General features: G+C 43.0%; 1 protein-coding gene across 1 annotated transcript; it reads right to left on the reverse strand.

Moving 5' to 3' along the window:
- Nucleotides 1-16849: 16849 nt before the first annotated feature.
- T265_09372 (hypothetical protein) lies at nt 16850-50949 on the reverse strand (the record flags this gene model as incomplete). The annotated part of the gene is made up of 7 exons (XM_009175415.1): nt 16850-17613; nt 19729-20165; nt 21531-21868; nt 29490-29566; nt 29657-29806; nt 32952-33219; nt 50054-50949. The coding sequence occupies 7 exons, from the start codon at nt 50899-50901 to the stop codon at nt 17395-17397; spliced, it is 2337 nt and encodes a 778-aa protein (XP_009173679.1).
- Between the last annotated feature and the right edge of the window lie 21140 nt (nt 50950-72089).

Genomic DNA, 72089 nt, shown 5'->3' on the forward strand with positions numbered 1-72089 from the left:
TATATATATATATATATATATATATATATAATGCAAGACATGAGTGGCTCAAGCGTTAGACTAAATGCACCTTGCTCCAGTCATTTCAGTGTAATGTTACCGATTGGAATGAAATTCTTGGATGCATCCTTTAGCCTGAGAAAAACAAATCACACCTAAAAACCGTTTGGTGAACAGATTTCGTAGTTTACATTGACATTACTGAATATGTCAGCGCCAGGCGGCGGAAGTATATCCACTGAAGGGTACTCAGTAAACAATTAGTCAATAAAGCAGGCTCATTTATACGCAATCTTTGGTAGTTTCCGTATTATACTGAATTTCACTCGATGTAATACAGTGCTCAAGCTCTGAGGTTACTATTGGAAACCCGTTCCGCCTATACACGATCAGACGAATTATTAAATGGGAGGCCCGCGTAACGAGAATCGTTTACTGGAGAAACTGCCAGACTTTTATTGCAAATATAATATCCCAAAAGTGCATGTTGCCTATCACCCTTATTCAGGCAGTTGGACTCGTTGCTTACGTGACTATTCAAAACACTAGTGATTTGGCCAGTCCTTCAAAGGACAACTGAAGTCAGATATTAGTAATGTTTTTTTTCGCCAAAAGGAACCATAGCAGCTTAGTCAGAATAGCCAAGAAGTATGCAGTGTTATCATCTCCTGTGTATCCGAAAACCCGAAGCCTAGGTAACCGAAGGACAATAACATTTGTGTAGACGTAATACATTACTCATAAAGTCTCTGGAGAAACATCATAAACGAGAGATTCAGCTGTGTCCTATGTAGGTCTCCCAACAGAACCAAACTGAGTGTATTTCGGCAACAATGAACTTTGGTAAACCATTCAGACAAGCAACCTAACTGTTGCGTGGCTTAAAAGAGTCACTTGGATGAAAAATAGGTGGTGGTTAAGCTGGAACAGCGACTATACAAAAGGGTATCTGCCGCGCAAAGCCAGGTCTTGACACCTCTGCCATTTCAAGCAGAGTAAAAATCGTCACAGCTTTAAAAGTGAAAGACCGGGGCCAGAAATTTCATAGGTATCATCTAGTTTGATGCCACTACCTTGAAAAGTTGAATGCTTATTTTACACTTCAGAGGAAATGACAAACACTATTTTGAGTTTCTTAGATGAACAGCCGAATAACACCCAAAGATTACATCACATTCAAACTTGAGATCCACTTAACCACATAGTTACTCAAAACACATGTGGTTTCAGTAAGCTCAAATTGCCAAATAAACTAGCAAGGGTAACCTCATCGTCGTCAGTGGCGTCAGTTTTATACCCATAAACAAGAAGGCTTGCAACAATAAAAACAAAACACCAATTCTTGTTCTCACTTCTTCCCTGCTCATCACCGTCCCGTTTGCGTAGGGAGTGGTGGCCAAGCAATCGCACTGAGCTCCCCTAAGATAAGCCGCAACGCTATTTGGCCTTTGTTACATTCCCAGTTTCGTGTTTACCCAGCTGCCACGTGGTTTTACAGCTGCACACCTGATTTCCACGCCAGGTTTGTTTCGCAGCAGCATTATTTGTGATAGCGAACACAAACGTGACCACCCACCCACATCTCCATCTTTACTAGTCCACAGCTAGCCACACCACACGATTGAGGTCACTTTTGCTCTGAGCTGCGAAAGGAAGTCACGCGTCAGTCCCGCTGTGTCCACCATTGCCGTCACTCCGCACGCCACCCCATCTCCTTGTTTCGCTCCGTCCCAGTCCCGTTTCCCATTTGTTCTCATTTCCTTGAACCTACAGTAGTTGCGATAATCTTACGATGTTCTCGTCTGTAAATGAACAATAGAACGAATTTTTAACCAAGTCATTATTGTGTACATACATCCTACTAAATTATATGCACCTTTATACGGGTGTTTGGTTCGGCCCAGCTCTGCTGGCCGTGGCGAAGGTGTGTGATGCTGGATGTAGTGGTTGTGGTGGTGACAATCCCAACAAGCGTAGTCATTCACAATAATCGTCTCCGACTAACTCTTACAGGAAATCCAACGCCTGTTGTCCAGGAATGTCAATCACAGGACAAAAGACAATGAAGAAATGAACTGCCGAAGTTAGAGCAGGGAGACCGTTTAGATGGGTGGACGGAATTACTGCTAGTGCTCATCAGTGCGCTTGAAATTAAAGGGTTTAAACAGTTCAAAATATCCAAAACTTCTAAATTCGGATTTTGTGTCAGCCTTTTCCGATCACTTGTGAAGTTAATTAGGTCAAACATAGAATGTCAGGTGTGACTTCTCGTACTACGTTCAGTCACTGAAAGAATCATTTGGGAGTAATCTCTTCCTTAGCGATGTCTGAGATAAATGATTTTGGTTTTTAGTCTGGGACGATAATCCACTCTCGAGCACTACTGTATTCCGACTAGTTGCACGAGTAACCAGCAGCCTGCTCCTTGACAGTTTGGCTACATTCGATGGAGCAGAAGGGGTTACTAGGTCACTCAGGACCCCTACTTTTTGGAAGGAAGATCAACCCTATCAAAATGAACGGGTTTACTCAATACGAAGCTATTTAATACAGTGATCTTCTCGAAATAAAAACACTTCCAACACCTGGTACGAAGTTTTTGCAGCAGAAGTGTTCACATTGTTGCTGAAGAAGTTGCCAAAATATGGACATCGATTGTCATAACCTTGCTGTGAATGTGGAGGTAGGATGGTTAGCCTCTATGTAAGGATTCGGTCCGATGTATTGCTAGGCCTGTTTACACCCACGCTTAATGAGGGCAATTCCGCTCACTTGTTACTTCAAGTTAGGCAACTCCGATATGGTTTTTCACTCCAGATTATTAGGCAGCCTCTCATCATGCCACCTGGCTTAAGTTTTTCACTTACCAGACACAAACTGGTACTTTGTTAAGTACAAGTGACACGGTATTATTACGGAACCTTCGGCAGTTCTCGCTGATTTTCCGGTCAAGTTTACGAAACTTGGTTGTTGCTATCGTATGAAAAACAACAGTTAGCCTGCATGATGTAAGGGGACTCGTCAGCCTAAGTTGAAGCGACCGATTAATGCATACCCACCGAGGTAGGCATTCAATGCAAGGTCTGTCTGACAAAGTCACAGAATGACCTATAAATTATACAACCAGATACCAGTATGAAACAGGGTCAAAATGATTAATGTACTTAAATTGGCACATCAATGTTCAAAGCCCTCTAGACGGGTGCATCTCACTTTCGTTAATGTAATAAGCGTGACAAAAATATTCTTCTGTAACCCAACAAATTTTGAGAAGACCTTTATGAAACGAAACATCCGATTGGATTAAGAATGACCTAACTGTGGCTTAAGAACGAAAAGTTACATTGACCAGTATGTTTGGACTTGGTCGGCCCCAACCAAAGGGATGCGCCCTAATGGTTGTGTTGGAAAAACAATCCCATTTTCACATAAAGCCAATTCACGCTGCTTAAAACGATAAATCTTGGAGTGTAGTGCTAAAGGACGCCGAAAATTGTACACATGAAGTGAACTGGTACCTCATTTTGAGGTAGAAAAAGGAAGTATACATCCAGTGAGTGCATACTGATCAACCCTACCCTGCAACATTAGCAGAGTACAAACACACGTTCCACTGAAAAGAAAGCTACAGTCTAGAAAAGTGTTCCAGTGCTGGAGCCACGATTTCTTAATCAGTTCTGTGCTAGAAGCCCACGTGACTGACTGTCAGCTACGTGTGTCAGTGTCACCCGATGGGCTGTCAGTCCAATAAATAAATAAATAAATAAATAAATAAATAAATAAATAAATAAATAAATAAATAAATAAATAAATAAATAAATAAATAAATAAATCTCCCTGTTTATGTTTATTGTTTCTGCTTCAGTTTGAATGGTAGAAAGTAAACCATATAGCTGCAGGGTGATATTATTTCGCATAAAATAAGGACTGTAATGGACAAAGTATTTCTGCAAGTATTCTGCGTCTTGTTTGTCGCAAGATGCTCATCCATATCTCTGGTTTCCGTGCCTATAAGTCTCGCACCGAATAACCCAGTTGGTTACATTGTCTTCTGCTTCGGTGTACTTTTAAAATGACAGTGTTGTAAGCTGGATAATCACATTTCTTTTTTTATGTTGGCTGTTGCACGTTAACTCTCTGTTGTTAATAACGTAGTAGAATCGAGAGCGGTAATTATTCTCCTGTTTTAAGTGTTCCGTAGGGTGTGAATCCCTGTGGGTGTCAAATACCTATCCCACTTGCTCATCAATAGATATCTGTGAAGTAATTTGTCCGCTAATCATTTAGGCGCATCTGCAACCATTCGGGATTCTCAGCTATGCTACTTAGAACAAAGTAAACCGTTTGCACACCGGAATCACCAAACATAAGAAACTCCGATGAAAAATTGATACAAGTCGAATTGTCACCAAGCGCGTGTATTCGTTGCTATCTGGAGTTCATTTTTTAATATAAGCATCCACTATTTTGAGCACATTTGAAGTGTTATGGAAATGAACACGTTGCTGGGTTGGTTGACAGTTGTAAAACAGCAGCTTGCGGTAAGAAATTTACATGACAAAAGGAGCTGTCACCTTTGGAGTTGTAACTTACTTGCAGACTGACGTTGTCATGACGCTGGTGACCTAGTGGCAGGCTATCGGCAGATCGGTACGTTCTTAACCTCATATTCTGGACCATTGCCTTGTGTCTACCTTCGAGGGTGAACTAAGGGGCAAAGGTGTAGATCGTTTGTCAACACCCGAATTCTAAATCGTCTGACAATGGAACAAACCATACATGAGCCATTGGAAGTTGGTGATAGGGGTTAACCATGTGGCCAACGTTCACTTGCTGATTTCTCCACTTCTCACTACAAAGGATGGTTCGACACACCGCCAATATTTTCTGTTTCTCAGGCCGATATTTCTCAATACTTTAGTTTCTAAAGTGAGAAGTTTGAAAGAATAAATTATTTACAAATATACAGGCTGGGTGGAAGAATGGATATGTCGGCATATTCAAAAGCTAAACATCACTCTGTACGTCACGAATCACACAAGGCAACTTTGGTGCATATTGCACCATCTTGCTAAAGTCTTAGTTAAAGGATACGCTAGCCCAGTCAGTTACTTCTAAGGGAATCCAGGATCTTAATCTGACCAATTGTGTGACAATCACCCCATACCGACACTCGATTTATCCAACTTTCCATAGGTCTACACGACTCTTAAGATCATTCGGAGCGCCTCCTGGCTGATCCAATAACCAGCAATTTTGCGGAATGCAGGTTACTAGGGTGAGCTGTTTATCTGTCAATCTGTTACCCAATTTTTTCAACCTGCTTCACATACAGCCCATAGCTTGATACGGCCCGACTTTTTAAGCTTATTGCAGGGGAAGTAAGTAAAGGCTCTCCGCTAGAATTGTCTCAACGCGAATGGAGTTCATAATTTGCTTTACCTAGTGTTATCCGCACTCAACAACAAAGGGTTCGAAACTGCTCAAAGCAAAGAGGCAGATGAGTGTAAATGATTATAAATGAGTACAAATGATTTGTAGTTCCCCTCTTTTCACAGTGAACCGAAGAGATGAAAAGAAAAACATTCCTCAAAATGTTGTGGGGCCGGAGTAGAAGTGTCCCGGAGAGAACAGTATTGGGAACAAGCGTTTGCAAGAGAATAGCCAAGAAAATTGCCAACCAGTTTCCATATATAACTTGCAATCGTAGTATTAAAAACCTCTTTATGTGCCGAATTAGGTTTGAACAACGTGCGGTAACTGGATGACTCTATTAATCTGATTCATGCAAGGACGAAAAACTCGTTTTCGCAAAGAAACTGGACAGCTTTCTCTGCCCAGACATTTGCACTGTTCTTGAGTTCCCGCTTTCTTGCAAGATCTCAATATTTTCCAGAGAGTAACTGGAGCGCATCTATTTCTTAGTATGGAGACAACCGTAAGCTTGATAAAACCATCGCTACCTCCAATGATTTGGCCAATTTCAGAGCTCACTGGTCTTGTCCACTTCTCGAATTTTCGTAGTTAAACAACAAAAAATTATTCCACTGAAGTACCAGGTTTCAGATCACAATTTTTCTAGATATGGCTGCTGTGGAAATCTAAGTATAAATTACAAAGTGGTAGTTTTTATTCAAAAAACTATGCACGCGCGGTGTATTTCGCGCGGTACCTAGAGGCCGGCATACTTCACACCATCCTTGTTGGAACTGGGTCCACAAAAATAAGGGCGGAATTTATAAGACGTTTATCCTACGTTCCGTTTTGCTTGCTCTGTCAATGATCGTTCAGCTGTTCATAGCTGTTTTACCACCGGAAAGAAGCAAAAGGGATGAGATTCTGCTACTTTATCCAAGCATATACAGTGGCAGTCGAGATGCTGAGGTTGTGTTCGAACTACGCACGTTTCGACCAACAAATTCGCGTCTTAACCACTGAGCAAGAAAAGTGTAGCAAAAATGTAATGAAGTTAGATGGCGGCACGCCGTTTTTCTCATACTGTAGGTGTTTATTTATGATTATGTAAAGGGGCAAATAGAGAGAATTGGATCTTAACTGTCACAGAGCTGTCAGGAAACAATTTCGCGACTTCTTCAGGAGTAGCCCCTAATGACAAAGGCCACTTCAGGGAGGGGTGGCTTATCAGGATCATACATTATACGCCCTTGTGAAGTGATGGACCCCAAATGTGAACGAGTACAAAAATTGCAGTACAAAGTCCGAATTTCAACTTCCGAATTTCGACTTCTGTAACACTTTCGTTAGAGCTCATCAAGTGTGATAGAACTCATGGAGCCGGATGGATCCCCTATATTCGACAGTATATCAATGGTCTTCTAGTCAATTCTCAGAACACAGGCTGCTTTTAGATTTTGTTGTGAGGACATACAGCGAAGTTTTTATAAAAGTAGTTTGGGACCATCAGCCCATTATCGGTTCTGCCATGTTTGAGGTTCACTACGTAGGCGTAGACACGTGAAAATGTTAAAATCACTCCCCGACCTGAACAGAAGCTTGGCTCATTATCAATATCCTACTGATTACGAGGGGCCTAATCAAATATCCAGCTTCATCGATTTTTTCGTGCAAGTGATCCCAAAAGCAAATATTCGACCAAATTGTTTTCAAATCACGGATTGGTTGTGTAGCCATTACCTTGAAGTTTTTAAAACTATTGGACGAAATTTCCTTGCATACGTGTATATTTGCTGAAGAAGGCATCAACTTTGCTGTTCTGGGCTTCCTTTGGTAATTCCACCGAGTTTAAATGGCAATCTGGTAAGACTGGACTGAAATCGGTAGTCTTGGTATTGATATTCATCTCAGCAGGGTTGTCGACTCTAGTTAGTTCGTCAAAACCAAAAGCAAGGAAACCTCTATAGTACGTCAAAGTAGACAGATTTTTCAAGCGTTCAGGATCGATATAATAGCTACTAATGACGAAATATGGAGGCAAGACGACTCAGTGGTTGCAACGCGAATTTACTGACCGGAAGGTCCGTGGTTCGGACCCGACTTCTGCTTCTCGACTTCCCCTATCTAGGCTCGGGCGACCTGCTTCCCCTATCTGGCTCGGGCGACCTGGCAGTATCCCAGCCGTCGTGCTTCCTTCGAATTGTTTAACTGCTGGACACCGAAAGGGTATTTCAGCTGAAAGATTATCTTATATTATTATTGATGACGTAATATAGTGAAGAAGATACGCAAAAACCAATTTCGCGTGCCACAGCTAACGGGTTTACGAGTTAGGACCGTTTTCCGCTTAGCGAGGAGTGCATGACACAAATTGCACCTGTAAAACAATTTTGCAGAAGGAATGAACACTGCACCTAGCCGGTGTGACAGGAAGAGGAGTATGGAAGTTGAGACCAATAAGTAGATTTGTGATACGGTAATCTACTGTTATTTATAGTGAGATCAAAGGGTCAGCTAGCAAAAAACTCATCTGAACACCAATTCGGCCTTGTCGGGAAACTCACCTGAAACCCATCTTAATCTCTCGTTTTTTTCCATTCTTGTAACTTTGGTTAGCCTCTTCTGAAAGTGGAGATTTTACATTTTCTTTCACTGAAGTGCCATCATTTTCTGTCTTAGGGGAATCGTAGTACGTAGTCTTTTGGATAGTAAGTAAGACGTAGTAAATTGTTTTGTGTTAACGTACCTCAAATCACCAGATGTAAAACAGAATGAATAGTCGGAGTGGAAATTTTTATCATAGAACGTGGATATTTTAGTAGGTTTCATCACACTTGATGGTATGTATTATTCAATCTGGAGTGATATAACTAGCCATGGAATTGCATCGCCAAAACAAAATGAATAAGTCGGGCCGAACACACCAAATTAGATAGTTTCAGTGGTCATTAATACCTTGCCTGACACAACTACTTACGGGAAGTCGGTTGAGTTATTCTGTATGCTGGGATACCAATCTTGCATTGTTCGAACAGTATATGGTACTCCACTCTATAAGTTTCCACACTGGTTGCTGAAGAAATGAATCACATCGGGTATCTAGCCGGAATACACTATTCATAAGGTTGCTGAACATTTTTCGACAGCGAGCGACCGGTTTCGCCTTTCTTAAGGCTCATCATGTTTCGCGTCATTTCGAATATCGTATAAACTGAAGCACGAAGCGGTTTGGTGCAGCACATCCAGTTGCTTAGAAACATCATAAACGAGCTATTCATCTGGGTTCCGGGTGATTTTCTCGCAACACCAAATTTGTTTGCAAATGAGTGTATCTCACATCAGGTTTAGTTTGGACTAGCTGACATGCCGATGAACGGTGGTCGTCCGCTCTTGATAACTCACAAACGGGTAATGCGTGTAGTGTATGCAAACTGCTAATTCTGATGTGAAGCCGGGAGATACATTCGGTAGGTGAACGTACGAAGGTTTAAGAAGCGTCGGTTAGCTTAACGATGCCGGCTTCAGTACTAGTCCTTTTACCTCAAGAAGTCAGCTCCTTTAAGCTGGCGGCTAAGATTGAACTTGGTTTAAGTAAATTAGCTTATCAATACTCTATGAAGTGCTATTGGTAACCCTTTACTTCCACTGTGGGACTGAAATTTTCAGTTGCACCCAAGTGGGGTGACCGACCTGGACTACCATTTGAGTGTGTTGACGTCATTACAACTGCCCGGGTTGTTGACATCCTGTCTTATTTTCTGGGACTTAGGCTGTGTTTGTGTGTCGGCTCGGGTCGCATAAGGAACGACCAAGTGTGCGCGGGTTCCAACGAGACAGTTTGATGTAACAGGTCACCAAATAGACTTGATACTGCTGACAGATCGTTCGTGAAAGTCAAATATCCTCACGCTATCAGCTATGACTTTTTCATCGGTTGCGTGAGGGAACACCGGGGAGCAACGAGAATCCTCTAAGGTGAAGCCCAATACTCATTCATCTGGACCGTGGCCTCAAATGACATCCAGCAGAGAATATGGGGTTGGATTCACAATATCTAAAACTTTACTTGCGATAAGTGTCTGTAATCCAAAGTGCATAATAATGACAATTCAAATTCAACTAGCAAAAGGGCTTTTTGCAACGGTCCTAAGCGTTTATGCGCTCACATATTGTTGCAAACGATGTATCTTCTTGAATAAAACCACTTCAAAGGTCATTAAATGAACGTGTTTTGAGGAAAACCGGGTTCAACACTTACTTACATGTGGAACGTAATTCAGTCAACACCCGCCAACGACCATCTTTTTCTAAAAGAGGAGTTGGTCGAGATTCAGAGGCCTACAGGGAGGTACTGGAGCCTTCTGGGATTTTATCAATGAACGGCAATGAACAAAGACTTGTGTGCTAGTTTGGAGTTGACCGAAGCTTCACTTCTCCACCCTGTGAACCGTCCGCCCGAGGTGAAATGCGACCAATTCTATCGGATTACCCAACACACAAAGAAGCACCGAATGGGCGGTTCTCCAACGTTAGAAGAAGTAAAAATTACGATTTTGTAAATACAAAGCAGGAGGATTACTCAGAAGCATTGCTCTCCAAATTTGAGGCTTGGCGGACGAGGACTATAACATGAGTTTCTCCATCTACTCCGTTCAGTATAGAAGCCGAAGGTACTCCACGGTACTGGAAGGATCCTAACAGCGTGTCATTATTTAAGGTGAAAGAAGCAGACGATAGACACACTTCAAGTGGAAGTGGCCTATCGTTTTCGAAAAAGTTTGGTAAAAATCAATAGATTATTTCTGGGCAACGTTTCGATTTTGACATGAAAGCTCGTCAGGCTAAGTAACTAGGTTACAATGTTCGTCCAGAGTTAAGGCATTGCCTCTAAAAAGACATGCAGTCGAGTTTGGCGCATTTCGGGTTTCAGTGGATCTCAATTCACGAAAGTTAGCAATCCATTCGAAATTGATCTGAGACGAGGGCCCCTTGTCATCACCAGCGAACGGTCCAACCTGTAAAAGCGTCTATGTGTATGGGTAAAATTGGAATTGCGGGATATCAATGCTCTAATGCCCTATCATCCACGAGGTGCTGACGACCACTTGACGTAAGTTCGCTCCAGTTCTTGAAAAATTAAACTATCACCCCTAAGCATTTGTGTCGTCCATTTACCCATGACAAAGTAATTTGTTTGTCCGGGGCAGTTAACGGAAGATACCATGTATTGTATTTTTCAAATGTGACACATAAGGATGGATGGATAATGCCCGCACACATTGTAATATCATCACATTCTGACCGGCAGGCGGCTGCCAAAAAGTCTGTGAAAGATTGTCTGTCAATCTTATTTCTTCGAGTTTACGTTGTATTCACAAGCTCATCGCAGTAGCACAGTTGGCTTTTCGAAAAAGCGTCGAACTATTAGTTTTTTAGCTATTAGCCGGGAGGTCGCGAGGTTGAAATTCGGTGGGGTTTAGTGAGATGAGCACTGTCGATGATTCCTAACGGGGATGAAACATTTTGCAGTGCTGCTAGGTTTTCAGCATAGATCAGCTTTGCGTACATGACGGAATCTTAGTTGAACAGCCTTCCGTTTGCCATTTCAAGGTATTGGTTTCTCTTAACAAGTCGTTTATCTACGAATGTAAACTTTAGATGTCGCAGCTGAGAAAGGTAAAATAGTTGGAAATTGATCAGGTGGCTGTTGATCTGTTCGCCGAGCTTGGCAATTGATTTGCAAACCTGATCAATTTCCAACTAATACACCCGAGCTACCAATATTCCAACACATTACCAAAGGTAAAATAATTGCCATAAAACGGCATTTGTCCTTTACCCATATCCATAGGACAACGATCAGAAACTGCTGCTTGAAAACTTTCTGTCCGCTTGCAGTCCGTGGTCAGATTTGTAACGGTCTTCTGGACGCCATAAGGAGATGCATTTGACACGATCGTCAGTGCATGTTACGACATAAATATCAACTTGCCTAATTGATAAATGCTCCGTGGCTGCCTGTTCTACCGCCTTCGAATTCACTTAATGGAAGAGTTTGGCAGAACAAAAGGTGAAAACGGCCCACTAGAAGCTCACGCATTATGTGGTTCGGTTGCTAAAGCAACAAGATTACTGGCATCGATGTACATATATTGTTGCTTCTGTCAGAGCTTGTGTCTTGGTTCGGCTCAGAAATGTAGTTCCGAATTTTTAAATAGGTGCATAAATTAATATCACACTTAGAAGGATGCCAGTGACGAAGAGTCTACAATATGCTGCGTTGATCATTGTTTTTTATTACGTGTACAGCAAGGAGGTCCAAAATGATTGAATTCTCTTGGATTTTCGAGCAGTTAATCTGGAAATTTTCTTGTTGCTTTGATGGCCAGACTTGGCTAACGTTGTCACTGGGGGTTCGGTCTTCCTGGGAACCCCATTTTCACTGGGCGGACGTTGGTGAATTCTACTCATTGCGTCAGTAAGTGATTGGTTGAATACAGCTATTCATCATCCGTACAAAACTGTTTTAAAGGGTGGGGGACCTAAAAAGATCAAAGATGTTGATACTTCTGTTCGCTGAAACGTGATATACAGTTCGTGTTCTACAAGACTTTGATACCGCCGAGGAAGTAGATAAGCGCGAAGTGCGATATAGATTCCAGAACCAAAAAAATCAGAAGAACGCTCAATCTAGCGAAACGAACGATTTTTTCGGTCTTGTCATGCGCCGTATAAACAGTTTCGGGTGTTTTCAGAGAATCAAACCACTTTCAACTACGGCCGGGCAACTTGCGCCTATTGACCACCCTTGGATCACTTAAGTGTGGATAGGCGGCAGGGTGTAAATTTGTTTCATGAAAAACTGTGAACTTGAAAGTGGTTAATAAGACCGCCACAAGCGTGCACTTGTTTAAGATTATATACAGCTGTTATCGGTGATTAACTTCAAAAACTACTGAATCTCTGACGGATCGAGTAACATGTGACAGGAGAGCACCCTAATAGCATTGTCTTAACCATTCCTGACCACCCCCAAAAGGATGCAGTTTTGTGTTGGCAGGTCCAAACTGAACTGTCCGTACCAACGGCCAGGCTATTTGGTTGACGGTGGGGACTGAGCCCACCTGATGAGCCTCAAGAGGGGTGAAAACGTCGTGGGCTTTCGGAGAGTCGTCAGTAACCTTTAAAATAGTGTACTGCATGCATATGAAGCCACTGAGTCATAGGAGTAAGACTGTTTGAAGGGTTTTGATCTGATGGAATGGTATGGGGATGAATTCACTTGGGCTATCCTCCAGCTAGTATTTCAGCTACTGTTTCATATTGTTTTGCGCTCTGCTAACAGGCGAACGAGTGTAGAATACATGTTTTGAGCTGTAAAGTATACTCTAGCCGACTTGGTCATCATCGTCAACATCGCCTTCATTATCACTAACAGCATCCCACTAGCACTACATTACCAAAAAAACTATAGGTTAGAATGCCCTAGAAAAGAGTGGGAAAGGGGAAGGGTAGGTACTTGGTGCAAAGAAGTTCATAGGGAAGAACACTGAAATCAAAACACGTCAGTATTGTGTTGAAGTATAGTGACTACGATGGAACTGATCTAAGGTCCTCGGCCAACCCCCTGCGACAAAAGCCCGGCGAGCAAAGACCGATGAGTTTTAGCTGAGCAGTTAGAAATGGCATCGGTTAGGAAGTAGCGTCGTGCTCACCGCTGGTATCGGTTGCCTACCGCGTCACGCAGCCACACACATGGAGAGTCACTTGGGTCACATTCAGAGTAGGGCATAAAACTCAAAACAGCTTTCATTTCACGCAGTCGTGTCATTGCCTATCCTCCGGAAGGAGGATACAACTTTTTCTTGGATTGACTGTAGCACGCCATGTCCCGCTTCATCCTTCCAAACCTGATATGTCCATTTTCTTATTTGAAGATCCTAATTCCTTACCAAGTACCAGCCTACAAAACTTTTTGTAGGGCACACGCTGCACCGAAGACACCGGATATCAAATGCTTGCAGAAAATTCAGGTCCTTGAATGGGAGGGTCAAGCCTTGTAACCATAGGGAAGACCACCCTCACAGCGGACTTATATACACAGCCCTTGGCTTCAGCGAACTACCTATCTGACTGCGTTAATGACACAAGGTGGTGGACTATGCATGCATCTTGAGTATCTGCACCTCAACCTCATTTGTTGTGATGCAGGCAGTTTTCGTGCAGCTGTCAAGGTACGTGAACCGACCAGCAAACTCAAAGTCAAGAATTTCCGCGCGGTACAAGGAAATGGGATATCCTGAAGTGAAACTGAACTGTGAAGGTGCATACTACGTACCCAAACACACGGCGAGCTCCGACAACCTATTTTGAGATTTTTGCGAGAAAATGTTTGTCAAGCAATACGATGTTATCTGATAGTCCAAATCGTATAACATCTCCCTCCAAACGTGATTTCAATACCTAGCTTCATAGTCCCTAAGAGTGTGCACCCCAAATTAAATTGGATGAACGAATTGAAAAAGGAAGAGGAGAACCCTGAATAACTTATCAAGTTCTGATCATACTTCTTTTTACTTCTCAAACCGCCCAGTTTTGAAATAAAAACGTCACGAAAAACGTTACAGTTCTAGTGCATCACCATTTGGCCAAGCAAATTTGGAAGAGCTTATTCATCAACAGAGTCAAAGGATCCTTTGAATTCGGAAATCCCTTGTTTTTGGATGACCGCGCTGTTGCTGAAGCGTTTGATATACGTAATGATGTGGTCAATGCAATTCTAATCAAGTTGAATCTTGCTTAAAGATTTCACACTTTTGTTCCACGTACCGAAGTCTGGTAGTGGATCCAAACATCATAAGTGGCGTCGGAAGCACCGCATTGTCTCCTAAACTATGCAGGGTGTTTATAAACTGAGTTCTGAAAATGTCAGAAAACAACGCAATGTTCACCGTGAAAACAGATGACTAATAATTTCTGGAATAATCAATCAATTTGACGAAGACGCCCTTCAGTTTTCGTGGCCAGAGTACCGCCAACAAAATGAGACAGATATAATGACAGGTAAGTGTATTTTTTAGTTTGGTATTCAGGTACAGCATAGGACTGATGGAAACTCGTCGGTACTAAGCCTAACCGATCAGACTTTAGAAGGACGAAATCGGTGGTGGGTTGTCACGGTTGAGCTACCTTTTGAGTAGCGGGTTCTTTCAATAGATTGCATCAACCATTGTCCAAAATGCTCACTAGAGGTGTAATCCAATGTGAAACGAAAGGGGTTGGTTTCTGGCTTACGGACGATTCTTGTTTCGGGGAAAAATCCTTAGTCGACGAAGAATACAGTGCAAATGGGATATGCTCCCGATTCATGTCATAATAACTGTCAGTGACAGCTAGAAATATGAAGACGCATGGATGCTCCCAACCTAGTCTACGTTTGTTTCAATCAGAAAGAGCTTAAGTGTTGGCTAAGTTCTAGTAATTTGATGCGAAAGCAGTATACAAGGAACGTTTCTTCAAAAAGATGAACAGAAATGCTCGTTGTCTACATATGGCATGGATTTTATGGTTTTCCAGCTTTGTGAGATGCCCGAACGCTTTCAAATGATCTCGTTTCTATTGTTCTCATTGAAAGTCCTTTAAAACGGGAGAAAAAGTTGGTCTAGTTTAAAGGTATTCAAGGGTGTATCGATTTCTTACGTTTTGTGATTAAATAGTATGCATACAACCGATCGGGTAGCTAAAGTTTCCCGTCAGCATTTATCTAACCACATGAATGTCACGTGAAGGACTAGTATTCCCAAATATTCACATCTTTTATGCAGTCGCTAGCTGATCGCTGTCGTATTCAAACCATCCGATATGCGAAACACAAACGGCAGAGTTCAATCGGCCACTTAGCTCTCTGGTTCATACCGTCTCCTACGTCTGTTGGTAGGCCGAGATGTCGGCCTTCGTCGTTGCAGAGGAGGTGTCACGCTGGGATTGTTATTCATTTCTCTCTGATGCAGACTTCCTTGTGCAGCCCACAACTTACAGGCGCGCCAAAAAAATTTGGTACAACATCATAGGGAAATGCCCGTGGAGCTTAGCAAGAAAGGTCGCGGAAATTTTCAAATAGATCTACTGCTCCGTATCTGATAGAGATTATTGATGGCACGATATGGAAGAGCAGCCATTTGTGAGCTATGAATTCAGCAGAAATAAGGTGTAGGGTTGCCAAATTTCCTCCGCGCAAATGAGAAAAGGTGACGGACTAAGATTTTCGTCGCAAGTAGCCCTTATCTCAACCATTACCGAGGGATCCCGTGAACAACAGGCTCCGAATGCATCTTATCGCTGTGCTACCACGTCATCTATAGTTTAGACAATGTCCAATGCTGCTGAACTCAATGTTTGAAAGCACTAATTTGAGTGAGCGGGGGACTAGCTAAGTCAGAAAGTTTTCACAATGAGAATGGAAAGTGAAGTTGTGACTAGCACACATCCCTAACGACTAATTAAAAACTGTTTTCGATATATGACGGTACCCCACTTTCTCGTTCGGAGACCCCGAATTCCCATTCCGTGATTTTTTATATATTTTTTGTTAAAAGTATATTTATTATTTTAGTAAACTAAGCTTTTAGTTTGCTGTTTTGGCTGACACTGTACAATGCCCACACTGCCGAAAGTAGTCAAAGCGAGTTTCGCAATGTACTCACTTTTCTAGCAACGGGAGGAAAATTGAACAGACAACTTATGAAGTTTATACGTCCACCGCTAAAACTTCCATATAGTTCGGTTTAAATTTGGCCTGGTAGATCCAAGTATCTTCACTGTCGGGGATAAATCAAGCGACGACGGTAGCTGTGCATGTTTGGCCGCATATGCACGCTTTCTCAGGAAGTCGGGATTCTCAGTAAAAGTGCTGTTTAAAAGACAGGCTGACATGCTTTTCCTTCTTCAAGTTTGGATGGTCCACACGATCTTTCTGTAGCTAAACTGTTGCTAAACTACTGTCGAAAGGATCATGGCTTCGAATCTTTCTCAAGATTCGTTACACAGCTGACGCTGGTGATTTTTACTGAGCACAAGATTGCTTTGGTCTGCCTTCAGTCTAGGTGGAGTTGAGGTACCGCGTGAATATTCTGTGCTTAAATAAGGTGGATACGAAATTGGAGTCTACTTGCGGAGTTGTATCCCTTCAAGGTAAGCCATTGATTATTTGTTATTGTGTTGATTCTTTTGTCAGGAAGATGAGCAGTTACATGCAGTTGGTTGTGAGGAATCACGTACATGATGCAGCTGCCGTTGAACTGAGCGCTTCTGCACTTTGAAGAAATATGTATAATAAGAATAATTTCGGTTGGTCATCCCTCCGGGAAAAATGACCCTTCAGAGTCTCCCTTGTCCAAAGTATAAAGGCAAGGTTTTATCTTCTACCGGTGCATCTGATTTATCTTAGTTTTGTACACTTCTTTTTACAATGTGTGGAAACATACGTGACGCGCTATTGACAGCTGTTCGCGGTTGAAGCAAAAAAAAGTGAAAATGTACTTGGAAAAGAGTCATAGTGAAATTCTCTTTTCAATGGAAAGCGTTTTTGCATACATGAAAGGCCATTTTCTGTGTCCTGTTCGCAATAGATCACATGTGGGCTAGACTGTAAAGTACATGAGAAAGCACTTTAAAGATGGAGGACTGGCTAGTTGTGGGCCTTTTGTTTCCTCTCGCGCTCAAAAGAGCATGACCAGTTTGATAAAAAATGAATGACAAGCTCGCAGAATAGTTTCTAGGATCAGGTACAGCGTTTGCCTTGTTCAGTTTATCGAAGCATGCAGCATTTTCGTAGGTTGATTGTGAAGATCGGAAACTCCTCCGAAATTGGATGGTAATCCACAGTGCGTTTTAGTCGGACAGTAAGTTTAACAGACACGGTTATCCAGTCAATGTGTCCTTCTGAAGAGATGCTAGTTTCGGTGAACCGGGTTTAGTACCTCACTGCCATTCGTCAGGGTGTCTCGGTTCATCTGGATCTAACAAACAACTTATGTTGAAGCTTTTCTTTGCTGAAGTCCTTGTGGTTTTTGCATCCAACATGACTGGACGTTTAAGACTTGGTTCATCTGGTCGTGCTTTACCCATTGAATCGTTTTCATCAGTACCGCGCGCAGTTTTAAATGAACATAACTCGGAGGGCTGCACGTCTGGGCTATTCTGTGGGAGGGTAATTAGGAAAAGACGAGAGTAGTTAACTGCATGCAAATTTTCTGCAAAGTGTAACAAACGCAAACTTAATGACAGTGAAACAGGAACAACATACACTACTTTTACCCTTCGAATGCCGAAGCACCCAGCTCTGTTTGTACTGATACAAGTACAACCAGCGGTGAACTATGGTGTCTTACTCAAGGTTTTACCCTTTAGTGGTTTGCTCAAATTATAGAGGAAAAATAAATCCGTAATCGTTTGACGAGGATCAGAAGAAGCCATTTGTGAAGTTTGGTATGACAGACAATCCCGTGACTTTTCAAGTAGCATTTTTCGCGCGCAATCCATCTGTGGACCAAATGGCTTGAATTGTTGATCGAAGTTAAACAGTATGTAACAACCCGTTCGCTGCGATTCAGCTGTTTATTTAAATTCGAAATGACCAAGCCAGAGCTTCGTCTGACCATCCGCGTTTTACTTTTCATTTTCGTCAACGAAGCGAGCAAGATTCCGAATAATTTCTGTGTTTTCTCCGTGTAACCGAAGCAACCCTCCACAGTCAAGGTTAAAAATTGGGATTATGTAATTGAATTGGGAGCTATCCGAGCAGTGTGGAGAATGGGCAAAAGCGATGTCATAAACGGATATAAACCAATAACCACTAGCAAGATAAACCACTCTCCAGAAGAAGATTCATCAGTGTATCGAGACAACACTTTTGAAGATTTTTTATTGACACTTTGTTCTGGACAGAGCAATTTAAAGTCGACATAGTGATCTGTGATGGCGATAGTCCTGCTTTGCTGAATAGGATCATACAAGACCTAAAAGACAGGCTCCCAGGAAAAATAAAGTCCATTTCAACATGCACGTGATCACACATCTGGCATTACTCCTTCAAACCAAAGGTTGACGGGGGCTGGTGATGCTGAATCCATATTCAGAAACCGGTGTAATTTCGCTCGGTCTGGGCTGCTACATATTTGCCTTCTTGGCCGCCAGATGGATAATATGATGAATTGCGTCCAAAATAATTAGATTCCATCAAGTTATTGACCAGTCCTCATTCGGTAGAACGCAGATTATTGACATTTCACCAAAACAGAATTGTTAAAGCTACTCATTACCTACCATATGACTGATTTTCACTGGATATCATGCAAGGATGTTACTGTAAGCCACCAAACTAAAATGTCGAACTATTTAAAGTGTTCATCTTACATGCTGTTATACCTCTCCACTTTAGTGCGTTGTTACTTATTTTATGCAAACAAACTAATCAACAAGTTTTCATGGGATGCAGGAGGAATGTATGAAGTTTTTTACCCTTAACATTAGTATAGCCATGTATACGATCGACGGGATGACAAGGCGTCGGGTACACTGACAATGAAAAGCCCGCATCAAAAAACATGTCGTTGATGTAGTGAGTGAGGAATGCCCAAGAGCAATATCAGTTGCCCGACAAAACTTCAGTATCTTTTACCTTTCAAGTCGGTCCTTCAAAGAGTATGATAAACCGTTTGGTTATCCTTCTGGCCTTCAGTCCAACTTGTGGAACAGTGGCATCATCGGTTCCACAAGTATGGAGCAATCACCTTACTGCTGTCGTGGAGGTAGGTTTGATTTTATCCCACTACTGACTGTCAAAAATTACAGCACATGATCCCAATTTCCTGCCTAGCTGAACGGTTTAGGATTTCCTGTAATGTATAAGCTTTGATGGGGGAGATTCTGACACTGCACCCATTCCTGATCACTGCAGTAACGTCAACCACCAGTTAGTGTAGCAGTGCTTGCTAGGATTTCCTCCCTTTATTGAAAGACTACCTGTTACCTCAATTTTCTAAGTTACACTTGGTAATATCCTTGACTCGTCAAGAAGCCCTAGAGTCGTGAGGTTAACGGACACCTGCGAACACCCTCCACCTGATGAGTCCGAAGGAGGGCGAATCCGGCAGTAGTCTACTGAAAACTTTTCAGCAGCCTCATAAGTAGTATTTTCCTTCAAAATAAACTTATTGTGAATTTATGAAATTCTAATGTCTTGTGAAAAGTCTTCTCATTTTGCCTTTCCTTACGGATCCCGTCGACGATATGCCACGTTAATATTCCTCTTACTTTGGGTTTCAGTGGAAGCGTTCCTCCAATTTGTACACGTCTCTCTGTTAACGGATACTCATCTTGAGCTGTTTTGTCCATCTGCGTTGCGTGACCCAAATAGCTATGAGCACTTCCAAGGACGGTAGAAAGTGTAGCCAAGGCAGATATTGTTTCGGGTCCAAGTGAGTTGTGAATTGTGTTCCATAAGGCAGGACTAGGCAAAAGGTTGAAAGGGGGACTCCCCATTTGGTCAGCAGCCGGTCTGTTTGGAAAATGAGGGCCACCGAATCCATGCAGACTGTTAGGTGGGGACATCACATCCACCGATTTATGCTTGGCGTTTGTTGCTCTCCAGTTATGCAACTGTAGATCGGGATTGACTGATACCGGGCAGTGGTGTACAGTATGTTGTGATTTGGAACCTGATAGGAGCTGATCCTTTGAATTCGCAAGCGCTGGGATGACACAAAGCAGGAAATCTATTAAAAGTTGATACTTCTACCGAGCTGTTAAGCGAAAAGCATCATACTGCAATTCAGCTGTCCAATACACCTTCAGCGTGGCTGAGTGGTTACAGGTTAGAATTTATTGGTTCGAACTCGACCTCTGCCTCTCGGCCTCACGTGTCTAGGCTTGGGTAACCGGGCAATATCCCAGTCCTCGCGCTTCCTTCTAGTGGTATGGCAGTCAGGCACTGAAAGGGTGCGACAGCTGAACTATTACTACTGTATTTGAAAACTGTGGTGCCTTGTGAACACTGCAACGCGACAATGAATCCTCTAGTAACTTTCAGTCCACCACCTGTAGGTTCTATTGGGTTTACCCAAATTTACCAGTTTATTTTATGGTAGTGATAGTTTCCTTATTTCAAGTTTACTTGCGCTCAGGGACAAACCCTGTGAAGGAATGGAAGTCCTTGTTTGTTTACTACTATTGCTCTTGGCTTATGGGAAGGCAGACCACACTGCTGTCTACACATGTGTTATAGTGATCACAACTCTCTTGTCCTGACAACTGGATGACGACGACGGTGATTGGCACTGGCTTTGCTTTTTGGTCTTTCAAGCACTTGTGTCATATCTCCCTGTGGTATAGGAAGGTTGCTTTGAGTCGTTGGAAGCAATCAGTTTGTCGGTCGTAAACCCATTTCATTTTATGAGTTCTGTGATGCAACTGTGAATATCTAAGCGAATAAGAATGAAGTACTTATTGCTACATGAATCTAAAAAGTCTGAAGAAAGGTGTGAAAGAGGAACGGACCCGAGAACCAACAGAAATATCAGACAATCTGTGGTCACGATATGCACCTCAGGTCCAGATCAGGTGTTTGAAGGGCTGTTTACAATCATACGAATCGGCTTGGCCATGGGTGCGGTACAAAGACGATATGAATGTCTTCGAGAAATACACTCATTTGCAAATGAATTTGGTTTTCACGGGAGACTCAGTCGAATCACTCGTTTATGATGTCATAAGGTTGACGGAAACTCGGAGACTGCGCCTACTTGATGACCCCCAAGAAGGGCTAAACCGGTGGTGGGCTGTCGAAGAGCTTTCAGCGACCTTGTGAGTAGTTTCCTTTATGATGATATGAATGTCTTCTAGCCCCATTTCCTCACCCAGCACATTCGAGTGAACACCAGCAACAGTAAACACATACAGAGTCGGCCAGAACGGGAGCACTGCGGAACAAAAAGTATCTATAGAAAAATTGGACAAAATTTACCCACCGATTTCTTTCCTAGTGTTTTGGCAATTACCTTATACTGTAATTATGTTAGTTGATTCGACATCTAAATTCAGTCGAGAAATGAACATACCCTGCCAGTTTTTTCGTATCCAGGACGAACTGCATAAGGGTGATTTCAAAGCGCCCAAATCTCCCTGTAAGTCCGTATGAGGAGAGATCGGAGGTACACGAAGTCCGTGGGTTCTTACTGTATCACCTGTCTCACTGAGGATAGTGAACGGTGTGTTCTGTGACGACGGACAGCTTCCTGTCAAGATGGTGCTTTGAAATCGTGTCCGTTGCTGTCTTGATAGCAGACAGACATCATCTGAACTTCCATTGGTCTGTAAATATACACCATTTGGTGACTCGGCCTCTTCCGGGGAGTCAGTTGAGTGGGTGCTCGAATTATATTGGGTGCGAGGACGTCTAAAATGAGATAGCATTTGGAAACAAGCGGTGTTTTATTGTGAAATATAAGTGCACTTTGCCTCTAGAACGAAAGCGATTGTGCGTCAAAATGAAGACCCATTAAAATCTCGGAGTTAAGTTTTTTTCAATTTTAAGGGAAATACAGCCCTTCAAACGCCTTAATGTAAAATTACTTGTAGGTATTCCTTTTGAAGACAGGGTTCTGCTGGAATTGGAAACCTACAGTGTCCTACAGTGTCCTACAGTCTCCACTGATTTAGGTACACTATCCGTCCAAAATGGTGGCGAAATGTGAAGTTTATTTTTGCCCAAATTATCGAAGTTTCAGCAGCCGATGAGCAGTAATATCAGTGGACCAAACAACAGCTGAATTGAGCTCAGAGTGCAAGAATTCTTTTTATTCCTTAGGCCGCCAGTTTCTAGAGGCTTATGATGAAGAACAGCACAAGTTAATGGACAATACTTTGTGGCGGGTGGTTGGTATATATTTGGGTGGCCGGAAATTTATGATGAAGGAATCAAAATTTATGAAGTTACCGGTGTGTATTTTGGTCGTAACCATGTGTCTGACTCAGTTCACATTTTTGATCACTCCCTAGTCGAAATGACAGGACAATGCCCAGTTGTAAGATTTTTTATCCGAGAATCAATAACGCTATCAAGAATCAGGGTAAGTGAATGTAAGTTTTCAGCCTGACACCGATTTTCAGCTCATCGATCATACAATCTACTGAATGGTTCCGCCTGAGATCATTACATAACTCTTACGAACCCTTAATGTTGATATGCGTTTACTCAGAAAAAACTGTGAGAACAGTTGCTTGTAAAAGCTAAGACAGAAGACTGACAAAACACTGTCGCCGCAGTTAAGTGTCTGAGTTACTGTGAGTCATCATGTACATGTTTAGAAGTGTTAAATATTTTCATCCGAATTGGTATTACAGACCAAATATCGAAAGCTTTAGAAGACTGAGTTGTTCCTTTTGTTGAATCGGCTAAAAGAGTGCGATGTGCTTCGGGAGAAAACTCAATTGATGGCCATTTTCAATCCCATTATGGACTGAGTTGCTGTTTCCTGTTTGTAGCTGCGTTTCGCATTAGGCATCTTGAAAATAGCGTTTCATATGTGACATTCAACAAAATCTATATATCTTGGTCCAGGCTTACGATAAGGAAGCGCAGGCAAACATGCAATATCTAGTTAGTTAGTCCTAGTGTATATGCTCCTTGATTTGGTCTCTATTCGACATTTCATCAGACTGCTAGTGTTATCTGTGTGACCATGAACCCTGGGATTTCAAACAAGCATTTCAACTCCTATTTTCGAGGAAAGAAAATAAAATAATACCTTGAGTTTTTATATACTCATATATATACCCGGGTTTAGGCAGCTAGCTATACAGTAGCCAAGGATGCTTGGTGGATACTGCTTGTTGCTCGCACCAAGGCCACCATAGAGCAGGACAGTTTCCCCACCGTCGAGCGAATTTTCTCTTCAAAACACATCATAATAATCTTTTTAGGAGATGGTGTCATTTTGACACGCATAATACGTGAGCATTCTTAGTCATCAGTTAGACTTTAAAAACACAACTAAAAAGAGGTCTTTGGAGAGGGGAAATCTTCTTCCCTGACGAAAGATTTTCATCTGTTGATCAAAGTACGCACTTCTGGGAATTTTCCCATCTATATTCGTAGCTGTTGCAACCTGTCGATAAGAAAATCGGAGTAGTTCGTCAATATGTGCAAGATTTGTCTTCTCTTTTTACTTGGGCCTCTGCAGTGGATAGTATGACTTTTGTGTGACTTTTGCTTACCCCGATGATCTTTCACACAACCTATCTAAGCGACAGTATGTTTTCCGCATACTTCTCAATCAGAAAGCACCCTGTTGTAGACCCTTATATTTAAAACGCGTCCTTCTGCAACCTTATTCCAACGGTATAAGCGTAACCGAATGAATTCCAAGAAGCATAAGTCGGAGTTACAAAAGTGACGAAATACTCACACCTACGGAGCGCTTCGGTGCTATCAAAAGATTTAGTTGAAGCTCGCATATGCGGTACACTTCAACTGAAAGTGGTAAGCAAAAGCCGCCTCATGTTTCAATTGGCATGACATTCGAGAAATCGCAGTTAGTTATCCTTACAAGACATACGGCTCATGGGTTTCTGCAAAATTTTCGGCAGCTCGTTTCTTGTTTCATTGTTCTTGAAGCTCGTCAGCTGGCGGCAATCCAGGAATACCCGAAATGATGTTCGGCTTGTGCAACAGACAAAAACACTCACTTGCAAACTACTAGCTACCTTCACCTATCAAGTCTGTGCATTAAGAACAATAAAACGTGCTGCCAAAGAGTTTCCTAGTGAGTAGTATATATTGTCAATTGATAGAGCAATAATGCGAATGGAGTGGTGGATCAACGGGCGATCCTGTCGCCCACTGTCAGATGATAGGGTTTCACACAACTTCCAATATCTACAGGCTGTATGGCTCAAATCCCTATGTTCCCGCTCAATGGAACGCAGTGTATTATCACTCTGGTTCAAATGCAAAAGCATATTAAATCTGGACATTAATCCTGAATTTGTTCCAACATGAATCTACAGTAACTCTTCGGCTCACGTTCTGAGCCCAGCCGAAACATGAACAACAGGAATATTCAGGGCTACAGCTGATAGTGTACGATGATTCATCTCCATGTCTTGTGCTATTCAGCCGTGTGCTCTCATCATTCGGCTGTCTGAAAGGAATGCTTAGTAGATACTTTTATCAGCTGCGTGAAATGCAGAATACATGCCTTTTAGTTCAGCGTATCTCAAATAAGATGCACGGAGTTCTCGAAAACCCAGAACTTGTTGCGGAGAGAAGCGCAATGGATGCAACCGAATAGCTGTCTTCTAACCCCTCGGTGCTCAAGTAACCAGACAAAAATCCTACGGTTAGGTGCGTGATAAGGTGAAATCAGCTAAGTTTCAGGATTGTTGTTTTCCCAACGTAAATGCTGTTCAGAAACTAGCGTATGACTTCAGGAAACGCGTTGACAAATAACATCATCGAAATATGGCAATTAAATGCTTGAGAGGGCCAGAAAAAATTTACAGATAGGACCGGACAGAGGATGCATTGCATGTAAGCAGCCACCTGACGATTAAGCTCGCTTCACCAAAACTGTCATGATGACTTTTTATCGGGAGATGCTCATTTTAAAGTGTCACGCTTTCTTGGTCATATTGTTCAGTGGTAGTAAAATGAAGGTTGTCACTTGGCAAAAAGAAACTGCAGACTTTTCGGATAATATTTGAATGAGGTTATTTCACTGCGTTTTTTGGAGAAAGAGAGAAGCTACTACAGTAAAAGCTGGCCTACATATCCTTCTGTATTCACCCCTGATAGTAGTCAATCCGGATTCATAGGCGAAGATTTTCGTATCACAGCAACGTGGTCATTAGCAAGTGACTTAGACTGTGGCAATAATATTTGCGCTCTCCGGTCACACGAAGTTTGTAAGGACATAAAACTTATCAGGCTCGAATGTCCGAAATGAAAAATGTCTTCATGGACCGATGACGGCATTCCCCATGCTGGTAACAGTCGGGTGTGGCGTTCACATAAAAAAAGTTGGTTCTCACACTTGGCCCATAGGTGACAATTCTGGTGAACAGGGCTATTGTTTTTGCTGAGTAGTTGGGTTCGCAATGCTATTGACAGTGATGGAATTTACACAGTGTTTCCATTCAAACAACGGTTGATATGGCCGTACCTTCGTGGGGCGTGTGTCTCTGAGATCGATCCTTGTCAGGGAGAGCCGGATGATGTAACCGAATGTGATAACCTCCAGTAAGGTGCGTCGAAATCTCTCGCAAACCTACATACTCGGCAAGCTACTAGCTTGTCGCACACTTTGATGTCTTTATTTACACTATTGCAATAGGTTCGTCTGAATGCCAATACCCTGATACACCGATGAAAGTCTTCCTTAAAGAGTCTTTTATGTGACTCAGAATCCTTCATCGCGAAAAAGGCATCCAAACATGACACGACATATTTTCATAAAGGAAAGGTTGCTGAAAACTCTTCGACAGCCAACGACCGGTTTCGCCCTTCTTGAAACTCATGAGGGAAAACCAATCCCCGAGTTCCCGTCAACGTTATGATCTACTTGAACGGCATATTTTATGATTCCCAAAGCGGCTTATTTATCCCCCCACGATGGCAATAAATTTCATCATAGGTCCAGGTGTGCCAGCTAAGAGCTAGGTAAAAGCGGATGAGGCTAGAGGTGCTGACACTCTGATATCCGGCGATGACACCAAGTTCTTACCTACACCTAATCCTAATCAAGGCTTTAGGGTAATGGCTGTTCGACACGTGTCCCAGCTACAGTGCTCAGCGAAGCTGCTGATAACAGAACTTGTAAAACGCCAAATCCCCTGAGATTCAGATAACCTTCTTGTATTAGTAAATTATATATTATATGCGCGTGGATGTTATTTTGTCATTCTAATATGACTAGAAACATCTACACCACTCACTGATTATGACCCAGATTACGGGAAGCAACTACCGCAGTGGGGGCAGGATGAATATATTGATGTCTATGACTGAGTGGATCATTCACCATAATGGATGAGAAAGGTCTTAGCAGAGTGGTGAAAGCTTTTGAGATCCGTTGGGGTTAACCAAATTTTCGGTAAGCAATCGTAAATACGTCGAATTTGCTGCACACCAGCCCTTCGAAGGGCGAGTAATTTCTGACAGTTTCCAAAGTGTACGCAACCATCTGCATCAAGCTTGATATAAAATAGTATTTCTGGGTTCGAAAGATACGGCAAATATGTAGACATTTTCATCGGGCATAGGTAATTAGTGAATGAAAGTGTGGCCAGTGCCAATGTAATGTTATGCCCAGCGGTAGAGAAATGTGTAGACAAGTGCCTGCGTAATTATTCCTCATCAGGATGACTTGAGTTCCCGAATCAGCTTCCCTCTGACGTTTTACGCAGTAATCCAAGCCAACGATCGTGTGACCTTCAGCCAAGGTCACTGGAGAAGTGCTGCAGTCTGTCCTACAATGCAAGTGTCTAATTTAGGTAACATTTCCATTGGATGTTCTTGAAAGTAACTCTCCGACATCTAAAATTGAGTTTGTGAACCTGTCATCTACTATGTAAGTTCAGTATACCGTCAAGTTTGTATATAGACCCTTAGAGTTATACCTCAATACTACTGTGGTTCAGAATCACCATAAAGTTGCACATATTAGGTTAGATGCCACAAAAGTTATCTTCTGGGGCCCGTAAAGCCGAGCTCTTTGGATTAAACGGAAGCTCATAAATTCTAACCTTTTTAGAACCTGTTATCCCAAATTCCCATCATAGGGATAATTGTCCATTCGGCATTAAAATTAACGTAGATTACTGCATCCAGTGAATAGCAAATTGATTTTCCTTGCATCCCTGATTAGCTCATAACGCCAATCTGGATGTTGGTCACCAAGACGGTATTCCATAAACTCAAACTAGACAGATTACAAAAATGGCCAAGCCATCTGTAGTGGTCATCAAGTCATCGACATAATAGAAGAAACGTTACTGAATAGTGACGTGAAATTCAGGGCGGCTGAAACACGAGTGACTTGGTGTTTTCTACAAAAAGACCACAGAAGGATTTCTGAAGCTGCAAGCAACAGCTGTATGGAATGCTTGCGGATCACACAGAAGCCTTATTCTTAGCTAAAAAGTAGCATTTTGGATCTTGCTAACGAACCCTGAATATCCGGGCAAATTTTTTAGTCTCATAACGGACTTTATAAATCAGCGCGAAAACCCGGGCGCGAAGTCGCGTTACTGCACAATCAGAGTTAGAAATGATCTCAGGAGTGAAGTAGATCTAGTATTCGAGCCAATTTTGTTCATGTCATACTTAACAACCGTCTCCACAAGGGCTACTGCTCAACGGAACGATAATATATCATCTCTAGCGATCAGATTATCACCTATTCCGTTCAGCGAGTTTTCTGGTCAGAACACTGTCTGTGGAGTTTAAATTCCACCCGCTATCTTCCAGGCGAGATTGCGCTTTATCTTGTTCTTCTGAAATGATGCCGTGGCAGGTTGAAAACAGATTTTCATTCAGTAGCATACAGCCTTGGTTAAAACAAAGAAGGTCCCTAAAACTTGTCCTCGATCAAGGTACATTCTAAGGCAACATGTATTCGGCTGAACGACTATGAGCTGGCGTGTTTATTGGGGTTCCGCTAAACTGACAGCGCAGGATCAGCAGGCTAAAAGTTCGATAGCGAAGTACACGCACGAAAGTAGGGGGACAAGAACAGCAGTTCACTGATTCAAGATAAGCCTGTGAGTCACTTGTATCTGATGTGTGCTGCTCTCACACCTGTAAGAAAGCGAAAACGGAGCAGTTCCAACCCACATACTTTGGCACTAGATCAAGTATATAAGGAGCACCTATTTAGCTTAGGAAAAATCGGTAGGACTTAGACATCAGAGCCCTTTGAAGAGCTAATGCGGATCGAATCGGCTGATTCACCTAGCCCACCGGATATACCGACTGAATCAAGTGGTTGAAGCTTATTCCGGGACAGCTAATCTGCTACTAGCTAGGGAATAGGAATCGCGCTTGTTGACTCCCAGGTCTATGCTAGTGGGGTAGCTTTTGGGTATTTCTGAAAAGCTGTGACTTACATTTTAGATCAGGGGATGATCTGGCCTGGTATCTATGGGGGCGTGAAAAGCTTCAGGGCACATCCCGGTGGATGGCTGACAAAGTTATCGCAAGCTGCAATGGCTTCGATTAATTTGGAATTTCGTGAAGTTGACCTACAGAGAGGTTTTAACTCGAGCCATCCTGATTTGAAAAGTTTATCATATTAGTTTGCATGAAAAGTTGACCCAGAGTTTGGGATAAATTGAGTACGTGTACAAAAGAATAGCAGTTTGGATAACGTTAGGAGGCAACTTAAAATGTTTCCCGTACTAGTAGCTGGCGAAGAAAACCGATTATTTGAAAGACATCAGTAGGAGAGCAGTTCTCATTGATTAAGAGGAAACTGGTAGTGAGAGAACAGACAATTTGATCAGTTGATATCAATTTCTCTCGGTAAATTCCCCACTTTCTTTACATTAAATATCGATTATCGCAGCTGAATATTGACGGAGATGCTAAGCAAAGTGAAACCGAAGGCTAAGTTGAAGAACTAACACCAAGGTGCATCAAATACCGCAATACCTCATAGAAACTGAATGAGAGGTATCATTTTGCCACAATATTCCTTAAGTTCAGACTTATTCTTCCGAAATGATATAAACACATCCGGTTAAAATATGGGCATATTTGGACGTCAGCTGGGTTCGATCGCATTAGTTATGGCTGCCAGAACTCAATGGCACACGAGAGTCCAACTGATAATTTATTCTCCCAGCTATCCTGTTGGGTTTACACAATCAGTGAGTCTTGTCCTATCTGTCCCTAGCAGTCAGCACTTCAGTAAAGAAATATGTTCTAACAAAGATGTCGTTCAGAAAGCATGTGCAGAATGTCCTACACACTCCTGTCCATTTTCTTTAGAAGGGAGTTTTCTGATTTTAAAACCTACTTTTTCTCACGACGTCCGGTTCCATTATCACGAAATCCTTTGGCGAATGGGTTGTTGTCGATCTTCAGTTGCGTTATCTGTCAAAGGAAGAAATTTAAAAAAAAGCGCTTTTTTATATGGCAAAGAGGAGTAAACATAAAACCAACAGTTCCCAGCATCTTACTTACCCGCTCATTCTGATAAGCTGTCACTGCGATAAACTCCGTCTCGTCAAAAACAAAGGTAGTGAAATCACAGAAGTTGATGTTGGCCAGGTTGTTTGCCCGCACTATGTGAAAGCGTGGGATGTACTTGTGCATAGAATTTAACACCGCTTGCTGTTTTGAAAGAAAAGAGAATAGAGGGGTTATTCAGTTAAAAGATGACTTGGAGTGGGACAGATCAAAACAGCATTTGGTTCTCTGGGAGACTTAGGTTTGTCTTGTGATGCCTTATTGATTTCTGAGAGTAAGCCTTGCATATTATTAGGCAGTATGTACGCACATTATGACAAAGGACATGTATGTACATATGTTCAGTAGTAGGTCACTCTCACTTGCTTCAGTCATGTCTAAAACTCTAGGAGATTTGCGTGCCTCGTTACTCCAAGCCCCGGTTAGTGACTGCTTTCTATCCGACCTTTACAGTTAGTACGCGTGTATTACGTCCTATTGGATCGATTCGCCTCATATTTTTATTAAATTTTTTTGTTTCATTGTGATGAAGCTTGTGGTTTTATTTATATTTTGAATGTATTACATGTTCAAATTTAGCAACAGTTTCCTCTAAAGATGTCCAACCGTACACAGTAAACTGATTATCGACGCTTACCAACTGTGTCCGTCTTGTGGGTGGCATGCACCAACAGGCAGCTATGTGTATACGGTTCATGACCAGCTGTCCTCGTGAAAATTATGGCTCACTGGTCGAGTACAGTGCTGATCCTCAAACAGACACCTCCCGTATATCCTTTTATCTCAGTAATTCAGGTTCATCCCATGTACACGACTTGCGGCTGATTGAATACGCAATTTAACGTGTCACATTTAATAGAGAAAACTACTCACAAGGTTGCTGGAAACTTTTTTACGGCCCACAACCGGTTTCGTCCTTCTTGGGACTCATCGAATAGGCACTGTCCCCGAGTTTCCGTCAACCTTATGTTCTACTTGAAACCTAATCGCATGAATTCGGCCAAATACACTCATTTGCAAACTAACTTGGTTTTTTTCCGAGAGAACCACCTGGAACCCAGCCGAATCGCTCGTTTGTGATGTTTCCAGGCAACTGAATGTGCTGCACCAGGCCACCTGATATTCTAGTCACTACGATATTCGATATCGATATTCGAGATATTGCGATACATGTATATTTGTAATGCACTGCTCATAAGGTTGCTGAAAATTCGTCGACAGCCCACGACCAGCTACGCCCTTCTTGGGACCCATCAGGTAGACGCAGTCCCCAAGTTTCCGTCAAACGTATGTTCTACTTGTACACAAACTTGTTGAAAACTCTTCGACACATTCAGTTGAAGAACATCTTAGACGAAAGATTCACTTGAATCTTCTGCAAACACTAAATTGATTCGCAAGTGAGTGTATTTGTCGACATTTTTGTTGTAGCTTATTTCAAGTCTAGCCTTATTAAACTAAAATAAGTTTTGAAATGTACCTAAATTCCTCTGTACATGAAACTGAAGTTGAAGGACCTCAAGTTTTCAAAACAAAATTCTATGTTCCCTTGCTAGATTTTACATGGCGAAACAATGGCGAATTATGTTATATATGAAACAATGGTTCACGTTTGTCCATACAGAAGACCTATTAGGCTATTGAAAATATAGCATAGCCCCTGTCATTTTAGCACTAAGATCTCCGGTGCTATCTGCTCTGATGAAACAACTGGACTGAATTCAGCCCCTAATCTTGAACTTCGGGTGACAGACATTTGACACTGATCATAATTTTATTGCGTGAATATCTCACCGATTCACAACTATCCAGATGTCTGTTTACATCATTCAACAGACGTCCTGTTGTTCCCTGATGCCTCACTCGTGTGTCACACCTACACATCAGTAATCCGTTCACTGAATCAAATGTGCATTTGCACAAGCGTTAAATAAGAGGAAGTGGGTGCTCGACACGGTGATGTTGACATCGCGCGAAGCTACGAGACTAGTGTTAACTTATCGCTCACTTGACTTTCTCACGCCTCGGAATGTGTGAAATGAAACTGAACAGAGTTTGCAACAGTCACTTTGGTTCACGTTTGTTTTGAACGATTCAGTTCGCACGAGCGAACTGCCACCGTGTATTATCGACATTCGTCCGTAACAATCATCACTATGTACGACTAGTTTGTACGAAGAATAACCAAATTATTGCCGGTGAGATGAAGGGTAATTCAACGATTCAGAAGATAATCGATTACACTCAAGAACGGAAAAGAGGTAGACTGATGCAACTTGAAACACAAAGCCATTGGTAGGATTTGAAAGTGTGCTATCGCAACAGCTCCCAATGCTCTATGATTCTAATCGTCAGGCACCTTCCTGCAGTAGTGAGTTCCTAAGCTCCAAGACGAAAACATTCCGCGATCAGTTCGAATACATATCTCAACGACCAAGTGTTTCTGAAGTAACATCTACTGAAGCTTCTCTAGGTAACGAAAATTGTAGACTGAAATTAGCATCAGAACGTGCATGACTAGGAGGTTTCTTGTCCGGTTATGAGGTACAAGAATAAAATGTAAGGACCACTTCCGTCAAGATCGACTGAGTTTTCAGATCCGCGAAATTCTACACTGCGAAGGACAGTGACAAGCATATGGCCGGGAATCTAAGATTTGTATCCTGATTGGGTCCAGCTCTGGAATGCAAAATTCCAGGTAATCATTTTGCAGTGACTTCCTCTGAAACAAAAAGACTATACGACATGAAAGTTCCAACATGTATTTCTACCTCACTAGAAACAGAACATACTGCTGAGCAGCATTCCTCTACAAGTTCTATCACGAGTCAGTTTTCTCGGTCGATGTGCTTCATACTAATTTCAATTATTCCTGTTATATCATCTTGCGCTTGAGTTCGCCCACCTATATGTTCCACGGTTCGAGTATCCATTCATGGTTGTCTCTATTGTGGGGACTCACCAAACTCGGCTCATTGTACACCAGTCTGCAAAGAGGGTCTTCAAAGTGAGTTCCTTCTGCTGGGACTACAGAAAGACTTTCCTGCCAACCAGGAGCTTGACTGCTAACGTGACCAAGAGAGATCATATAGCTGTGTACCCTCTTTTAGCCCATCTATCAAATGGCGCAGAGTTTAGCACCAACCCGATCTGACGGGCTAGTTGGACGTTTGAATCTTACACTCCGGATACCTGCTAATCAGTGCATGAAATAACTTCTTAAAAACAACGTCTAAGTGCTGTAGAAGGCAGCAAGGAAAGCGGTACCAAAAGTGGCACCTGTACTCACAAATGGCTGGCGTTCAGTCGAATTGTTGGTCAACTTCAATTTGTGAAACGAAATGGACTTGTGCATCCAATCTTCTCCTGTGGCTGGGCTGTCTGGATGGATGTAGTGCTTCCTGACTGGCTCCGGATCTGCCTTCCCAGCTACAGTCCACTTGCCGTTGTGAAATTTGTACCGGTGTTCATCTCTGGCGACGAGCTCCAACAACATAATATACTTTGCATTTGCGTCCAGTCCACTGACCTTGACCTTGAACGAGGGGAACATTCGTCTGCACACAATTTGAGAGAAGGAATAACAGTTTAAGGATGGACGTCGTCTCTAGCATCTGTTCATCCAGAGATTATGCAAAATCACATGAATTTTCGGAATAAACTTTGAAAAGGCATGATGGACGAAATTCATTAAAAAATTATTATATGTGCTTGAAGCAAACCAGTTCGTTGGATTTGACTGTAATAACCTGGTTAAATTTCGGAATAGCTACAAGCAACGTAGAATACTATTTCCGTAGCACTGTGGTTACCGGCCACCAACCTTTCGAACAATGTCGTCACATTAGGGCAGTGGAAATAGCCTCCAGAGAAGTTCATTGAAATAATGGTACAATCACTAGATTTTCATCAAATATACCGGGACCAATTCCACCTGGTCCACGGTCCACGATGTAATTTTTGAACTTCCATTTTTCATACTTCTACTTAACCGGTGACTGGGAATCGAAACTACTGAAACACGTCCAAGTCAATCAAAATAAAACAATAAACTGTCATCATTTGAAGTTATGCGCTAAGTCACAAATTAGTGAGATCCCTCGAATGACCTACTTCTTTCAAGGAAACTACTCTGCGGAAAAATCTTCGGCACTCCATGACCGGTTTCCCTCTTCTTGGAGCTTATCAGGTAGGCGCAGTTCCCAAGCTTCTGACAACGTCATGTTACGCTTGAATCCAAATTTCATATAATTTGCCAAATACACTCAGCTGGGATTTAGATGTCCCCCATGAAAACCAAATTGATGTGCAAGAGATTGGATTTTGATAAGAGCGACCCACATGATACAGCTCAATTCGATCTATCAGAAATGTGAACTATTTGTGCTTGAATATTCACTTCAATTCAGTGCAGCTTTGGCACCGTTGAAATTGCTAAAGTGGTACTACTAATTTCCTTTCGACCATCAGCCGTTGACCAATGACAATAGAAAAGCTTTTCATGGTCCAGTTTTCAAATCGATTCAAAGAGAATGTTCTTGGCCAAACAAACGATGCACAACCTCTTGTCCAGGTGATAAGTCATTCTATTGAACTGCGAAATCCATCTCACCACTGGACAGTCCACTGACTGTTCTTCCCACATGCTCACTGAAACACACTAGATATTGTACCGCGAAATTGGAGCCCTTCGCTATGGTCCTGGCGCCAACCTTAAAAAGTCCATTTTCCCAGGACAATTGGAATGGCGCCGTCTGAGGCATGTCAGTATTAGGCCGAAAACAGTTCCCTGTTGGATGGGTGTTAAAAACCACACCTGGGCGGAGGGCTTGTCATTCAGGTAGCCTATCCACAAACTTCCCCTATGTCGCCACTCTTCGCGTTGAGTGGTTGATGGCATGATGGGAACTTCGCCACACACGTAGAGCGTAACGTGTCAGAAACGGAGCGGACAAATGAACTCCAACCGAGCCCCAATTGTCACCAGGTGCAGCAAATTTTTTTCATAATTGATTATCCGGCCTCCCAATTGTCCCTGGACTACGAAGGCTGAAAGTGATTAAATCAGCTACACAAGAAGCCATAAAAGAGACTAAAAATATACGTTATCTGTAGATTGGACTCTGCGTATTATTACTGGAGTCAGAAATTCCCTAGTTAGTGATTTTTAGCAAGATAACCTGACACGTGTGGCAAGCCACGTCGCCGTAATTTATGTGACGCCAGGAAAAGCCAGAGTGATATGATCTTGGGAGCGCTACCACTAGTCAGTATGAGGGTACCAGCACGGTCGGAGACGTCGCTATAAGCCAGCTAGCACCGGGTGCCCTCACAATAACTATCATGAATTCCCAGGTTCACTCATGATGTACTTACACCTTCCCCTTTCCCGGTGAATGTGAATATCAACTGTGTTACCCATTTGTGTGAGTATGTATGCGTGTGTGCGTGGGTGTGTGAAAAACGGGCGTGTCCAGGATTGCAGGATATTCTTTCAACACTGTCTATCAAATGACGCTACAAACAGATGTGCAACAAGACGGTCTTATCACTGACTTATAGTTGTATCTACTGAAAAAATGGTCGGCAAAGCAAAACGGATGTACACCGCCAACAATAGCACGGTGCGTGAATTAGTTTGAAAAACCGCATGGATAGACAGTCTTTAGGGTGCAAACTGGATCAGAAACACAGTGCACAGAAATGAGCATTCCTTAGGTGAAAGGCTGGCAAACCGCATTCATAACTATGTCACAGGTCGTGCGAACATTAGAGTAGGAGAGGAACGGTAACAGAAATGTTCCCGAATGCCCCAAGTACCAGTGGTTAAAAATTGCCATAGCAAGTCAGGACACGAACATGCCGTAGAGGGTCGATACGGTCCAGTTGAACCATCGCCATTATTTGGCTGGTCTTCACTGAGTTGGGCACGCGTCACCCTGAACGTCCCTCAGACACCTCTCGGGATGAGTGAGGGGCGGTATGCTGCTACGAAGCTGCTGCTACGAAAAACTGAAGACATTAGACGACTGTGATCTGCAGCACAACCGTGTGCGAGCACAAATATCTATCTACCTAGATAATTAAACATCATTCGGTGGTCGTAGATCAATGTAGGCTGCACAATCGGAAAAAGATATGTGGGTTACAGGTTATAAAAAGAAGCCCACCGACGCACAGCTCCTCTCCGCTTCATGACAACACTTTGATGACTTCGCTTCGATCAGTGATGAAACGTTCGCAAAAAATTGTCAGGCTCAGCGAACCCTTCAACCACCACAAGCAGTTCTAATTCATTTATGAATAGTAAGGGAGTAAGCAGTGTGCAGTGAAGTACACAGGAGCGTCACAAGCAATGCGCTTCGAAACAGAAAGGCAGTTCCAACTTTTACAGATATACAGCTGTGTGTTAACCTCACTGTACCAGAAGTGTGGATTATTGGTACTAAACATATGAATTTCGGTTTCCAATTTTTTGTCGGGATTGATTTTTGTGGAGTCATTGAAGTACGCCAACGTACACGGAACCATGGTGTGCAAGCAGTGTAAACGAGGTTCTTCATTTCTGATTAGCCAACTGCTAAAACCTGAAGGCCATGTTCTTCCACGGATTGTTTGTCAGGTCTGTATGTAATCTAAGGTTTCAGTTCGGAAAATCTGGCTCACCCGTAAAGAACCCGATCCCTCCGTAGGATTTGGAACAACAAAACAAACGAGCAAAAACAAGCAATGGCGAGCAGTAATCAAAAACCTAGTCACATGAAATGGATGGTGTAACGGGAAAACCGCTCAAGGAGGTTTCTGGTGCTATGACAACAACCGAAAGCGCCAATATTGGACTCGATGAGTTATCTGACACCGAGAACGTTGGCGCACAATCGCACATGGTTTACAACAATTTTCACATTTTTTCAACAAAGGAGGAGCGCATAGATCGGTGTCGGCAGCGCCAGCAGTGACGGCGGTACAATGCAATTTACGTCCGGTTTAACAGCAAGTGGACTTTTGTGGTGAAAAACAATGTCATCAGGTTGTGCTTGAAAACGGAGACGGAAAGTGAAATGCGATTTAGTGCCGGCCTGAAAATGTCGGTGTCGGCTTTTGAGGCGCACACAGGCTTGCGCCGTATGGGTGTTGTGTATCTATAGGTGGGAGGCAGGCGCACGTTGTTTCGGCACCTGTAGAATCAACGTGCCAAAGGAAACAAGCGAACGAGAGTGATAGGTAGAGACAAAAAGAAAACTAGCCGGCGTCTATCTGTCAGTTCAATGTACCATTCAAGAAGCAGTCGGAGTTTACTTGGTTCCCAAAGCTTTAGTTCTATCAATACGTGACCTCCGTAAGTAATCATTCAGGTATACTTTCCAGTCAATGTGTATCAGTCATCAAAAGTATAAATTATAATACCGTTTCCATATCAGTCCATTTTCCCCCTGAACACGGAGCCGAATGAGAGGGTATTCTTGTGTGTCTTGTCATTGTTCACGTGACAGCCGTGACGATCATCTCGGAGCCACAAAGCCACGCTTTTAGCTATGGGCTTAGTGAGTGTGTCGGGGTCAACGTGACAACCATTCCATTGCATTCCATAGTTTTTAAAAATCCCCATCAATCATTTTCCCTCGAGACTGGTTGATCAGTTGTGCACGAGCCAACAACCGTTCACGAGTAGGAGCATACGGTAACTGGAATAGTTGGTCGTGGCTGTTTCAGCGGTTCAGACATGTACTAACTGCATGTTTAAGTCTATTTTTTTCTTCTAAGCATTCACGTTTTTTGCTGTTATTGAATAATGTCCAGATTTAGTTCATCTATCAACCAAGAAGATGTGGTCTCAGCACATACAAGCGTGTATTTGTTTAACTCCCGTAACATTTTACAACAGCAGGGGAACTGATGAAATAGTACCCAAACGTTTCCTGAAGTATTCGTAGGAATTCCATCCAACTAACTGATCCTCGTATTTCTCCCAATTCGGTAGACTATGCATGCCGAACAAGTTTTATGGTTGGGTTTCTTTCTACGAAGTTTTCATGGCACAGCAACTCTTCGGTAGCTTCAACAGTACATTTATTGGGCAACTTGAAAATTTGTATACCTTGCTCTTATTTGGCCGGCTATCAAAACACTGTGATTCCAAGTGATCTGTCGGTATGTTGTCAAGCGCTGTTTGAGAAAAATCGCTGCAGGAGGAGAGAATTTTTTGCAGCGAGATTGTGGTTAGAACGTCTCTGACTGATCAATGTAGACATCTCTATACGAATGGTCAATGGGGTATCCACAACTTTGCTTCCCAAAGAAACTTGTGCGACCTCTGAAATTGAACCGATCCCACATGCATGTCTGACATTGACGTCACTTACCTGATCCCGTGACATATTGCCCTACCCCTTATCCGACCCCCTTTTCCTTTAGATGCTTTTTCTCTAAGGTGCATGTACCCCGGGTTTTGACCTTCTTCAAGTGATTTCTGGTACCATATAAAGTTGTGATGTAGTAGCCAAGAGGAACAATCACAGAAAACAAGCTTTGTACCCTGCCTTCACTGTCTGCATTGACATTAGTTTGACTATAACATTTTACAATGAATAGTGCTAAGGACTGCCTCAGCGGTGGTTTACGCAAGCCATAGTAACTTATTGTCAAACCAACATCCTCATGACCAGTACATCCACCAGTAATCAATCAAACTCTCACTAGGACTGACACTGAACGATATTCGTTGATACCCATGGATCATCTATGGGGAAAAACATTCACCCTTGAAAATCTGAATTCACAGCTTATTGCTGGTTCTGAAAGGGGCATGAATTATCAAGGAATTCGTTGTGAGATTTGTCCTTACAATAATTTGTTGAGACGGATTTACTTATGACAGGAAGTCGAACTCAAAACATATTTGTTTTAAAGGAGTCAGTTATATCACCGCACTACTTCATGTGGTGCACTCATTCTAAAAAGCCAAACAAATCTCGTTTGGTCCCAGTCGTTCGGTTGGCGAAAAATTTGTCATAGACACCACAGCTTGTGTGAACGAAACGCACCAACAATACGACACCCAAAAAGTATTCGACAGCCTACAACCGGCTTCATCCTTCTCGGGACTCATCAGAGAGGTGGGGTCCCTGAGTTGCTGTCAACTTTGTGTTCTACTTGTATGTGCCATTGGCGACTTTGTGCGAAGGGTGCTCCACTAGGGAAAGATAAAGCGATATCTCAAATATCGTGTCAAGGGAAACATGGAGCGGGATTTGTTCGGTATATTTAGTCGAAGAATATCATGGGCAAGAGATTCAGCGAGGGTTCATTTCAGTCTCTTACTCCGCCAATTTCTTCCCAGAATTTGTGTCTCCTTGGAAGTTCGTCCACGTCCAGATAGGTGCACAATTCATGGTTTAAATCCGGTTTGATGAGGCGGTTACATTCAATACTACGTGCGGTTGTCTTCGACAGATATGAAATGTGTTCATAGGTTGAGGGACTTTTGAGTTCACTTCTTTTCATCAACACATCCATTGTCATTGATAACGATCGCCACTCGTACTTCTCCACGTTTACAACCGATATGGTGCAGGTTATCCTCACGAAGCATTTCAGATTGCTCAAATAGCGCATGAAATCGGTTATGTAAGATGGATTGCTCAGTTCAAAGGTTCTTGGTGGGTAGAAAGCAATTTCGTTTAACTTCATCATCACTGCACTGTCAGTACGAAATTAGCTTATCTGAAACCGACACTAAAGAAAGAGGTTAGGTTGTCTTATTTCTCCTCTACTGATCGCCTAATGATAGCTGTTTGAAGGTATGCGTGGAACCCAGAAATGAATGGTCTTGCACCTGCTCCATGTACTACCGGTTACTTCTGGTGCGCGTTTGCTTGTGAATACTCTGCTACAAACCAATAGGCTTCGATGCGGTTTCGATGGAATGGCTAAGCCTTAATGATGCAAGCTTATTAAGTTCAGTACTTCCACTTGTCACTTTCAGGCTGAACATCTTTACATGCATGATAACTTTGATGAGCGTCGCCTTGACAAGAATCACAATGTTGAAGATGGAATTGCACAACTTTATTTACTCAGACTACATCCCATCTAGAATCTTTTCCATCATGGTCACAGCGGTGTTCCTATATAAATATTTCCCTGGTATCAACTTGAGTGTTGTTCCAACAACCCAGAAATATATCTAAATGGCTTCCTACGGTTGAGCAGGTGCCGCATTTCCGGTAGACTCTAGTAGTCAGCTCCACACATGCAAACGCGCGTGCGACTCGTAAGAAATAGCTCTTGGCAATATGACTAATTTACTCACAACGACCTACTCCCATCAGCAGTTAAAATCTACAATTTTGAGGACTGTTGTGAAAGTGTTCCCTCCGTGAGTTGGTTCAGCTAAAAGATATTGTGTCGGCAACACCATCTTGGACGTTAACAACACTCACCGACACTGAAGAACTCAGGAATCTTATGTATGACTCAACAGCACTAGCTGGGAGGAGGATGCGAATCGCGAAGCTGATGAGGACCGCTCTCACCTGGGGTTTCGTTAATACCGCAGTTACATGAAAATGTACCTGTATATGGTGGGAATCTACCAGTACAAGTTGACAGTTGTATCCATTTTCATACAATGTGCGAAGCCATATCAAAATCACTCCCAGAATTTCTCTACCCTCCTTTGTCTATAAACACCCAAAGTTTCACAGCAGATCCTCGAGGGCAACTGTTCAATGAAGGTGTGGCCGGTTTCGATTTGGTACGCACAAATCTACCAATAGAACGGAATGTGTACTGACAGGACATGGATCGCTATTAGGGTTGGTTGAAACGAGTCACGAAGTCCCAGGTTGTAAGAGTCAACTCTATATCCAAGTTTCCTCACGTCAATTCTTCTGCCGTAGCAAATAACCAACTGAATTCACAACTAGGACTTACCATTTTGTTTAACATTTTATCTGATTGTGCAATTGAAGAAAAACCAGCTGTTATTCGAATGTGACCATGTGAATCGTAACTACTCTCAGCTTACACAAAGAATCACTAGCGAGGCTATGTATTTTTGTTTCATAGTCCACCATGAGCTTTTTGTTTGACCTGATCGACTCAACTGAACACTGAGCAGCACACATCAAAAGAAACCAGTAGTTAACTGGAATATGGGTGAAGCGAAATTCAGCAGTTCGTTCAGACAATAGGTCGCGGTGTTTCTTAACGAACTCCAGTGGGGCTGTGGTAATACCACCAGTGAGAGAGGCATCTCCAGGTTTTAGTCTGGTCTGCAATCAGTAAGTAGGCGACTTTGATCCAGTTTGACACGCTGACACAATCAGTAGACATCAGTCAGGTTCTAAAGAAGAAAAGCCCATCCGAAAGAGTTAATGAGTAGCTTACAGGCGGAGTTTTTAACTGCAAATTTTCCTATTTTTTACACCGTTGAAATTGCTCCCATGTTGCTAATGCAGTTTTACTATTATGCCGAAATGTGAAAATCTCAGGCAGCTGTTACTGATTAGGCACATCAGAACTAACTGTTGTGATCGCTCATCGATCGTGATACAGGGGTACTCACCACAATCCCTTGCTCGGACGGAATCATCGAAAGAAAATGGGCACTAGATTGTGATAAGTGGCCATCCAGTCACTTCATCCAATTTTCTAAAACTTCGTCAACAGTATTCGCGGCCATCGTTCACTCTAAAAGCAGCGTGTTCCAATAGGTCTCAACTATGTAAATATACACCCAAGTGTAGGCATAAGTAGCAAACGTTTTGCCAAAAGCTTTTAGTTGACTTAAAATGCATCTAATTCGCAAAGAAGAATTACATTTCTTTCAACTCGTGCAGTGGATACTATCCCATATATGGGTCTAATCTGATCGGGCTCCACTGGCAGTCCTAAACGGGCAAAGACATACAGACGGCCTGGAGACTGTGAAACAATACTAAGCCAGAACGAGTAGTTTTTATCCTAGAGAAGCCTAAAAGGTCTAATGCAACCCGTGAGCATATTTTTCGTCAGGTCCTCGAGAAAGTAAATTGCAATGTTTGGTTGTTCATTAAGTACGACACCTTGGGTTCCTCGAAGTTGGATCAACACAATAGGGCAACTTGCAGTTGTTGGATTCTCAAGTACCATACATTCCAAAATTCAAGCCCTAACTCACTAATAAACTACTCCAAAATACTAGAATTAATAACCCAAAAGTATATGAATGCATCACCAGTTTGGAATATCATAACACAATCTTGGCAACTGGTTAGACATGAGAGAAGGAAGTCATTGATCACATAAGACCCTAGCAACGGCGTTTGTTTCTCGTCTAATACCGCACTTTTCCTCTGTTCGATGGAGGGACCTGAGCATAAATGATCGTCATGATTTTGTTTTCATGGAACCGAAGACTCTTGACCTTCAGTTTGGAATTAATTGTCTCCTATTTTATTCATTGGGAGCACAGCTATACTATTCTATCCGCTTCGTTCTTCGCCAGAGTTTACTAGTCTTCATGGACAGTAATTCTGAAGATAAGCACACTGACTTTTGCACTGTTACCACTCACTCAGCTATATTAGCTGAAGCAGTGGAAGGCTCTGGGGGTAGTGGCAAGAAGATGGACATAGCTGGACACTCAGAAACGGTGAAACTACGTTCACTAGCACTGATATTTATCACCCTTCAGCATACTCATCAAGGTGCCAAATCTCCTGCAATGCGCATACAATCCAGAAAGCTGTTACTGCACTATCTGGTCCACGTGTACCTTCGCTTATCGCGACGAAATCGTAGATTTTAATTCTTCAGTACATCTTAAATAAACACGATTGTTCGTTGTAAAAGACTCCATGCTCTTATCAAAATACACCTGACTGATAAAAGTCGTCGTATTTTATACAGGCATGCTCATGGTGGTCGATGTTTTTGCCCTTAAGGTGGATCACGATGCTTCTGTGCTTAAATTCGGGTTGACAAAACCCCTCATGATCACACGGTTTTTCGTTGAACCCAAGACCAATCACCGGCGGTTGACCGGGTTGGTAATAGGTCGGAGAAAGTTATCAGGTTTGTAAGATGTTGAAAATCTTAGGTTATCGCACTGGTTTGTTCGGATACGTCTACTGTTGCGCCGTCAGGCGGCGTGTTACTGTATGTTTTGAAGTTGGTGGGATTGAATAAGATGATTTCACCCCGCACTTACGATGTTCCGACTAAACTGTCCAGTCTGAATCACGTAGTGCTAATGACAAGTTCCATAGGTGCATAAATTGTAATGGACGCTCGTCATTAACGTTCAAGACTCCAAGCACGAACCGTCCGCTTATGGCTATCCGCATCTGTTTGTCACCACATATTCAAAAGTTTATATCTTGATAGGAATGTTTGGTCAGTCGAGAAAGTGTACGTGGTGGCAGTGAATAGTTACTTTCAGAATACTTCCTGCTCACCTCCTGGAGGAAACGTTGCAGGAGATACACGCGAATCGTGCCACAGTTCTATTGATACTTGAAGCGTCATCATCCTTCCACTGACGCGGGTCTTTTAATCCGGTGTTGTTTGATTTTTAGGATGGACCATTGTGAATGATGCTCCCTGTTCCTGTCGACTGTCCCGTGAAATTTACGATCAACAAAATATACACCTTTCTGGATATTTTTTACTTTCCTCGGTCGAGAAAATGAATTCTGCTGGAGGTAGGTACATCAGTACGATGATGTTCGAACCCAATGGTAACAAGTAGTACATACCATTTGGGTTTATCGTCTCTCTCTGTCCGGAATATTCCAACTTCCTCAGTGGAGGATGGCCCTCCTTCCTCTTTTGTGTGTTTCCGCCAAGTGGTGCAAACAGCAGTTGCATTTTTAGACGCAGCGAAAATTTTAGTGGTCGAAATTATTTCACTCATGTTAAATAATGAACTTGTGGGAGATCGGAGTAGAGACCAAATTTTTTTAGCTCGTCCTTTTTCGAGTGAAGGCAGCATTCTGTAGGCAGCGGTCGTCTGGGGGAAAGTTTACTGCCCGCAAGCAACATCCTGTCACAGTGAAGAATACAACTGTATTCCCAAACGGTTTCGCACTAAGCTGGCATGGGAGCTCACCCCTATTCCTAAGTGGGTGAATCTACACCGATCCACTCATAGATGTTCGGATAATGGAAGACGTAAACATGAGATTTAAGGCGAAGTGGAACATCTGGGGTGTATTGTCTGGAGTACACTGCGGACCAGGATCACGAGGGTTGGTCGACTGGTGTTGTGTTATCTCCCGACAAGTGACAGGAGATTCGAACCGACTATGCTATGTTAAGCAAGATACTTTGTTGGCATTTTGGAACGTACAACTCAGGTCTATGAATTATCATAACCATAGTCAGCGTTCTACTCTCGATGTCCGTGGTAATTTCAGACATGGACAGCAGTGAATGGCGTTCCAGGATCACTTGAGTATCGTGTGCCTATAAACTGTACTAGCACGGAACTGCTGAGAGTTTTGTCTTCATGAAGCCAGGGAGACAATGTTCAGCTATACGTTTAGACAACGTTCCTGTGACTCGGCTTCCAAGGGGGCAGACGGACTTGTAGACATATAAACGCAGTCTAGTGCGGTAGCTGATCATGCAGCTTTCGTCTGAACATTCCACATTTGGCTGGTGTTTGATGGTGTGCCTAACGTCCTGTGTGCTCTAAAGTATCCCAGTAATCTGACTAAACGATTCGCCTGTGTGAGACAAACGTGGATACATTGGTTACTTTGGCACATCTAAGTTCGCCAAATTTGCAGCAATCAACTCAACAGTGTAGTCATCAGTAAGAAGCGCGTTAACCAGCGCCTCTTCTAGTAGTGTGTTTTATGCATTCGGGTACCTTCTCTCTTCCGAGTTTCATCAACACACCTACGACGTTTCAGAGTTCCTCCAAGTCGTAACGACGTATCTCAACACTTTTCTATCGAGCAACAATTGCAAAGCTACTCCAAATCACGACCCCGTGCTCCGGCTGTCCATTATCACCTATTTCAAAGTACACAACACTGGTGTGCTAACTCGATGGGCACCGCAGCAAACATTGAAGGCAGAGTTTTTTTCGAACATAAACTGCCTACTCCATATTATATCGAACTCGAACTGCGGACGGTGAAGACAACACTTAACAGATTCTAGATATGGTCTAAAGCGGTCATCCTGATTCATCTTCTCTCAGCCTCACCGCCCCAAATAGTTTCTGCGATCACTGTATGACTACTTGCATCAGTTCACCTCCGTCGATTTCACGCAGACTCAGAGTGTCTTCTTGCGTTTCTCTTCCGCTGACCGAAACGGTAAGTGTCCCTTCTTTCTTCTTATTCCTGAAAAATTTGCATTGCGAGCAATGTTTCGAAGTTCACTGTCACTATTGCTAGGGAGCTGTGTGAAGCCATGTTATGGTTTATCTCTCTACTCACATCCAGCAGCCCTTCCTCTCCTGAAATTTTCAATCTCCTCTGTCTCTGCGCAGTGCAAAAAACATAGTCATATGAATGCAGAAGATGAGCCATCCTTCTACTACCATTTCTGTCAACGTGCTTGTTCTTAATTCTTACCCTGCCACAATCGGCAAGGCCAAAGATATTTTTGTTTTCTGCAAGGTGGTCAACTATCTGATGAACCCACTGGGTGTCGATCTTCCTGGGGTTTTGTTGGAGCCATGAGCCGTAATTCCTGTTCACAAGAAGCAGGTGAGAATTTTGCTCAGGATTTCGTTTCAGTTCCATTCATATACCCCTTTACTTGTCCCGACTTACCCCTTTCATAATCTGCTCCCATCACTGCTGGTCTGGCAATGTTGTGCTATGGAAGTAGCTCGAGTGCACTGCCTGGTTGTTGATCTGTTCGCCGAGCTTGGGAGTTGGACAGCCAAGGTTGAGTGCACTGCATTGACGATGTCACCCCGATTGGTGATGAAACGCTCGGCGAACAGACCAACAACCAAACTGTTGATCTCCTTTATGTATCCTGGTCCACATGTGTTAACCCGTCTTTGTAGAACATTTCACGCCTATTCTCTATCGTGATTTGTAAATCTCTTTCAGGCCAGAGCGACTACCGTCCTACTTCAGTCGTAACCATTTATCCAAAGTTCTGAGCTGCATTAAAAAAAAACAGCCCCTCTTCAGCGGCCACCACTACTGAGTTTGGTACCATCGATCTACCGTTGACCTTTTGGTGCGCGTTCCACAGGTCTGTTCATTTTTCCTAGACTCCTTCGATGAAGCTGAGCTGGTTCGCCTGGTGTTCCGGGAGCTATATAGTGAGTAGGGCAGCAAGGATTCCTCGAAAAATTACTCACGTGCTACCTTCACGTTCTTGATAGACCGGATTGTAGATTTTTTGTGGAGTTAGTCCCCACAAGTTCGCTTACGCTATGTTGTTTGTCAGATCCATAGTGTCAAAACTGAAGTTCCACGAAGTTTTTTCGCATCTCACACTCTCGATCAGCCATTCATAGCTGAACGTCCTTCCCCAGTCGCATACGAATATACGGGATTATACTATTCTCTACTGATCCAGTTCTTATCACTTAAATATTCAAAGTTCTTCGTTCATGCAACTCATCCCATCACTTCTAGTCGCCCCGCCCTGCTAAAAATACCCCAGCGCAGCACAAAGGTCTACTGCCCTTCGTCTTCCCCTGGCACACTCTCGCAGTCTCTCATTTTCCAGCTTCCTGCAATGATCTTTTATTCGAAGTTCTAGTTAACGTTTACCGGTCAAGTTCCAACTGTTCGTGATGTGTACGTGTGATTACTTGTTCTTTCATCTGATTTAAATATCTCCATGCCTTTCCCTAATAGCTCTACAAGTTTGTTCCGACTATGATCTCTCCCTCCGAATGCAATTTACCGTGTGGGCTTGCGGTTGTTTTAAGCCTGCTTGTGGTGTGTGCACGTGCCAGATATTTGACAGTACTGCTCACACCGTCATCAAGGTGCTCAAGTGCAACTTGGTACATCATCGTATCTTCATCCCTACCGCATAACTCATTAGGAACCGGTACCATCAAGGTAAACGAGTGTTATGCAACCGTGGAAACAACGGGACCTTGGCAACCACCAAGTCATCGCACGCTCCGTTTCATACCCTGTTGTCATAATTATTATTGTTAGTATGTATACTAAGACTTCTGGGTTGGTGTTCATATCGGAAGTTGAGGAGCTATTTCGATGTCTGGCGGGACTCTTATACGACCAGCTAGTTTGAACCGAGATACTGGGTGCACGACCCTTCCTTTATTCCCGTTATACGTGCGCTTTCATCTCACTGGTGACTCACGATAGAACTGGGGCGCTGATTAGGGTATACTAAAAGTCTTGTCGAATTCGCCAAACCTGAGCAGCCGCCATGGCAATCAGTAGTGATTTCAGAACGTACTATGTCAATAGGAGTTTTTGTTCAGTTGATACAGTCGAACTGTTCCAAGTGAACAAGGAATAGTTGAGGGACAACGTTACTTCCGCCAAGTACCAGGCACAGAAAGAGCAGGCAAAGAGGTACAGAGATCAGCGAAATACGCTCAGTTGCAAACAAATTTGGTTTTCTAGAAACTCACCTGGAACCCAGATGGATCTCTCGTTTGTGATGTTTTTAAGCACCAGGCATCCTCATTTTTCAGTTGATACGATATTCGGGATATCGAGATACATGTATAGACATGTATTCAGAAGGTTGCTTAAAAACCGCATGAACGAGCGATTCAGCTGGGTTCCAGGTGAGTCTCTCGAAAAAACAAATTTCTTTGCAAATGAGTGTATTTCTCTAATTTCGTGCAATTTGATGTCAAGTGGAAACATAAGGTTGAAGTTCGGGGGCTGCACTGCCCGATGAGTCTAAAGAAGGACAAAACCGGTCTTGGGTTGTCGGAGAATTTTCAGCAACCTTGTGAGTAGCATATTATGTCTATACAGTTAGAGGCATTGTTGAGAAGGAAAACAGTCTAGTAGTTCTAGTTGTCACTTCTGAATAAAAATTTCCTTATGCAAAGCATAATATACCCCCGTATCATAGGATGTTGAATTTTTGAGCACAGATTAGATTGGAAAACGTGAAAGAGCCTTTTTGAGATATTCTAATCGGAACATAGTCATTAAATGCTAATCTGGTTGCGGTCAAATATAACAGTTATCGTATAAAATCGTTCATCCACGGTCGAAGTCATCATGAGACTTGAATGTTGTTATTCGGGTATGTCCACCCATAAAAATACGCAATCTGTTCAGGAAAGAAGGCGACACACCGAGCCACGTAGGTCTTTCCCCTGAGAAGTCACTACTAATGATGCTAGTCTTCGCTAGATCACGTGATGTGCTTCTGTGCTGCCGATTGGATCTTCGCTACATCCAGTCAACTGATGAGCCACGAGCAGATGAAGGCTACTGGTTCGGTAATATGGAGACCCGAATCCTTTTTGTCGACGCACAAGGTGCGCATCACTATGCAGCGATTTGGATGACCAGAATGGTCATCATACCAGTCAACGTGTCACTACACTGACGTGGGTCTCAGGGTCATTGCATATCTGGGGCATCCACTCGAGGTGAGACTGAAAATTCATCACAATGTTACTCAATACACACTTTATATAAGTAAGCTGTTCAGAATAAAGGCAAACTCGGTGTCTCTTGGGGGTCTCCTCAAAGGGTTATCACTCATGATTCAGTAATCATCGTCCATAAAGTTAGTCCCTTAAGGCACTGTTTTGGTTATTTCATGTACAGTTAAAGTTTGACCAACAGAAAGGAGCCCGACACTTGACCGCTCACAAGGCGTCGTCAGACGAACACTCGAACTCCATCTGGATCCAGTGAGCTGCGCACTTCTGGCTATTTTCGGCCAGGATGAAAGAAGTTCCATTTTATTTATGGCTCCACGGTTCATGCTGACATAGTCTTAAGTAGTGAATACCAAAGCGAAACACAGTTAGAGGCATTGTTGAGAAGGAAAACAGTCTAGTAGTTCTAGTTGTCACTTCTGAATAAAAATTTCCTTATGCAAAGCATAATATACCCCCGTATCATAGGATGTTGAATTTTTGAGCACAGATTAGATTGGAAAACGTGAAAGAGCCTTTTTGAGATATTCTAATCGGAACATAGTCATTAAATGCTAATCTGGTTGCGGTCAAATATAACAGTTATCGTATAAAATCGTTCATCCACGGTCGAAGTCATCATGAGACTTGAATGTTGTTATTCGGGTATGTCCACCCATAAAAATACGCAATCTGTTCAGGAAAGAAGGCGACACACCGAGCCACGTAGGTCTTTCCCCTGAGAAGTCACTACTAATGATGCTAGTCTTCGCTAGATCACGTGATGTGCTTCTGTGCTGCCGATTGGATCTTCGCTACATCCAGTCAACTGATGAGCCACGAGCAGATGAAGGCTACTGGTTCGGTAATATGGAGACCCGAATCCTTTTTGTCGACGCACAAGGTGCGCATCACTATGCAGCGATTTGGATGACCAGAATGGTCATCATACCAGTCAACGTGTCACTACACTGACGTGGGTCTCAGGGTCATTGCATATCTGGGGCATCCACTCGAGGTGAGACTGAAAATTCATCACAATGTTACTCAATACACACTTTATATAAGTAAGCTGTTCAGAATAAAGGCAAACTCGGTGTCTCTTGGGGGTCTCCTCAAAGGGTTATCACTCATGATTCAGTAATCATCGTCCATAAAGTTAGTCCCTTAAGGCACTGTTTTGGTTATTTCATGTACAGTTAAAGTTTGACCAACAGAAAGGAGCCCGACACTTGACCGCTCACAAGGCGTCGTCAGACGAACACTCGAACTCCATCTGGATCCAGTGAGCTGCGCACTTCTGGCTATTTTCGGCCAGGATGAAAGAAGTTCCATTTTATTTATGGCTCCACGGTTCATGCTGACATAGTCTTAAGTAGTGAATACCAAAGCGAAACACAAAGCCAGTCGCGCCATGTATTCACCACTAACTTCTGTCTGGTTATCTACGCTTACAATAACTCAACGAGTCAGCGATAATAAACAAGCGAAATTCTATTCCAAGTAGTCAAACCATGATGATCAACTGACTCGATTTCACAGAATGTGCAAGAACCTCGTTCGTATTACAGAGTTCCGAATGTTCCAGAACGCCGGAGCGTCACATTTTAGGCGCTTAAACAGGATATCGACGAAAAAAACATTGGGGAATTCCGGAGCATGGCGTTGTTGGAAACAGAGCACTTGTCGCTGTCCACACTATGATTACTTTGCAGTGAACAACTATCGGAAAGATGCTGGTTATATCTCCAGCAGAGTACATACTGAGCTATGGAGAGTGAACAGGGTAAGACAACTGGATGAAAGTACTACTTGTCATATTAATCACTTACCTGCCAGATTTTGTGATTACCATTTCTGTAGTCATACTATGAAATCTGCGCCATAGGTCGGCTTCGACCAGCTCCACGCGAGGTACATCTTTTGTGCGGGAGGATGGATCTGCAATTTGTGAAAGGCCTCCATTCATGGAATGCTCAAAGTCAAAATTGCTTGTTGGACTGTGAAAATGCGATGAGGAGCTTGGAGGACTACATGCATCGTTGCGACTAGATGTTTTGCTCCAGTTTAGTTCTGAGGAGGGCGACCACAACGCATTCTTGTGCCGATTAGTCGAGCGCGTGACCAACTCTTTTGCAACCATATGTTTTTGATAATGTTGGGGGCTATAGGTTGACGTGGTTGGAAGGTGAGTTGTATCGCTCTGATATCCGGTGAAATCCGAATTACAGGGAAAACTAGTGGGTAGGTGAGGAGGGTGTTCTTTTCGCCGCTTTGTCCAACAGCCGACGGGCTGTGATGCATCGTACGACGATTTTGAACAAGACTGTGTTGAATGTATTAGCCTCGCAAGGTCACTGGAAGAAACGCTTTCTGTAGGGGATGTGGGTTGCATTGAATCGTGCTTTGGAAGATACCTTGAGGCGGCCAAGCTTATTGCATTAACCACAGCAGTAAGCTGGGACGAGTCGAGTTTGTTTAAAAATGATGCCGCTGCAGCTTGCGTTGTCGAAGTCCAATCTGTGAGACTTGATTTTTCTGGTGAAGTGCAAGGCAGTAGAGCATTCTTCAATCTATCACTTGTCACTTTATCTCCATTCATTAACCATGACAAACTTAGGGCATCATGAAATGAGGGCACACCAGAGGAAACATTGTGGTCATCACACGGTGAATTCATTATGCTTCACACATCCGAAGCATTGACGATATTCTCGTTGCGCTACCCCACACCTCACCAAGTGTTCACAGATTTGGTACGTGCAGGTCGGCAGACATTTACCTGCTTTCCACCTGCAGGACTGTGAAAGCGTAAATCACAGTCTGGAGGGGGACCAATCGAATCTAGGCATGAAAAATTAACACTGACATCAGGATTACGGACTAGTGCGGGGGCGGTCATGTGCATTGAACCAATCAGTGGCTGAGGAAGCAGTCATGGAAGTGGATGTCTGCCATTGGCTAATGGGAACATGTCGCCTTGTCCTCCTCCGTCAAATCTAAACAGCATACCAGCATCAAGGAGTGGACACGTCAGGGTGGAGCTACCGATAGGGGGATTGTTGTGTCAGCACCAAGCGATTAGGCAAAGCAGCACGCACGTCGTTCTGATCCAGGACGAATGATGTCGCCCAAGTTGTTCCAGCTAGTGATGAGGTTCCGCATTTTTTGAGATGCGCAAAATGCGGGCAGATTTCAGCATCCATGCCTGACGAAGAAAAATAAAGCACACAAGAAGCTAACTGCGGCATAAAACTAATACGATTGGGGCCATCGTCGCAACCACATGTCTAACCAATGACTAGTTTAGTAAATCATGACAGCTAAATCCTGCATAGTTCCGGTAAGAAGATCACCAACTGTTACTTTTCCTGAACGAACTATTTGGTCGAACCCCAACGAGGCTGGCAAAACTTTTGAAGGTCAAAGGACAAGCTTAACAGGTGGATCGACAATCAATCCCATCACTGAGTATATCCCTTACTGCTGCTAGGATGGGAACACGAATCTGGCACTTTAAAATGATGGCACCCTGGTAATACGCACCCACAAAAAGCAAGTCCCTTCAAAATCATGTGAATGCATATCAAAAACGCGCTTTGCGCACAGACAATTCCCAGAATCTTCAGAAGTATTCGCTCTTAGGATTTCCTGTACTGTATCCAAAAAAAGGAACTGGCCGACGCAAACGTATTGTGATTGTAGAACTTGGTGCCTAACTACTTCGGTAAATGGCTAGATTAATCACAAACACCACAGTGTATAAATGTAGTTGTCCATATTTTTATCTTTATTCCAAGAAGCTAAAATGAATCGCCTACATCTACTAGTGTCTCAGTTTAAACTGCACCATTGATTATCATTGTTCATTTCCTGAAATGATTTCTGCCTTAGTGTTAAATATTCTCATGCACAGTACACAAATCATACAGCATCTGTATGGAACGAGACCAAGTTGGCTGCCGAATTCCATTCCAGTTTGACTGGTCATTTTTAATATTCATGGTATAGAACAGGTGTAGTGCAGATAACACCTTTGGGGAATGTGTGGGGATCCTATATTTATGGAGCTGTTTTGGCCATGCTAACTGCCCTCAGCCCAGATCGAACCGGATCTACAGACCACACGTTGTGAAAACCAAGGCTGTAACTTTTTTATTGGAGCATTTTTTACCGGTACAGTACAGTAGCCGGAGTATATGCTTGTATGTTATTCATAAACGGACACTGCATCTTGCCTCCGAAAATCAGATCAGACGTTCAAGGTTAAAATGAGGTCAAGCTCATACTCAGCTAAACTTAGACTAGTTGGTTTTATTATTCCGTCGGGTGTCAAACAGCCACAGAAATTAACTTTTATCATGAGCGTTTAAAACTGGTGGTAGACATCGACTTTTTTCTAGTCACTCCTATCAGAAAAAAACCTGTGTTCAATTTCCTTTGTCCCAACAACAAGAACTATCTGAAACACATTTGGAACGAGCAAACTCCATTTAATCCTGCCAACAGCTGTTGGTGAATGTTTTTTGTCCCTGCTTAATCGTAGGTCCTCGTGATCATCTGGAAAATTTTTCTTACATAGATTACCTATATAACTGATTGAAGACAGTTTAGGACACGCACGAACCTCATTAGGTGAGCTGAACAAAATCACTTACTCATCTTTCTGTTCAAACAGGTCAGATGATGTAAGGTGCGAAAATCGCAAAAAAAACGAGCTTTGCTCACTAGGTTAATTGACGCTTTTATGATTACAGATATTATGGACGAAAACTTCATGTTTTATTTTACATGCATCTTCGATTTTGAGCGTTTGTTTAAATCCACGAAAGTCCATGCACTTCCCGGCTTCAGGCTGGCAGATGCTTTGAACACGGGTATCAACTCCGTTCTCATTTACACAGACTATCTGGGAAGCCGTTATGATTGAAGGCAGACTACCGTTGATCTAAAAAACCAAGATATATCAAGATCAAATCATATATCATCCATGAAACTGGTGTAAACATATGTACATAAGGTGTACGCGCTCAGAGAGGTTCAGACTCAGCGGCACTTTGAAGGAAATTTCAAAAACTAAATACTGCTGGCCAGATAGAATATTAATTGTTTGAACAATTAAGAGCATATCGCACAAGTAGTTAACCATTAATTAACACTTTGGCTTAGTAAAAATAAGACTTCCCACAACGCAGACGCTGCCCTGTATAACTGTCACATCAGGTTCCACGGTATGCTTTTTTATCGGTCTTCCGAATTTGACCTTTGAATTGTTTGCACCTATACCAAAGCAAATGGCATCCAGGTCGTTCTATTGAAAAGCTCAAGGGATGATCTACATTTTTTTTAGAAGGTTATGCTTGAAATGAACGTTCACGGGAAGTAGCATGGTTAAAACACTTTAGAAACTATCGCAACGGTGAGTGGAGTCACCATCGCTAATCAGTAAAGGATGGATATCAAGAAAAACCGTATGAGAAAATGTTACTGCCACTAGCTGGTAAGGAAGACCCATGGCACAAATAATTGTCGTGATTATGGATAAATTCCTCATGACGTTTCGGACGCAACGGCGAATTTACTGACCGATAGGTCCGTGGTTCCGATCTCTGCCTCTCGACTTCCCCTGTCTAGGCTTGGGCAGCCTGGCAGTATCCCAGCCCTCGTGCACCCTTCATGTGGCATGGCACTCAGGCATCGAGAGGGTGCTACAATCGTTTTAAAAGCTGTTGGCACCGACTGAAAAGTCATCGTTTCCGGAAAATTTCCTTACACCCACAGAGACAATCTTACAGATAGAATTCCGTGACCGACACCCAAAAACTGATTTAGCTTGACAGTAGGAAACTATCTACTGAGTGGTTTTCCTCCCGCCCTAAATCTTACCAATCTCATAACCTAGTCACTTGGCCTAGCCAAGTTTCGTGTCAAAAACAAAAGGTTTCCCAGTTATAAATTTACGCTTTGTTCCCGAAACTTTTCCGGAAACTGTGCTCTGGTTGGTTTGTATAGTTGGGCATTGCAATCAACAAATTCGGTCATGACCAGCTCCTTGGGGTCCACTTCACAGGAGGCTACCCACAGTAGTTCATTTGCGAATAAATTAACGCTTTTTGTCACTGATTCGGGTACCCGACAAAGAGGGTAGCTTCAGTCTGGATGTTCCGGGTCACGCAGAAACCTCCTAAAGGTGATGGTTCTCATCATGCTTCTTTTAACACTCAGACCCTTTTAGGTGTGAATGGAGAGTTCAAACCTGCCAGAAGGTATGATAAACAGGATCCAGTGCCTTGTACGATCTGGGATGATCTCGGTTACATAAGACTTATATTCCGAAGGAATTTTTCGAAATAACCATTGGATCGAGGAAGGAATTTCCATTTGAGAACATACTCAATCCTGTTCATACTAAAGTGAATGAGAATGGAACATCCTGAGTACCATCCCTGATAAAAGTATCAAGACATTGCGGACAGATATTCTAGGTTAGAGGAACGTTTTATACCAATGAAGATAACTACGTGTTGCAGCCGTGGCTTTGATCTTCTGCGGCAACCACTTCATTCTGAGCCGAGCAATCGGCAATAGTATCTGGATAATTAACGGGTACCCTATCGAGTCAGGTAAGCTGTCGCCACGTAGGAGTCTTTACTACCCTGTAGTTAACAGATTTTTTCAGCGGTAGAAGTGAGTTCACAGAAATTTTGAAACCAGCTTGTGTGTAAAGTAGGATATAAATGCAAACCTGGTTAAGGTGGGAGACTAGAAAACAAAATGATACTAACAAAATTAAAGTAGACTATTTAAATGTGTGCCCATCGAGGTGCAGTTTACTGCTGTCCCCAACGCATCATTTGATCGACTGTGTGATATGACTCAAGCCCCTGCTTAAATGGGAACATGAGATAGTTGGCGTTTCAGATGTTTTTTGTTCCTGTGCTAATCAGACTGGCTAGATTAGCCGATTTCGAACGGTTCAGTATTGTGTTAGGTTCCCAAGGATTCAATGGACTTCTCATTGTTAAAATTATCCGAATTATGCTTGATAATGAATGTGAAAATTGTCTTAGACGCTCGATAAGGCAGTGACATTCAACGAAGACTAAAGGCGACTGGTGCCTTTTCCAGTTAAACAGATTATCTGACAATCTGGTTTTCACTTCAAAAGCAACCAACACATGCATGAGGTGAGGTCTCATCCCTTTCCCATACGTGAAAAGACATCGGTCTTGTGAAAAGAAAAAGATTCCCCCATGTTGGATGCGTACGTGGCGCCCTCTGTCATACAAGGTAGCCACATACTGTACGGTAGTTTGTGAGCTTTCATGGTGATTTTTGATATCACCTCGCAATGTGTATGCACGCACGTGCTAAAAGCATTCGGAACACACTTCAGACAGTACTCCAATTCTGACAGCTGCCTCATTCACATTGCTACTTTTTTCGTGTTTGACTGAACCGTCGCGGGTCTCAGAAAACAAGGTCGGGTATGGTGAACGGTTTAGCATACAAAGCGCCCCGTCTCCGGCCGGAACGAGTGAGGCGCTAAGTGTTTATAATTTATTCATCCGGTGGTAGTGTTAGTACTAACCGGACTATCAAGATAGACATCATGACCCGCTCGCTCACTGATTAGCCCTAACGGGTTGCCCTTACGGGTGCGCGCGTAGAAGTGGGTGTGAGTATTGTCAGCTGGGCTGGCGCCACTTGGCTTCTTTCCCACCCCACATTCACAGCGTCAACAACACATGGCCATGAACAACGAGTGTGGGATTGAATGGCAGCACCGGGCACATCATCCAGGGTGGCAGACGCATCTGGACAACAATAGGCTTTTTAACACGCACGAACTCAAAGCCCTCGTCACGCGTTCGTCACACAAACACACAGGGATATGAAACATTGGGTGTCAAATTTGTTTGACGAACGGCTCTGGATGTGCATAGGAGGTCAGGCTAAATAGATCTACTGGAAGGAGACAAGAACGAAGTGATATCAGATCAGGTTGGAAACTCGGTGTGAGTTGCCTGACGGACGCCACCCGGTTGGCGCCAGGGCATTGACGATGAACGCTTTCCCCACTGATTTAGGAACTTTCGTGTAGGTCACGACGAAGAACACATGCCTTTCAAGGAAACATGTGAGCAGAAAAGTGTACAGCGTCTGTCTAGATCACCCGTTTGTGTGATAACGTCAAAAACCCTAATACTCCCAGAAATAGCAGCGTTTAATGATGTATGAGTGAAAGAATCGACTTGGTTTTAGGGGCCAAGGTGGACATGTATGATTGTGATAACGAAGTCCGTCTTTCCAGAATTACTCTTCCGTCCAGTAGCAAAGCGTAACGGCTGGTAAGATCAAATATAGGCTAAACTTCATTCGGACCTTTACTCAGGACGACGATAGCACCAGTGAAATCAAGATCTGTTATGTGTAGTTCCTAATGAAATCCGTAATCCTTTTCGCAGATTCTTCCAAGCCAAGGGTGTGAATGCTAGCGCCCGCTGAGGCCTTGGTCCTCACGTTCTAGTCACCAGTAACCAATAGTTTATAGTAGCTGGGTGTACGGCTGACCAATATTTTAGCTCATCGTAGAAATTGTCTTTGAAGGAGAGGGACCATGAAGAAATGGAAGCGCAGACGGCTATGACGTTCAAGTTCATTGGAGAGTCTTTCAAACGAGCTGTTACAATTCTGAGCGATACTGGTCCTCAAGAGAGTAAGACATCTTGGGTACGTGTTTAAAGGCAAGCAACCAAAGTGGGAAGGCTAGGCTCAACATCTGGGCTATAGGTTATAGGATGCTCCCATCCTTGATATTCCGACTGTTTGTGAATCAAAACCAGGAATCTGTGTCTCTGAAACGTATTCGACCTCAACCTGGTAGGACTCAGACTCCCCACAAGTCAAGAAGTCAGAGGGTATTTCAGCAGTCTACATATAATACGTCCCTGATTTCGAAGGTAGATGAGATAGGCTCAGCTCACACATTTTTCATTATGACAACTGAGTCAGCTTTATGGGTACCGAAGCCTAGAAGAAGCTTTGTGTATGGATTATATTCAGGCACGAGCAAGTAGATTTGTGTACCAGCAAAGCCTCAGCACCACGTGGTCTTTGTTCGAGGGCACAACTCTAGTCTATGCATATCCAGTTGCTGATTGCAAGACAGCATGAGGGCGCGGAAAGCAGAATCGCTGGGGAAGCAGCTGGAACACGGATCGACTTCATGAGCCAATTTCGTCAGATCTGCCGTTTGCTTGGGTTTGATCCTCTAACCCTTGTACACTCACGTTCGACCCTCGGGTCACACTAGTTCACTGTTAGTGGTGACCATCACAGGGTTTATGCTCCAGTACTGATCAGAATTCTATGTTCTCCTGGTGGCATTCTTGCCCACTTTATGGCAGGGTAAAGCCCAGCATGTTATAATATCTTCAATTGGACTGCGTGGTATTTCATAGGGAACCGGATTACTAGTTACTAACCGACCAAGTACTGGTGGCGCCGGGTCTCTTTTAGCCCATGTGTAACAAAAGGCACACCGTGATTAGTACCGTTGCGCAACGATGAGAAGGGAATTAAACTTAGGACTGTAGTAATATTGTGTATTAGCCAGAACAGCGCCATTCGACTGGCACCAGGAAATCCAGCGGGTTACGTCTAGTAGGCAGACTAGTGAAAACGCTATTGAGCTACAAGGTCGATAGCACAGAAGCGCGGTCGTCCGAGAGTTGTGCAAATCCACACGCTCGATGTTGCATCATGGAGAATGAGGCGCTTTCCGAGTGGCTTGCTTGTTTTCCAGCATCGCAATGCTTTGCGTTTCTGCGCTTCTCACGCCAGGTTGTATACTGGTTCTCCAGGCCATTCTGTTTAGTACCAGGACTTCTCATAATCTAGAAAGGAAGTTGCAAACGTAGCCGAAGGTTGTTTCATTAGTGGAATACCAGGCTTACCAGATCCCGACTTCCAGTATTGAGCCTTCCATAAACAGTTTATTTTGGGATGCTAGTTTCCGCCATTCCTTTCACGTGTCTATCTCGACGGAAACGGTTTAGTATCAGACTTCATTCAAATTCAGCAGTGTTTGCACTTCGGAAGACTTAGGACTTGGGGATTTATTCTACCCATTTAATCCGAAGGATTCTGCGCCGAGAGTTCAAATGAAGCCCGGGACTTTTTGTTCCAGAATGCTGGCTACTAGTCACTCGAGCAGGATACCAGCCATAATATCAGCTTCTGTGTATAGGAGACTGATTTCGTGGTAGTCACCCGTCTCATCTCATCTCCTTTTCATTTATCCAGAAGGCTTATCGTTACATACTTGAAATCCCGACAGGCACCTTCAATCTCTCAAATTCGGCGTAGCAGGTGGATAATTTTGTTATGCACGGCCGATGCTCACCGCTTGAACGGTTACGATAACAAGTCGTTTAAACTCAGTGATCTCGACAGACCACGACCGGTCTCGTCCTTCTTAGAGTTCATCAGGTAGGCGCAGTCCCCGAGTTTCCGTCAACCTTATGTTCTACTTGAAAGTAAATTGCACGAAATTAGCGAACTACACTCCTTTGCAAACTACTTTGGTTGTTCGAGAGACTCACCTGGAACCCAGCTGAATATATCGTTTATGGGGTTTTTGAGCAACCTTATGAATAGTGTATTATGTCATTAGTTTGCAAATGAGTGTATTTTGCTAATGACACCTTCCATCTGGTGTGATTTTTGACGGCCTAATCACTGTTATTCGTACACAGTACAGGCCTAAAGATGCTCATCACATCAATGCCCGACATGTTCCTGTGTACCTGAACGCTTCAGACGCCGAAGCAATGTTAGGAGAAACAATAAATTTATGCATGCATCAAATCTGATAAGAAAACCCTACGGGTATTCCGCATGGATGGATGGAAACAGGATATGCAGGAGATAAATGAATCGCTGGAATTTCTTGCATGATGTTCCAAATTTTTGGAATAGTTAACAAAAGTTAGTCGTTCCAATATACCCTTGTGGACAGCTACTTCGACTTTCCATTCAATAGCATAACCATTCGCAGCTTGAAAATTGCTCATCGGTGAGTAATTCCGTATGTATATTTCCTACTTTTCTACTCACGGCTTAACAAAAATGCCTATTTAGAAGAATATGAAAAAATAAACGCATATTTTTCATTCACACATCACTCCTTTATTCAGCATTCACACCGAATCCAGTGAAAAATGGTTAACCATTTGCCACCCTAGGGGTAGATGGTCCAACGACACCGTCCAGAGTTTCGAACTGTGGTTTAAGATTTTGTTGAGTTTAAATTTCTGGCAATAGCTAGTAATGAAAATCTATTTTACAGCACTTGGGCTGGTAAAGATTTAAGTCGTGGACGAGTGGCCAGTTTCGATGAATGAGTCGACCTTAATGTATGAAGTGCCTGATTCTATTCCCAGTTACAAATAAAGCCTCCCACTAGAGTGATGGGCAATTTTCTAGGCCTTGTCAGATAGGAAAATGATGAATACAAGTTCTCGTATAAAGAAGAGGTAATTAACACTTGATGGATCTTAGTTGTGTACTCTCTAAAAACTAAGTGACAACTGAGGTGATTGGATATAATCTTCAGGTGCAAACGTGAGCAAGGTTACCAGCTAACCCGAATTAAGGACATTATATAGCCTGTCTTATAACGTGACTACATGCAAACTAAGAATCGAATTTAAGTTGACAAATATGATGCCATCGTCATTAATTATCCGTCGGTTTCAGATTTACTCTTGTCAAGTGATTCGTGAATATGCGAGCTTGTGGCGCGCACTTGCGTGTGTACGGTTAAGTGTAGAACGCAGCCGTTGGTCACAGCCTGCAGCACCATCACATCTATGTATGAGTGATGAATGTCTATCGTGTGATTCACTGAGGACCTCCTCAGTGCAGTTAGAGCCTCGAAGATGGTTGGTATGCCACATTAGAAGACATTGGATTAGTTATGACCCACAAGCACACACGCGGAACTTCAACGTACGTGAAACTTTGTAGTCAAGCTGTGTACTAGCTGAGTATTTCATTACGCCGCGTCAATTAATTTACAACATTGTTGTTGGTCACATCTTCCATTTTGTGTCGCTTCGAGCCTCCCGTTAGGCACACATTGTTCTCTCCAGCGATACGTTTATCTGTTGCTGGATATTGCCCGTGCATCATGAGTCAGTTAACCGGATAGACAAATTAATCGCCGAAAGCCGTTCGGCACATGAAATGGAGCAATTCAGGGCGCTCTCTTGAATTCAGGTACTTTACATGAGGATTTGAGGGGAAAACCAAACCTTGGGGAAGATCTGGAGGAATATTCAAGTTGTAAGCACCGCGAAACCTAACATACTCTTCATTAAAGTAGGACTTCTCTGATGGGTAGTTTCTTAGTGACGTAAGAAACTCAAACAGAAAACTCATACCGTTGCACAACTGCTGCCATAACCTCGTCAAATATATGACACACCATAACCGTTTGCAACGGTCGTTATATTGGATTCAGCTTTCAATATGTCGCTTGATGGGAAGCGTACTGAGAAAAAACTCGTAATATTACACCAGATTTGTCAACAGTTAAGTGTTTCCGCTATTTTCTGTTGCGCCACCTACATCTAGGGTTCAGGCCCGTTCAGTCCAACTTTTCACCAGATCGGTCGCTTTTTCTCTCCCGAGGTTTCTGTTATTCAGCAGTGACGACGGACAGGCGAGAGCTGGACGATGGTTCTGCAACAGTAACTACCAGCGCGATGACAGCAGCATATCTATGCAGTAGAGTCATAGAATTAGAAAATGGGTTAGCTGGCCGATCTGATGCGATTCGAACTATCCATATGGATGCGATTCCTGCTAGCCTACAACCTATTTCAACAGACCATGATACAACCACCTCAAAAAGACTAGCAGCTATTCAAAAAATGTCCGACCTTTTAAGCACGATGAAGTAGTTCCAAATAAACAATTTCCTAATATTTGTCTGTGTGCCACTGCTGGACTAAATTTATCCAAGCCTGCTGAGGACCAACCACGTGCAGCCTGTGAGTCAAACGCTTTTGTACTGCTCTTCTGTTTGTTAAGTGAAATCTTAGATAACATCTTAGACAGTTTATGACCGGTTTCACCCTGCTTGAGGTACATCAGATGCCGTCCCTTAGATTCCGTCAACCCTATTTCCGACTTGAACTTGCGGTATTTCTTCTATCGTACCAAGTGAAACATGAGGTGGTCTATGAGCAGCACACCAAGTGGAAGGATAACATAAACCACAGAATCTCGTTAGGACCAAATTAGTGTGCCACTGGGCGTATTTGGTGAACACTGCTTTCATGCTGCTTGAAATTCCATTATCGATCAGATTGAGTTATAATTTCATGATGATCCAACCTCAAGCGCTGCGTATTATAGGACCTTCTACAAGTGGTCCTCTATGTTTGCTAGGTGTACAGATGACGGTTGTGATCGTAAACATTGAACCACAATAGGCGTAAGTATGTAAAAGGACAACCCGTTTGTCCTGACCCGATCATTCATGTCTCGCCACGTCACAGGCTGGGAGCACTCCACCAGACTATTCTAGGGGATCATCGGCGGTGCGTATCCTTTGACCATCGCAGGATCTGAACTACAGCTATTTGGCATTCTAGGTGAGCGTGTTAATCACACTTGCTCAGCGCAGACTATCAACCGGCCGTTGATTTTCAACATGAAATGTTGCAGCTGGATTTTAGGCCTCGCTATCTTTTTTGTCAGAACAATTGCGACTTCCTAACTTCAGCACTCGACTCGATCACATGAACGGCATACGGCCGTACCATGAACCGTTTCCGGTACTCATACCTGATGCCTCCAGGTTGCCTTCGCGTAGTTCTCACTCTGAAGTTGGGGAAGTTCACAATTCATGAGGGGTATACCGCTGTAAACCAAATTTTTCGAGATGCCCGTATCCAGGCGCACGATGCAGTAAGGAAACCTGAAATATAGAGATTGAGGTTCTTTGGGTGGCTCCAAATTAGTCAGAAATTTAGGTTGGCCTCATTTTTATGCTAAAGTCCACATAAGAATTTTCAGTAGTGCCATACCCAGTGAAACAGTGGAAAAAACCTGCAGATATATGGAGCAAATATTTAGCTGCATTGTTCATTTCATGGGACAGCGACACCCGATAAAGCCGTCAGCCAATCGCGCACACATGCAGTGTGATTACACGTTCGCACGGAAAGTCGGACCGAATCCTGGCCCTCAGTATTTCTGCCTCAGTATTTTCACTCAAGTCCTACCGTGACTGTATTGCAACAGGTAATGTATGCTTTCAAATCAGAATGCTTCAAGCACACCCAAGCGAATGTTTCCATCTATATTTTCAGCCAAGGTTACTGAGCGCTACCTTGTAGTATCGCCCAATGACTCTTCTCTATCATCACAGTATTAAGCGGAGTATAACCCAAGTAATATGGAACCTCACCGCTATATTTCTGAATGTTAACGAAAGGCATGGATTGAGCTGAAGTACTTAGTAGAAAGGGTTGATATGTGAGCAAAAGCCTGAGGTGATGCACCTGAATAAAGAGTCATTGATCGACGACGATAATTTTGTTCATTATATCCCAAAGCGGTAATCCGTTTTCAGGAGATACATTCCCGAACGAGGACCGCTTTTTAGGGTATTTTATAACAAGCGAAGTCGGCTGGAACTCCGTAGGGACTTTTGTATTTGTTTAGACCACGCTGCACCTGTTGCTCGGAGAGGTGCACTTATCTACTTATTGGGAGACAAACCAAAAGACCCATTGCCTGCGGGGGAACACATACAAACTGGTTTCAGAAATCAACTTGCAAATGTGAACGACATACGCTTGGGATGCACCACTGACTCGAAAGGTGATCAGAAACTGACTGAATTAGCTGAACAAACCCTATTTGAAAACCAAGCCTAAAATCCTTCCGTTGGTGTTCAGTAAGTGGTGTGGTTACCCCGACTTCACACAGGACCACATTCCACTTCAATTCCTCCTTCCCAAAGCCTCTGCTTATGTCCCATTCTTCGACATTAGGACTAATGTGCCGTTGATTGCCACAGAATATTTGTGCACCGTTTACTTATTTCGACTGAAATTATGTCTTACACTAGTAAAGACAAAGTCGTTTTTGACTGCAATATTTTAATGGCGAACGATGATAAACACTGTCATCAAAAGGAGGAGAAAACCTCAGTTTGGCGGTGAGGCCAAGACATCAAAGTAATTTTTAATTAGGATTAGTTGCTTGTCATTTACTGACGAGCTTCTAACTACGTACAAGTGATACCACGTGGTCCAAAGCCAAAAGGATGCGATCCCACAGTATTCGGTCTGGTTTTGTTTGGGGTGATTTCTGGTTCTTCTTTTATGGCTTGTATCCCGTGAAATTTCCGCGCTGTGGAATGGAAAACAACGCTTTCACTGGTGAACACTGTACTTGCCCACGCACCGCCTTAATCTACAAACGCCAGAGTCACCTAACCTCTGTTGTGCCTCGGCAACACCAGTAAACAAACGTTTGTGGAGGGAATAAAATGCACGGTAAGTTTCAGGTTTACCTATGTTTTGTCACCGTGTGGCCAAAGTATAGTTATGATGTAGTCTTAAATGAGTGATTAAAGCTCCTGTAAATGACTCTTAGCGAGGTGAATATGGAACTGCTCTAAGACGAAAGGTTATTCCCAAGTATCAACTAATTTCAGGGTCATTTTTAAATGATCGTGCAAAATGAGCGGGTTGCTGTCACTAGTCGATATAAATTTCAGATTACACCATTGCCACTACTGAGATGAGGTTTCGTGGGAATGGAGATTCCAGTTCTGCAAAACAAGCGGCATGATTGAGGTCACCGACTTACTCAAAAAGTTAACTCAAAATAGGAAACGAAAACTAGCATTTAAAATTGAAAGAATTCCGCGTGAGTTACGGCGTGATTTTACCGAGAAACAAAGTTAATTGAGAAATCAGTTGTGGCAGCTCTCAGAGGTCATGTATGGTTTTTGCAATGGTGCTGGACTATATGTTTCACCTTCGAAAACATTCTGCCTTTAATGAGGCAGAAAAGTCCCTTTTTCCATGCCGGCGTCCATATGAAGGAAGTAATCTACATATCGACAGCTACAGACTGCCCTTCTCAAAGATTCCTTGCGCTTCTTTAGGAGAAAGTGCATGTTATCTCAAATTTTTGGTTTATGATGATGGCAAGAATGCACACATCGCACGGACCTGTGAGCATGAGGCGCTGGGCGGCGGACACCAGATTTTTGTCTTTGCCAATACTCCTATTTCTTCAAATTATGGTTCTACACTTAAGTTAAAGAATCTACTTAAGTCATCTAGTTTAGGTAAAAGCAACCGGTCATGATACGTAATACAACTTGTGCTCCCCTAGACTGGTCGTTCATGGCTGGAAAGATCAAACGGAGCTTCATGTATAGTTCGCTGTGGCTCTCTAGGTGCACTGGGAAATAAACCGCTTGTGGGTTGTCGAAGAGTTTTCAGCAACCTTGTGAGTAGTCTCCATTATGAAAATATTCTGCAACATCTCGAATATCGTGCCAACTGAATCACGAGGCGGCCTGTGTGCAGCACGTTCGGTTGTAGAATATCATAAATGAGAGATTCAGTTGAGTCGCCCGTGAACACCAAATTGATTTGCATATTAGTGTATTTCTCGAAAACAGTGCAATTTGGGTTCAAGTAGAACATAATGTTGACGGAAAGTCGGGGACTGCGCCTACTTGATAAGCCCCAAGTAGGGCGAAACCGGTCGTGGGCTGTCGAAGGGTTTTCAGCAACCTTGTGAGTAGTTTCCTTTATGAAAACTATTCACGTGTTTTGTCAAATAAAAACAGACTGAAATATATACATTAAATACGAGCACCACACATAGACCAATAACTTAGGGTGACCATTTTCTTGTCACTCCCATCAACATATTTTTGTTTCACGTTTTGCATTTTAGGGATGTTCCTTCTGCACCCCCTTTTTATCAGTCACTTTTCAAAAAAAGAGGAGTGGGCATAAATGGCCGAAGGCATGACCCCTACATTAAGCGATTATTCTGATTTGAACTCATAAGCGCGCATTCCTCCATTGCGCGGCCAACTGCAAAAATTTGCTACTGAACTACAGTAGACTTTCCGCGTAGTTGCTTCCAAAAATTTCAGAGCAGTCTTACATGGAAATAGGCCATGTCCTCTGGAGGGCAGTATCATCTGCAGAAATGTATAAAAATCGAATATGCTGGAGGAGTTTCATGCCTCACCTTTTTCAGGCCATCAAAACGCATAATCCTTCTGAATAGGATAACTGTTATCTTCTTGAAGGAACATACATCTCATATAGTTGCCGAAAACTCTTCGGTATAGGACGACCAGTTCTTCCTCCCTTTGCGTTCATCAGGTAAGCACAGTTACCAAGCTTCCGTCAATCCTATAGTCTAACAGAACCCAAATCGCACACAGTTCGCGGAATACATTGATGTGCCAACAAATTCGGATCCCTGATGAAACACTTGTTTACATGATTCTCCAGCTGCATTGTGCTGGACAAAGGCGACCCAGGTTTAAAGTAGTAAGATTTTCGAGATGTTGCAGCGTATTTTTTGACGGAAAACCCTACCCGTAAGGTTACGTCGACATCCCACGACGGGTTCCTCCCTTCTTGGTGCTCACCAACTAGGTAGAGTCCCAAGTTGACACTCAGTTTGTTCTGCAACCTGAAGCATGAACTGATGTTTGTGCAGTACATTCAGTGGGAGAATATCTTACACTAGTGACCCACCTGGAGTCTCTAATTCAAGCGAAATTAGTTTGCACATCAGTGTTAGGTTGCAAAGAAATGGACTGAAGAAAGCTAAACTCACTCCACATTCACGTCGCTCTGGTTTGATCGGTTCTCTTCCTGTTCTATCGCAGTTATTCTGATGAGTCCGCGCCAAAGCAGAGAAACACGGCTTTAACTCCGTACATGGGACAAGGGAGACGAGGTTGCTCCCGCTACTCCACTGGCGCACGCTGCGCACACCTGAGTCATGTTTGAACAGGCGAATCTGTTCACACCTGAGAATGATGTGATTATTCGGTACGATGCCACCTTTTTTAACCCTACCTCGAAGAAAACCAGCAACTCACTCACGTGATCTGCTTACAAACCGTTCTGGTTAATTTCTTCGGATGATATACTTTGACCACAAGAAAATGTTTTCTCTTCTGAGCTGCTTTAAGGGAACAAGTTTTTGCCGGTCACATTCTTCATGAAATATCGCACAACTCAAGACAGGTCAATCCAGGAAAATTCTTGCGCACCGAGAAACCTTGAGTTTAACCGAACGCAGTAAACAGGTGAGTGTTAGGTGTTAGCAGATGCAAACCGAATGGTTAAGTCATTTAATTCGCTGAACGATTTCCAAAAGATGTGCACGAGGATTCCTCGCTTCGCTGATTACTCCTTGTGGCGTCGCCAGATAGGCCTCGGGCACCATTTGAACTATTTGAGTCTTACGGAAAAATGAGTTTTTCCAACTGTCTCTGCCCTGAATGATATCAGTGATGCTCTATAAAATTGTGCTAAGTCTATCTGACTACAATACATGTTTAGATGAGGCATGTAGGAAAAGATAAGAACTTCAAGCTGAATTTAGCTTTAAATATCCGCGTTATCTCAGCCTTCATATGCTACATCTACGACTTCCTTTTTTAATGTGTCGAACTCCACATTAATGGGGGTACTTTCAGACGGTCTAGGCTGTCTATCAGGATGAATTCAAACACCCAATTTTACATCTGTTCCTATGGTTAAGCTGAGGAGTGAGGGCCATTCAAGATGTGGAAAATAACCTCCCAAAAATGGGGTTCCCCTTCATGAGAGGTTAAACAAAACTGGTCTGCTCTGGCGAGAGCTGCTTTCTGTGAGATGTCCGGTTCAAAGAAGGTTGTGAACACTGCGATTCTCGGAAGAGGACAATTTCGAAAATTATTCCAAGACAAATCTTCCGGGTGGAAAAGCATCTGAAGCGGTCGACAAAGACTGATATCTTCTGATAACGAACTGTATTTTGAACTGCCCTTGGAAGTGCCAACTACAAGTTGTATGTCCTGACAGAGGAGCTAGCCGGCTGCTGACAAGTATTGTCATCTATTTCCAGGAGGGACCACTTTTGGTTGGTCACTGAGATGGTTTCACCAGAGGCAGAGAGAAAAAACTACATCTTAAGGGAAATAATCAGAAATGATCCACTATAGAGGAGGAAATTTTAGGAACAAAACCTTTCTAAATATTGGGACATTACCAGAATCGTTCAGCTAGCACAATCTTCCGGGGCCTAGCTGCCATGCTACCCGAAGGAAGCACGAGGGCTGGGATACTGTCAGGTCGCCCAAGCCTAGACAGGGGAAGTCGAGGGGCAGAGGTCTGGTTGGAACCACGGACTTTCTAGTTAGTAAATTAGCGCTCTAACCACTTGAGCCATCTCGACCCACATTACCACACATTACCAGAACAATTTTGTTTTGTTGTCGTATCTCATGCTAAATCAACATATATACATAACCCAAATATTTATCTTGAGTTGGAACCACTTCTAGTTAGTAAATTAGCGCTCTAACCACTTGAGCCATCTCGACCCACATTACCACACATTACCAGAACAATTTTGTTTTGTTGTCGTATCTCATGCTAAATCAACATATATACATAACCCAAATATTTATCTTGAAAGAAACCATTTTGGGGGTGGCGTTATTCGCTTGAACATGTCGGCCTTAAAAATACGAATAGTACATTGGTATTTAGGGCTAGTACACCTTATGACTAAGTGTTGACGTCAAACCACCAGTACAGCACCATTGCCCGTCATACTCGGATTACGGAATCACAGAACAAATACACATTTGTTGTTGATGCGAGTCTCTGAAAGTGAGAAATCTCACTGGTTCCCCACTGAAAATGTTTTTAACCGTGACGTGGTCTGCTGTTAGAGCCGGAGATACGGACGATTTGTGGTCTGCCACTATTGCGCTGACCTCGGTACTTTCTAGATCTGCAGTTTTCCTAATCAGTATATCCCAACTGGATGTTGACACACTGATATCCTACATCAGTTTTTTTCAGGTGACAGAGGCTAGTGCGACATAATCTACAAGTTGGATACTAGTTTCTTCACATGCTTCGGGTTTCTCTGCCAGACTAAAACGATACCATTGTACCAACTGAAATGTCATATCCAAGCTGGAACTCCAAATGTTGAAAACATGCGCTTGTCGAATCAAAGTGCTGTGAGGCGTATATAAACCATTGATTCTGCTTAAACAAACCCATAGGTTAGGTAATTTCTTTGCAAACTTCAACTGCTCCTGCCGTTCTGCTTCCTTTATTCTTGCCCATTGTCACAAGGTTGTATCGCTGCTGACTGGCTGATAATTTATCAGTCTAGATAAGATCTTAAGAAAATTTCCCCGCATTACTTTCGTTACAGTTTGTTTGCTCAGCATTCTGAGCCTATTCGCTTGATCCTTAGAAAGTTTCACATACCCAGCAAGTTCAACGGTGGCACAAAAGCAATCGGAACAATCACAATATCGTGTCCGAACCACTTCACAAAATACGCAGCTGAATTTGCTTCGGATACGTGCAACACTTTGACAGGCCCAAGCGCTGCCATTTTAGTCATCACTAATCTCATGGCTATTTCCCCAAACCGTTCTCAGGTAAGCAGATAGTAACAAGATGTGACAGTGCCTATCAACGAGACACCATGCACGGGTAACCTGCCAGGTTCTTTTGTGCTTTTTTGGGTTCTGTTTTAATGTTCTTTCATCCTATCGTACGCGTGCGCGCATACACACGCGCACACACACCTTCCTTCTTGGTTAGCTCTTCTTCTCAAAACTCCCAAGTAGCAAGTGATGATGTGACGCCCCTGAATGTGGCCTGAACTCCCGTGGCCCAAGTAGTGTCAACACAGGCGCCACTGGGCGGTCATCCATGTCCAACCAACTTTTTTCTCCGACCTCATGGCGCCAGTGCATATTGTCAGACAACATCCCTCTTCCTGTTTGGCTTCTTTAGCGTGTTTCAGCCTGCAAGCCGACAACGTGTGTGTGTGTAGTGACTGATTGTGTGTGGTTATCAGGAAGAAACCAATCGGCTCACGTCTCAGCGTGTTTTCGCACTCACCTGTACTCAGACCACATCTGCAAAGGCTGACAGCTGGTTTGACCTTACTGTCAGGCGTGGAACGTTGCTTTTTTTCACACACTTGCCTAGAGCAACGTACATAAACAAACACATTTGCAGTCGCCCAAATATAGTCCTGTTTGTCTTTGATGATAGTCGGAATCCGCCTCGCTATCGTCACCGAAGTAGGCACAAAGCGTGAACAAGCTAATTACCACGCCAAACTCACGGGGAACCATACGGCATGCAGGAGTTGTAAGAACTTTCATGCAGGCTATCTATGCCTGTCATATTTTGATCTGGCGGCACGCATGTGAAATTCCATTTTATTGGTTTAATGAGACTTCCACGATAGCAATCACACCAGTGGTCATCAAAAATTTTCGCCTTATCGCTTCCTAAAGTCCCTATGCAAGACTACTGTGTCTCCTTTCGTGTAAGTTGTTTATTCGTTATGAAACTCCTCAAGAAATTTACCCCCTGATATACGCTAACGTAACACTGCGTATACAATAGCGTTGCTTGTTAGGCATCTTTATGTTCACTCCCCTGGGAAGTAGACTGTCCCCTTTTCCCCGCAGATCCCTGAGCTAAATGGCTGATGTGATGGGTGGCTTTTTAACTAGGTGTTTCCGTAAGATAATGTGGCTGACTGTCTCTCAGAAGATATTCAGGGGAAATATGATGTCGGTTTTGTGCGAACCAAAAACAATATGCAATCAAACAACTAATACCACGATCTAATAGATGAAATACACCTATTTAAATGGCCAGTGACTTGTTCGCCAAGCTGGGCAATTTGATTGCAAACCAATCGAGGTGACATCATCAATGCGTTATTGGAGAGCGTAGTGTGCACAACCACTAACCCACCGCTACGCACCACTACGCTCCCCAATAACGCACTGATGATGTCACCTAGATTGGTGATGAAACGTTTGCAATCAAATCGCCTAGCTCAGCGAACAAGCCAATGACCATCTACGCTGCCTGAGCTACCGGACATTTTCCCCATAGAAAAACACCTATTTAAAGATCAAGTTGATGTTAACGAGAGATTCGGCCGAATTCCAGATAAATTTTTCGTCTATGAGATTCATCAGCTGAATGTCCCGCACAGGGCCCGCCTCATCTTTCAGTTTTTACGATATTCGAGATGGTGCAGTATATTTTCTTGATGAGCTCTGTGCGACGCATTCGCAAGAAGGGTGCCGTAAACGCAGGGTTCATCTGGGATTCATTTGGGTTACTGTTTGACTCCAAATTAATTTGCATATGAGCTAATTCCGCCACTTGCGCGTCATCTGGGTTTGAAGGCTATTTTGTGCTGCACCTAAGTGAATAGTATTAAGAAGGGCCAAACTGATCCTGGGATGTTGAAACGGTTTCAGCGGACGGATGTTCATTGTGTTTCGTCAAAACCAGTAACTACAGCATCCGGTTTAGAAAACCAAGTGTTCCGGAATGAGGCAGAGTAGTTCGTAGTTCAGTGACTCGGCAACAGGGAACTCCCGATCAGAACAACACACACCACACTAACTAATGACTGGAGCTGTTTATTACGGAACACGGTATCGCCTTGACCATTCACTCTAGAACCGAGTAGTTACGGTGGTGATTTGAGATCCAATAGACACTGTTTGGGAGACATTGGTTTCACACCATCCCAATCAGATATGAGCATGTCAAAACGTAGAACCGTCCCTAATGGAGCTGTGAGGTTTATGGAAGCTTTTTTTGAATCGGCTATTCAATGTCGCGAACAAGAATTCGGTTTTTGTAATGTACTACTCATACATGTATCGCGATATTTCAAATATCGTAGCGACTAAAATATGAGGCGGCCTAGTGCAGCACATTCAGTTGCCTGAGAACATCATAAACGAGAGATTCAGCTGGGTTCCAGGTGAGTCTCTCGAAAGAACCAAATTAGTTTGCAGATGAGTGTATATTCGCTAAGAATTTGGTTTCCTAAAGTTCCCGAAATAAATAGAGCTGCCAGAGCTGTGTGAGTTCGATGTGAGTTCGTTCACATTCACAAGTCCTACAAGGAGGGCGTTAGATCCTACGATAACTGAGATGACAAATCTGAGTCAACTGGGATCGAACACGAGTTCTTATAAGGTATTTTCAAGTACTATGCAAAGCCACATCCCAACGTCTATAGACTTCTGAATCTTACATTATTTCGAAGATATTGCATCATAAACCCCGGAATCTGTGCATAAGGGTGCATCGATTTTAGCATATATTTTGATTCACTGACTCTACAACTTATGGATCAATGGTAGAAAAGTCACTTCTGTCAACGACGATCAGTAGAATAAGAACGAGAAAATAGCCTTTCTAAAACTGGCCTAGGTTAACATAGATATCCAGTTGAGAATCATGGCGGTTTCGATGGGTGATTTGACCGAGTTTCAACTGAACCTCTCGTTTATAATATTCTTCAACTGAGTGTGTTGCACGAAGGTCATCTCATGGCTCAGTTGAAATTCCACGTACTGAAGTGGCTTTCGACATGGAGTTGATGAAGCCACGGTCGGATTAAAAGTCGCTTCATCTGTCCCGCTCCTGGCTGGCGCAGGCTAATTTATTCCTTCTTCCTAAAAAAAATGATCTGATTTGACTATAACGCTATTCATCTTGA

This window comes from Opisthorchis viverrini (genome assembly GCF_000715545.1).
Source record: "Opisthorchis viverrini unplaced genomic scaffold opera_v5_271, whole genome shotgun sequence".
Taxonomy (NCBI): domain Eukaryota; kingdom Metazoa; phylum Platyhelminthes; class Trematoda; order Opisthorchiida; family Opisthorchiidae; genus Opisthorchis; species Opisthorchis viverrini.